Here is a 71,832-nt window from a genome sequence, read left to right on the forward strand (position 1 = left end):
ATTCAACTCACCATGGGTTCGACCTATCAGAGACTTTAATTTTTTCAAATCAACCAATCACAACAAACTTTTTCTGGAAATTTCACGAGTGCAATTTTCAGTGACAATTCCACGCGAGAGTGACAATTCCACGCGAAAATACCACGCGAGCTGTCAGTTGCTTGTCAGTTCGTTGAATTCTCATGACGAATATAACTCGGGAGCTCGAAATTGTGGGAAATTTTTCCTCCAGTACTCGTAGTTTGTTTCTCCGGACAATTGGCACTCGTTCGCTTCGCTCACTCGTGCAATTGATCGTCGAAAAAACTACTCGTCTGTCGGAAAAATTTCCGGCAATTTGGAGCCCACTCGTTATATTACTTATGAGAATTCAACTCACCATAGGTTCGACCCATCAGAGACTTTAATTTTTTAAAATCAACCAATCACAACAAACTTTTTCTGGAAATTTCACGAGTGCAATTTTCAGTGACAATTCCACGCGAAAATACCACGCGAGCTGACAATTCCACGCGAAAATACCACGCGAGCTGTCAGTTAATTGTCAGTTCGTTGAATTCTCATGACGAATATAAATCGGGAGCTCGAAATTGTGGGAAATTTCAAGCCCACTCATTATATTACATATGAGAATTCAACTCACCATAGATTCGACCAATAAGAGACATTTATTTTTTCAAATAAACCAATCACAGCAAACTTTTCTTGGAAATTTTCACTAGTGAAAATCGCTTCGCTCACTCGTGCAATTGATCGTCGAAAAAACTACTCGTCTGTCGGAAAAATTTCCGACAATTTCGAGCCCACTCGTTATATTACTTATGATAATTTTTTTTCTTTGCCCCAGGCTTGAGTGACATCTGTGCAACTAACACATTCTAGCTCTTCATTTCTGTAAAAAATATCTAAACTATAGTCGGAATTTTATAACTTTGGTTTTACCCCACCCACATGAACAAATGACGATTTGAATTTGTCGAATCAACAAATGGCTAGCCTTTTTTTCAACAAATGGCTAGCCTTCTTTACTAAACACTATCAAAAATTTGACGACCCAAGTGGCACACATGTCAAGAAGATTTGCGGTTTTGCGAGAATTTATTTAATCGTGAAAGTTTCGTCGATTTTGATAGTGCTTCATCTTCTAATGTGTGGACATTTCTACCCCGACTTTTAGCAAATATCGACAAACTATCAAAATTTTGCAGAGTGAATCAGACTTCCAGCTAAAATTCAGTTGGCCCAAAAAGTAGGCGGAGTTAAACCAAAGTTACAAAATTCTGACTATAAGAACCTTAAACATTACAACAATGTATTTTCATAGCTGTCGTAGATATTTAGAATGAACGTCAAAGTTGACAAATTTTTCAGAACAATCTACTTACACTATTATGGTTTTAATTTATGAAGACTGCTAAGTTTTAGCATTGCTTTTTCCTGCTTAACGTTTTGTCGGAGGAGATGCTATTCCACTTGTGATTAGAAACTGTCTTGAATGAAAGGATTTGTCGAAACTCTGACACCTGTCTTGTAGTAAATATAAATTTAGCAACGAATGCTTTGAAAATGTATTTTGGGTTGCAGTTTGAATTCGGTCAGGCTCATTATCACTCGTGGACCACGGTGTATGTGTTTGAGAAAGAGAAGGTGGAACAAAATTGAAATTTATCTGGGTACGTGTAGTGGGGTGAGAATCCATTATTGACTGACGGAATCTGCCTGTATTTAAAAGCAGTTTGACACGATATTTTTTTCTGATAAAATTTCATTGAAATTCAGCGATGAAGAACTGAACTGACCTCCCCTGATTAATTAATAGATGAAAAGGTAAATTTTGCAAAAATTTTTACAAACTAATGTGTGAATAGTTGTTACAGTCAGTACCTTCTTCATCGTAAAAAAAATATTTTCCAAAACTTACTCTGTCATCTTGTCATTTCCCTAACTCAAAACAAGCAACACGAAGACTTCCAAAAGCATCTTCGTCCTTTCAAAAATTCTAGGGAAGGATTACAGTTGATCCGTTTAGTGTAAATTAGATAAGTTCTTTATCAAACGTCCTTTCGTTAATATGGTGTCATCCGCTGTCAATGTGCTGTCAGCAAATTTTGTCGTTTTTTTGAAAAAAATTAGGCAATAAAAGTTAATACGTAAAAATTTAGGTGCGCGGTTTCAAATAAGACAATTCCGTTATTGTATTGTCAAAAATCAGCAAATAACAGAAAGAACAAGTTTTCTTTCAACAAGATAGGGCTATAAAAATATTTTTTGGTTAAAAGTAGAGCATATTACACATTTCTGAATCAAGAAAATTAATATCTTCCAAATTATGAAAAAAAAAAATATGGGTGCCAATTTAAAATAAGAAAGTTAAATATCGCAAAAAATATTCTAAGACATTTAGAAAAATTCTAAAATTATCAGTTTATAGTAAATTAAAGACCATTTAACTTGTTTTTTAAATTTTTGAAATCGGTTCATAAATAAAAATTCTACAACGCTTGCCGTTTTTTAAAAATCACCCCTTATTAAACTCTATTTGAGAGTATTTTGATTATGTTTTCTTTGAATTTTGAAATCAGAATTTATAAAAAAAATAAAAAATTTTTTAAAAATTTCCGTTTTTGAGTGCAAATACTCACGCATCCCCACTTGAACTGACCACATACCTGTCGGATTAATATTCGAGAAAATCAATTTGTCAATTTTCACTAAGATGCCACGTTTGCTAGAGCAAAAGAACTCGCTGTTGGAAACCAGGGGTTTCATTTTCGGTTGCCGAGCAGCCGGGTTGACCATCCGTGAAATATCGGAAAGAGTCAATCTATCGGTTTAAATTTAATAAACATGTTTTAATTTAATCACTTTTTTCATTTCAATATTCTATTTTTTTTCTTTCTAGCAAGCGACGGTGAAGAGGTGGATTGCCAGGGGGCGAAATAACCTCGAAGACAATCCCTTGAAAGATCGGCCAAAATCCGGACGCCCGAAAGTCACGAAAGTCGCCCAGAATGAAGCAATGGTGGATTTGGTGTTGCAAACCCCTTTATCACCGCCACTCGAATCTGGGAGGATCTGGGCCTGGGGTGCAGCATAGACACCGTCAGAAGGACCAAGGACTGCTGGCCCGCATTACGCTCTTGACCAGATTTTTATTTAGACACCCGTTATATTTTTATGTTACTTTTTTACGTATTCTAATTTTTATTGTATTTTTTAATTTTATATTTAACGTTTATGTAAAATATCTGTTAAATTATTTTTTGTTAATTTTTTTGTTTGTTTCCTTTAACATGTAATATTTTTATTTACATTAATTCATCACCTTCAACATTTTATTCAGCTTAGAAAAACAAAACTAAATTGTGAGATTTTCGTATTTAAAACTTGCCGGTCTGAATTGCGAAAATCGTCGTTCATGAATCCACGACTGAGTAAATTTAAATTTTACAAATATCACTGGTCAGATTTTCAACAACAAAGTTTCGAAATTTCTTCGGACCCGCAAATTTGATTTATGAGGGTGCAGATTACGGACACCACCCGCTGAGAGTTCTGCACTTCTTTACAACCCATTCCGCCCCTCCAATACATTTGCTGCTGTAAAATCAAATTAAATAATGGTGAAATGTTGTAAAGTAAACCCAGATGACATATACCTAGTAAATTCTATGGCCACATTATGAGAGGACCGGGCAGTACTAAACCTTGCGGTTGGGGACCATAAAAATAGGCGCACGCCGTGATCGGTCGGTACTTAAACAGGGTCGTATTTAAAAGAAAATTGAATGGAATATATACTTCATACCAATTGATAGTGAGGTCCAAATGCAAACTTGGCCCGAAATTTGGGACTATCCCAAAAAATTGTGTTGAGGAATGTACTTCATAGGGACATTTTTATACACCAAAAGTTGACGACCTTGTCTGACAGCACTTTGACAGAAACGTCATCATTTGTAAACATTGACAATTGGCTCCCGTATTTACGGAAATTTGAAGTTATTTCAAAATTGGAATGGCTTTTGAATGGTTTTCAAAGAAGTGGATTCTTTTTCTAGTTGTTGACAATGAAATTATAAAGTTTGCGTGGCCCGCAGTCGTATGACTGAAATATTTAAGTTGTTAACTTATTAGAAGAACTGGTTAGAAGTGAAACACATGGAGAATTTAGCAAAGCTTTTAATGTTTACATAGTCAACTATAAAGTGTTCAATTCGTATTTAGGTAAATTCTAATTACCTCAACCATCGAGGATTTTGAATTGCTGAATTTGAATACGTCTACAGGGTCCGGCAACACTTGTGTCCACCCCCAAAATAGTCTTTAATTTTAAAGTTACAATTTTGAAAATTTGCACGCGCGCATAATTGACAAAGGTCTAGAAGCTGACGCAAAAATTTGTCTTTTATCACGGTTTGGTTGGCGTCGCGACGCCTAAGAAGTATAATTTTTAGCGACTTTTGAGTTTTTGCGGAAATATTCGCGAATTCAATTTTTTTTCAACATAACAGTGATATAAATATCTAAATTTTTATTTTAAATCTAATGCAAATTGTCTTCAAAATTTGCGAAAAAAACGCTGTTTTATCAAGTTAGTTTTTAAAATTATGACAGCGCAGTGGCAAACTACGTTTACACCAAAATTTCACAAGTCACTTTATTCACTTTTACAAAGGTTAATTTTGATTAACACGGGCATGTTGCACTTTATAGACACCAGAAATCGTTAATTAACATCGACAAAGCGACAATTTCACTAATTAAGACTTTTGTTACAATCTAAAGCGGGCCAAAGGACAGATGTCATTTGTGACACAAGATGTTGACAGATGGGTGTAAACGTAGTTCCCAACTTTGACGTAATGAAATTGAAAACTAACTTGATAAAACAGCATTTTTTTCTCAAATTTTGAAGACAATTTGCATTGAATCTAAAATAACAACTGAGATATTTTTAACACATTTATATTCAAACAAAATTAAATTAGGGGTTGATATCACAAACCCTTACAATTAAATAAAAATTACATTTTTAAGGCGTCGCGACGCCAAAACTATTGGTGATAAAAAACAAATTTTTGCGTCAGCTTCTAGAGCTTTGTCAACTGTAAGCGTATGCAAATTTTCAAAATTTTATCTTTAAAATTAAAGACGATTTTAGGGGTGGACACAAGTGTTGCCGGACCCTGTATACCTCACATATCAAAGATTTCATGTTGTTTTAGTGTAGGAAATAAAATGTCGTCTTTTTCAAATTATGACCACTTGTCATGGGGTTCACTCTGAGGTGAGGTTGTCAGCACAAAACTTCCAATTGCAAAGAAGTTTAACAAAGTTTTGTCCCTTTAATGGTGGTCAGACAATATTCCTTTGTAACCATTGAACTCTCGTCTATAGTTTATGCTCTAAAATTTTAAACAAAATAATGACTCTCATGTGAAACCTTAAATGTCAACTTACAAATTAGTACAGAGCAAATGAAGACCGAAATTGCTTTTTTTAACGTTGGCGCAAGCATTTTCATCCGCTTACAATCTACTTTTTGAAAACCAGAAAATGTCAACAAATAAAACTTTGACTGCGTCATCCCCCTCTACTTCATTACTTTGCAAGTAATACCAACTTTTCCAAAATTTTCTAGCATAGTACACTGCTCAATGTGTATATACTCTTTAACACTAAAATGGGGGCCACACTATCAATTGGTATGTAATATAATAAACAAACCTATATTTACATACACACACTTGACCATTTTTAAATTTAAATCAAACTATCATCTGATTCAGAACTGCCGTTATTTAAACTTATAACAAGTTCATTGGAAGAAATTTATCGAAATGTTGCACGAAATGCGTCCTTCGATCTTCCCTCTACCTAGAAATTTGTCGGCTGCAGTTTACAACAACCAGTTTTATTTCTAAGAGTGGTTTGACTTAAGCCATAAAATGTTTACTACGTGTATGTCATCTGAGGTTACTTTATCTTGGCTTAGTTAATGGACTTTCCTCTTTCCTTTTTGGCGTCTTTCAAGTATTCCGTTTCACGTCCCTTTTCTGTAGCTTCAGTCTCATCTTAATTCAAGAATTTTTTTTATCAGCACGCATGTCTTGACAAAGTAGCGACACCTGCTTCTGCGTACTTTGATTCAAATGAGCAGGGGTTTTTTGAATAAGATTCTCGAGTCGCTTTTCGCGCGATATTGAAGAGGGACTTTGACTTTCGATCCTGGGGGGTGAAGGTTGTTTTCGTGCACCAAAGAAGTGCAAGTAATTTCCCGGTTTTTCCTGAAAAATCTCGGCCATTCTTGAAGCGATGAAGGTTTCCCTTTGAAAGTATATAGAAGAAACGATCTGAATTCGCTCGTGGCACATTTACTCGGGAAAATCAGCTTTTTTGTAAACCACCCATCCACGTGGTAGTATCTATAACCCTTAGGTTCTAAGCTATGGTTTCAAAATTCAAATCTATCTCTTCTCTTTTGCTTTTCCTCAATTAACATTTCTTATTATTATTATTAGGGTTTTTACCGAGGTCACAAGTGACCTGCCGTTATTTATCTCTCGACTTCCCTTGCTTCTCGCATCGAGCTTCACCCTTAGAAGTCGTTGGCTTCCTGTGCACTGTTAACGTCGGAGCCCTAGCAGCAAGAGAGGACCTGCAGCTAAGTACTGTAGTAAATCTTGTTACCATTGGAATTACTATAGTAATAAGAGTCTTGTTAATAACATTAAAATTAAAACATCTCATCCCTTCATGGCCCTTTAATTTATAATATTTTGGTGACCCCGACTGAAGAACCAAAGTTTTTCGAACCTTTTGATCATTCAAGATTTCCCATGTAAAAGCTAAGTAACAATTACGATGTCATTTAATCATTCATCATCACTCATGTCATTTTTTTTTTCCTTAAAACGTCCCCACGACCAGTGGCAGGACCAAATAAAGACATTTCATTTTAATTTGCGACAAAAGTCCCCACAAATAGTGGCACAGGACATCATTTTGCTAAGACAGGTTAGGTAAGATTAGGTCAACTAAAGACAAATTGGGTTAAATTAGGTCAGATGCGGAAATAACGACCCTATAAATAGTGGCGGCGCTCCCACGTCTTAGTAGAAAACAATTAGGTTTATTTCATTCATTCATTAATGCAGAGATAAGTAAGATTCTTAAAAACTTTTTCTTTAGAACATCCACAATCGCTGAGCAATTAAAATTAAAACATCTCATCCCTTCATGGCCCTTTAATTTATAATAGTACCTTGTAGCAGCCAGAGGGGACCCCTCCGCTAAGTACTTCCTAGTAGCCCGAAAGTACCCCAGCTAAGTGCTCCCTATCTGTTGAATTTCGGTCTCTATTTAATTCCGCGTTTTCTGCCGTAATTTCCTAGTAAATTTATAAATTTCAACTAACACCAAATAATCTAAAGACTTTTTTGCCTTTAACTAATTTGACTGACTGCGCCCACAGCCGCAGTATAATACCAGCTGTGGGGTGACGCCCTTTATAATAAACACCAAATTTTATTAATATTTGTTTAAATCGGAGCCCACGACACCGCTCTCTGGTGGAAAGCTGCCAGGCTGTAGCCATCACCATCCAGAGAAGCTACAATATATGGTACTTGGTTATAAATAAAGTATTTTTGGATGTGAGAGATGTCGAATTAAAACCATTCACGCTGATAAAAAAAGATATATTTTATTATACCTGCATGATAATCCTAAATTAAAACGTGCAAAAGCGTACAAAAAGGGGTCTTTAAAACACTAAAGCTTTCAAGTTGTCTAGGTAACAAGAAATAGTGAAATGTCAGGACCAATTTTTATTTATAATATAAATAAACATGAACATTACAATTACTATTGTTTGAAAGTTCAAAGCCCGCCGCTTTAAGCTGGTTACTGTTTGTTGCTTTTAATTCATAACTAGTAGAAGCTTTTTCATTCTTCTGTTGGACGTCCATAGCTCTTGACGAAGTTGAATTAGCAACCGATGTGTTCAGAACACCAGCAATGGGTTTGGAAACAACTATTTTGTTTGAAGTGGATTCTTCAATATAGCCACTAGCCACACTTGAAGATTTCCATCCCACCTGACGATTCAACTTATTGATGCTCATACCACTGTTTGCCATAATCGTATGAAGTTCGTCGGAAAGCATGACCAGTATATTTCTCAGCGTCGGGTAGATTCAGAATTAATCGCAATTCTGCATGTTCTGCTAGCCTTTTAATATCTTCACTCATTTTTTGAACGGATTTTTCCAAACGTGAAAAAGTGTGTAAACAAACAATTGCTAACCGTCTCTACGAAAGCGATTCTCAAACAACCTTTGATAATTTTATTGTGTAAATCCACATTTTTTCAGTGCTTACCAAAAATTGTGTTCAGTGTTGTGGTCCAGAGAGTGAAAACAAAATTATTTGATTTTCCGCAGTAATGTTCTAATTCCTTCGTCAATTTGTCAATTTATTAGCCATTTTTACTTGAATATCAAAGAACGAATTTAGAATTTTTTGATTGAAGCTTTTATTCAAGTTTTTTCTTCGTGGTTGCCATTTATGGACTAAAAATCACAATAAGAATTTTCACTAAAAAAATAATTCTTACTGCTCTTTGTCACTATTGAACTGAAAACTTGGTCGACCAATGAATAAGTAAAAATATTGTCTTTATGTAGACAATTAGTGAGTAAATATTCCACATGATTGGCTTTTAATGTGATGATGAACAAATTGGAACCCAACCAGACTCTGAAGACTGAAGGATAACTTTCGACCAATTTTTGTATCGTTTCAAGAAGTCTTAGAAATAAGGAATGTTTTAGATAAAAGTGATGAAAAGTTACCTTTTTGTCCGACCAACAGAAGAACGGGACTTCCAATGAAAAGCAATAAAAAAGATCCTGGTAAAACCCACGAATGGTAATAGAGCCATCGACGTTTCCAGAGAAAGTTTGTGAAAAAGAAGAAACATAAAATATGGCGACCCATATCAAATCAGAATTGATTTCAGTCATTCTAATACACAGAAATTAAAAGAGAATTATTTGAATAAATTACAATAAAAACCACTGTTTTGTATCGACAAGTCTGTCCTATCGTTTCACGGAAATTTACACACGTAAACTTGAAATTGTACAATTAATGGCATATCAGTCAGCGTTCATTGTTTTTTTAATGGATAAAGAGAGATTTGCAGTCGTAGAGAAATAATAGTGCGTAACTCGCATAGACTCGTGTGAATTGCCACTGTTGTTTTCGGCTTGTGCCCAAATGTTCATGCTCGTGGGAAATCAGTACTGTTCCGTGCTTGTTTTACAATATACTATAAACATTTAAGAACAAGAAAAAACGAGGTTATGTTGGAATTTCTTTAAGTAATTTCAACGCAATTTTGATGTCTTTTAGAATATGGTACTAAATAAGATTTTTTAATCATTTTGGGAAGAATACTTTAGATTCTAATATTCGGAGTGATAAGAGAAAGAATACCCCATTGAGATTACTTACTTGACACTATAGATACGGGGTGAGTCAAGCTTGTGTAGTCCTTCTGTGGCGCTTTTATAAATCACTATTTTATATTTTTGAAAACGAGAATGAATATGTCTGCATGAAATGCATATTTTTATTTTTTTTTCTTTAAATGCAACTTACTACTTTTATTGCACGATTTTGATGAGATTTTTAGTAAGATATTCAAAACTATCAAGTTTTAAACTCTGGGTCGCGTCTTTGTCAAGTTATGATTTTTTTTCCGAAAATTTTTGAAATGCGGTGGCTGACTTAAAAACTTGATACATTTGATAACAAAACTACATTTTTTCCCATGATTTATCTAGAAATAAATTTTATACATAAATGTAAAAAATAATTCTATTTTTCTATTTTTCTTAATTCTATTTTATTTCAACATAACTGTGATACAAATATTTGAGTTTTTATTTTAAATCTTCGAAAACTAAAGTTTTTTTCGCAAATTTTGAATACAATATTTTGAATTTTTGGCCCTACTGTTTGGTAGCAACTTTCTTGTTTATGTTTATTCATTCATAAATTGGTATTGATAATAAAATTTCACTGCTTCCAAAAAAAAAATGTTTATTTCTGATAGTTTTTTGCACTTTGTTTCTTGAACTTAAGCAAAAACACAATTCGCGATTTCGACTACCGTTGAGGGCGCCACCGTCGCAGTGATCAGCTGTTCTCTAAATCATACTGTTTGAATTGTCATATTAGGATTACTCTTGTGTTTTAGTGTTTTTTTGTTAATATTGCCAAATATCTAGTGGTTGAGTGGTTGTACAGGGTCCGGCAACACTTGTGTCCACCCCCAAAATCGTCTTTAATTTTAAAGTTACAATTTTGAAAATTTACATACGCTTATAGTTGACAAAGCTCTAGAAGCTGACGCAAAAATTTGTTTTTAATCACGGTTTGGTTGGCGTCGCGACGCCTAAGAAGTATAATTTTTAGCGATTTTTGAGTTTTTGTGGAAATATTCGCGAATTCAATTTTTTTTCAACATAACTGTGATACAAATATCTGAGTTTTTATTTTAAATCTAATACAAATTGTGTTTAAAATTTGCGAAAAAAACGCTGTTTTATCAAGTTAGTTTTCAAAATTCTGACAGCGCAATTCACCAAGTAAGACTTTTGTTACAATCTAAAGCGAGAAAGATAGATGTCATTTGTGACACAAGATGTTGACAGATGGGTGTAAACGTTTTGACGTAATAAAATTGGAAACTGACTTGATAAAACCGCATTTTTTTCTCAAATTTTAAAGACAATTTGCATTGAATCTAAGTTAACAGCTGAGTAATTTTTAACACATTTATATTGAAAAAAAAAATTAATTTAGGGGTTGATATCACTAACTCTCACAATTAACTAAAAATTACATTTTTAAGGCGTCGTGACGCCAAAACTATCAGTGTTAAAAAACAAATTTTTGCGTCAACTTCTAGAGCTGTTGAGCGTATGCAAATTTTCAAAATTTTATCTTTAAAATTAAAGACGAATTTGGGGGTGGACACAAGTGTTGCCGGACCCTGTATATTGCACATACTCATTAAATATTTGTCTGCAACTACTTCCAGATATGTATATGAAAAAAAAAAGCAATTACATTAAATTTTAAAGTGTGGTGCAAATTCAAACTTTTCGTGTCTCGTTTGAGTGACGGACGATGCCTGTTGTTGTTGGAAGGTAAGCGTCAGTGGCTCTCAATCAGTAGTCGCAGGTACTTTTACTACTAAACTATAAATATTTGACCCTAAGTTATTTACATTTTTTAATCACTAAATGAAAATAGATACTCGGTTATAGTTTGGCAGCAATACCCCCAACACCCTGTACATATCTCAAAAATTGTGTATGGTAACAATGTAAACATTAAGCCAAAAAATGATATGAAAATAAAACTAAATTTATTACACTAAAAATTTATCGAGGGTTCTACTTGAAAAAATCAAGATCTGGTTATTTGTAAATCCTGAGAAGTAAAATCGTCTGTTTTTTACATTTAAGCATATAATTAATTTCTGGTCAAATCAAGAGAAAAAGCATAGTTTAGTCATTGAACCTGTTAAGTTTTATCATCATATCACTCTTCCGTGTGCCATAATTTCACGGTTCCTTGGTCTATTTTTTTGTAATTTAGCACATTTAACAATCTTCATCTGTTTATAAAGTAAGCAAAATTTAAAAATCGTGAGACCAAAATTGCAGAATTTAGAGAATTTGATCAAGGGGTGGGATTTTGTTTCTGCAACGATATGAGATACGATATGATGATCTTCAAAACGCTCAATTAATCTAAACACGTTTTTTTTTCATAATTTTTTTAATCCTAGCAATTTATTATAAGGGTTGTTTCTGAACAAGTGGTATTTTATTATTAATTTGATTCTACCTCACATTGAATTGAACTTGAATTTTATGCGTGTGCTAACAGGGCTGATTAAAATTCGCACTTCACATCGTAGAGATACCATCTTGTTAAGAATTGTCCAAAGAATTCTGATCCGTCCCTGTTTTGATGGTTTAAACTTTACTTTTCAAAATATTGATATTCAAAGTTCAGTTCACATCGACTTCTAAAATTTGACCTTCAAAATTTTAGTGTTTAGTGAAAATGATTTTTTTAAAAACCCAAAATCTTTGTTTACTCTTCCATGTGACATATCTTCATGGCATCTGGGGCTTTTTCTTTGATAAACTTTTGATACACTACTAATGTTTGTTCGAACGAAAAATGGGCCAAAATTTCAAAATATGTATAGACTCAGAGTTTTAAAAAATACTCCTAAATTATTTAAAAAAAATAAAATCGTTAAAGAATACAAAAACACAATCGAGAAATTGTAGAATGCCATAGGTCCGGCGTTTTCCGATATTTATTTTTGAAATTTGGCACACTTAATAAGCTTGATCTGTTTAAAAAAAATTTTAAGCCATAAACCCAAAATTGCGGATTTTAGAAAATTTGTATAAAAAAATTTATATATGTTTCTCTTTTTTTCGAGCAGGTACTCCCATGAATACTGGAAAATTGTGCTCATACAGGTAGACATAGAGTTGTCGAAATTAAGCCCATCCAGAACGAATTAAATCACTAGTCAACACACATTCGGGCGCCGTTCATCTTAATGAGTACATTTTGTTGATTCTCAGATACGTCAACATTTTTATGTTTATTACAATTTTATTGTCCTTTTACATACACACTTACCTACTTAATAATAATAATGTATTTACAGATAATACAATACAAATTAAACTAAAAATTTTTGAAAAGATTAATAATTTTTTGATAGACTAAACAATTACAATAGGGCTAATACTACAAACTAGTAAACATAACATCAAACGCCAAGAAAAGGAATTTTCGATATCTTTGATGAATCAAAGCAATGGTTTTGTTCAAATATTTTGGTTTGCAGAATTAATGCATTTTTTTGTATTGACACAGAAAAACTTAGTTTCGAATGGAATAAACTAATTAATTATAATGGTAAAAAAATATCAAAAAAACAAAATATTCAGATCAATTCATGTTCTCATTAGATAAGAAGTAATACACCTACTATAAAATCTTTCAATAAGCTATTAGATACATATACAGAGTTAATTACCATAAGATCACGTGTCCGGCGAGACCAAAATGGAACCCAAAATACTCCTACAATTTAAGAGGTTGCCCGGATACTTTATTGTGATCAACGATGATAGTTATCTAATTTTTTTTTGACAATACATGTGCTGTCGTTAAATTTTTCAAAAGACACATTTGAATTCCTCTTTATTGAAAACAGACACTTTTGCAAAAACGTTATACAATTCTCGCACTTTAACGGTTTTACAACTATCTAGCAAAATGTTACCTCCACCTGCGGTTTGAACGGCAAATAATGCTATCGAACTGTAAAATCGTAGTTACAGTAACTCGAATGTAAATATTTAGCTATTTTTTGCAGCGCCGATCACGTCTCATGTTGGCGATTTGTAAAATTATAAAAACAATTAATTTTGTGAAATAGCCAAAGAGTGTCAGAACTCGCGAAAGATCCGTTAACCAAATTATGCTTAGCATTGAGTGGTGGCGATTAGCAGGAATATTGTGTCACTAATGAACAATCGATATAGTGAGCCGCTTTTACCATGGCGTACCTGACTTTTAGAGTCGAATATTATCTTATTGCACTCATAATGTGGAGGGTGTAAACAGGCTATTGTGTCCGAAAATTAAAATTTACGACATCTCCAAGTAGGTAGAAAAATGTGGACCCGTGTCTCTTCCAGGTATTAGCGCGGAGGCTCAAGATGATTGTTGATCCCTTCACCGTGTTTTTTTAATGAGGTTGATAAGCTTTTATTTTTTGTTTATTAATTTGAAAAAACCGAGAGACATCAAGTTTTTACGATAAGAACGAAAAAATAATGTTGGAACATGTGTATTTGCATAATTATATAAAAAAAATATAAAGAACATCCTAATCCTATCTATCTAATTAAAAATTAAACAAAAATTATGAAATTTATATAAAGTTATAAAAAAACTACAAATTAATCATTCCACATCAGAATCATCACTGTCATCATTAGTGTTTATGATGAGTTCTGGAAAGTCATTTCGACCTAGGAAATTGTTTTCCACGTGAACTGTGTGGTCAATACAATTGGACCAAAGAACACCGTCAATTTTTTGAGCCTCTTCGCGGATCAAATTAACGACAGAATTAGTCAAATTTGGCGTTAAATTACCCTTCCTAACTCGGTGTTTGAGTTGGCTCCACACCAACTCGATGGGATTTAGCACACAGTGGTATGGTGGAAGTCGCAAAACCTGGTGTCCACAGTTTTCAGCAAAGTTGTCAATCGCATATGATTTGGACTTATCCACGTCACTTTGTGTAATTAAAGCAACCAAATTCTTTTTTGTCTGCTTTAGACCTTCGGGAATGGGAATGTTCTCTTCCTGGACGAATTTCAATAAGGCATCCTTTTTTGAAGATTTAGTTGGGATTTTTCGGTCTTGTCTGGAGTGGTACGAAGCGTTATCCAGAACAATTACAGAGTTCGGTGTTAATTCTGGAAGAAGCCGATTCTTGAACCAATCCTCGAAAATTTGATTGTTCATATCATCGTGGTAATCTGCGCTGCTGTCCTTTATGTTTTTGGTCGCTAAAACAAATGAATTAGGAATAAATCCATTTTTATTACCTGCTGCCAAGATGATGATCCTCTTTCCTCTATTTGGTGGCGTTTCAAAAAAACATTTCTTGGATCCGTCAACCCAACCTCGTTTTACGACATCATGACTATCGTACCACGTTTCATCAATGTAGACAATGTTTTTTCCCAAATCCCTAAATTGTCTAATTTTGGATATAAATTCCACTCTCCACGTCACTGAACGAGGTGTGTTCATTATGGAACACCGTTTGTCCAAAATTTTGTATCTAAAACCAATGGCTCTTAATAAGTTACGCATAGTATCCACGCAAAAATTTGCTGGGAACTTAGCTTGAATGAGTCTTTCTCTAACAGCCATTACCGTTGGAACTTGCTTTTCTTTATACATCGTGTAAATGATGGATCGAACAAAATCTAATTCTGGTTCACTGAATTTTTCGTGGACTTTCAGTCGGTGACGCCTATTTGGTCCACAGTTTTCTCCGGTAGAATTGATGATGCGCTGAACTGTCCGATATGGTATTTCCGTTAATTCAGATGTAACCTGGACAGGTGCTTTCTCTCCCCGGTTAATCAAGTGTTTATAGACTTTTCTGACCAAGTCCTTTGCAGAATTGCACAAATATTTTCGCACCTTGCTAGCACCTAAAGAAAAAACAAATTTTGTAGTTATTAATTCCATTTATAAATATTAGGTCCGTAAGAAAAATATCTAAATTTTATTTAAAATAATGAATTGATAATAAATAAAAATAATTGTTTTCTTCACTTACCTTCTTTTAACAAGTTTTGCTCTGGAACGTCCATTGGCTCTACACCAATTATGTCGATAAAATCATCATTTTCATCTTCATTAGATTGATCTATCCAAGGTTGCCACATCATGAAATAGGTCGTAAAGAAAACAAAGTGAGCAAAATTCGTCAAACAGTTAACTTCAAAATGATGAAAACACGGTGAAGGGATCAACAATCATCTTGAGCCTCCGCGCTAATACCTGGAAGAGGCACGGGTCCACATTTTTCTACCTACTTGGAGATGTCGTAAATTTTAATTTTTGGACGCAATAGCCTGTTCACACCCTCCACATTATGAGTGCAATAAGATAATATTCGACTCTAAAAGTCAGGTACGCCATGGTAAAAGCGGCTCACTATACATTTACTTTTTCCGCACCCGATTTAACCAACAACTCCACTACTTTCTTGTGTCCGTTCTGAGAAGCAAACATCATCGCCGTTCGACCGTCTTTGTACACTGCATTGATATCTCCACCCGATTTAACCAACAACTCCACCACTTTCTTGTGTCCGTTCTGAGAAGCAGACATCATCGACGTCCAACCGTCCTTCTGCACTGCATTGACATCTCCACCCGATTTAACCAACAACTCCACCACTTTCTTGTGTCCGTTCAGAGAAGCAAACATCATCGCCGTCCAACCCTCCATGTCCACTGCATTGACATCTCCCCCCGATTTAACCAACAGCTCCACCACTTTGTCGTGTCCTTTCTGAGAAGCAAACATCATCGCGGTTCGACCGTCCTTGTAGACTACATGTATATCTCCACCTGATTGAACCAACAATTCCACCACTTTCTCATGTCCGTTCTGAGAAGCAGACATCATCGGCGTCCAACCGTCCTTCTGCACTGCATTGACATCTCCACCCGATTTAACCAACAACTCCACCACTTTCTGGTGTCCGTTCAGAGAAGCAAACATTATCGCCGTCCAACCGTCCATGTCCACTGCATTGACATCTCCACCCAATTTAACTAGTAACTCCACCACTTTCTCGTGTCCGTTCAGAGAAGCAATCATCATCACCGTCCAACCATCCATGTCCACTGCATTGACATCTCCACCCGATTTAACCAACAACTCCACCACTTTCTCTTGTTCCTTCTGAGAAGCAATCATCATCGCCGTTCGACCGTTTTTGTTCACTGCATTGATATTTCCACCCGATTTAACCAACAACTCCACGACCTTCTCGTGTCCGTTCTGAGAAGCAATCATCATCGCCGTCCGATCGTCCTTGTAGACTGCATTGACATCTCCACCCGATTTAACCAACAACTCTACCACTTTCTCGTGTCCTTTCTGAGAAGCAATCATCATCACCGTCCAACCGTCCATATCCACTGCATTGACATCTCCACCCGATTTAACCAACAACTCTACCACTTTCTCGTGTCCGTTTTGAAAAGCAGCCATCATCGCCGTCCAACTGTTCATGTCCACTGCGTTGACATCTCCACCTGATTTAACTAGCAACTCCACCACTTTCTCGTGTCCGTTCTGAGAAGCAAACATCATCGCCGTCCGACCGTCCTTGTACACTGCATTGACATCTCCACCCGATTTAACCAATAACTCCATCACTTTCTCGTGTCCGTTCAGAGAAGCAGCCATCATCGCCGTCCAACCGTCCATGTCCACTGCATTGACATCTCCACTCGATTTAACTAGCAACTCCACCACTTTCTCGTGTCCGTTCAGAGAAGCAAACATTATCGGCGTCCAACCGTCCTTCTGCACTGCATTGGCATCTCCACCCGATTTAACCAACAACTCAACCACTTTCTCTTGTCCTTTCTGAGAAGCAATCATCATCGCCGTCCGACCGTCCTTGTACACTGCATTGACATCTCCACCCGATTTAACCAACAACTCCACCACTTTCTCTTGTCCCTTCTGAGAAGCAATCATCATTGCCGTCCGACCGTTTTTGTACACTGCATTGACATCTCCACCCGATTTAACTAGCAACTCCACCACTTTATCGTGTCCGTTCTGAGAAGCAAACATCATCGCCGTCCGACCGTCCTTGTACACTGCATTGACATCTCCACTCGATTTAACCAACAACTCAACCACTTTCTCTTGTCCTTTCTGAGAAGCAAACATCATCGCCGTCCGACCGTCCTTGTACACTGCATTGACACCTCCACTCGATTTAACCAACAACTCAACCACTTTCTCTTGTCCTTTCTGAGAAGCAATCATCATCGCCGTCCGTCCGTTTTTGTTCACTGCATTGACATTTTCACCCGATTTAACAAACAATTTCACCACTTTCTCTTGTCCCTTCTGAGAAGCAAACATCATCGCCGTCCAACCGTTCAAGTCCACTGCATTGACATCTCCACCCGATTTAACCAACAACTCCACAACTTTCTCGTGTCCGTTCTGAGAAGCAGACATCATCGACGTCCAACCGTCCTTCTGCACTGCATTGACATCTCCACCCGATTTAACCAACAACTCCACCACCTTCTTGTGTCCGTTCAGAGAAGCAAACATTATCGCCGTCCAACCGTCCATGTCCACTGCATTGACATCTCCACCCGATTTAACCAACAACTCCACCACTTTCTTGTGTCCGTTCTGAGAAGCAAACATCATCGGCGTCCAACCGTCCATGTACACTGCATTGACATCTACACCCGATTTAACCAACAACTCCACCTGTTTCACCTCACGGTGGAATGTTGTAACACGGAATAGTGATTCGACTCAAATGGTTTTTGGATGTTTATTGAATTCTCGGTACAACGACTTACTCTTTCGAGTTTCGAATTTTGAATGCTTAAAAACTAATTTGTTATGTCTCACCCCACCCTGCCACCATCAGTTGGTACAGAGGGGGTGGATTTGTGAATTGGTGGTGGCCTAAACATACTGCCCCCCTTGAAGTTACTTACTTAGTACTTCAATAATCGTATTTACATATATCATATTTACAAGATTATTATGCCTAACTAACAATTAAAAAATAACTAATTAAATTATAACAACGAATAAACATATGTACATACAAACTTAAATGACTAAAAAAAGCAAGGCAATAAAAGGAAGAAAAAAAATAATAATAATAAACTGCGAATTGTCTTTCACGCGGAAACTGAAGTCCGCACTACACCAGTCACTACTCTTGGTCCTGAATGGGTAGGAGACACAACCTTTTCAATGACCTCTTCATGACGCCTTGGTTGGTACGAACGCTGACCACCCGACAATGACCGTCGTTGCCTGGATGTACCTCTGCGATACGGCCCATCTTCCAACACAATGGAGGTGAATTGTCGACGAGTAGCACCAATGCCCCTACGAGGTTCTCGGGGACCTCGTCTTGCTTCCACTTGGTTCGCTGTTGGAGACTGCTTAGGTATTCGCGGAACCACCGATTCCAATAATGCTGTCGAAGACGTTCTACCAGCTGCCGTCTGGACAATCGGTTGATCCGTACTTCTTGGAGGTCCGGCTCTGGAAGTGCTGTTAATGGCTCTCCAATCAGGAAATGGGAAGGGGTTAAGGCTTGCAAATCATTTGGATCGGGACTTAGTGGTAACAATGGTCGGGAGTTTAAACACGCTTCAATTCTAACCAACAGTGTTTGAAACTCGATTAATGTTAAATGGGCGTTACCCATTACTGTTTTCAGATGTCTTTTCATTGATTTGATATTGGCTTCCCATAGACCACCCATATGTGGGGATCTTGCTGAAATGAAATGCCATTTCGTATTTAAAATAGCCAATTTGCGCGTAATTTCCGGTTCTGACTGCCTTAACGTATTAAAGAATTCAGCTAATTTGTTTTTAGCCCCGACAAAATTCGAACCATTGTCACTATATAAATCACGTGGTTGTCCACGTCTGCTTGCAAATCTTTTAAGTGCGCCAAGAAACTCCTCCGTGGTCAGATTCGTAGCACACTCAATGTGAATCGCTTTTGTCGAGAAGCAAATGAACAACGCGACATAGACCTTGATTAATCGTCTTCCACGACCAACAGATTCTCGAATCATGAAAGGGCCCGCGTAATCTACTCCTGACACAAAAAACGGACGAGTAGGTGTAACTCGTTCAGCCGGGAGATTGCCCATTTTGATTTTTGGTGTTTTAGGATGAATATAAAAACATGGTAAACAGCGGTGTAATACTTGACGAATCGCACTGCGAGCTGAAACTATCCAGAAACGTTGACGTAAAGCTGCCAGAGTGGCCTGAGGGCCTGCGTGGAATTGTCGTATATGCTCGTGCTTGATAATTAAATTGGTGACAAAGTGATTTTTTGGTATTAAAATGGGATGCTTTACGTCGAAATTTAAGTTTGAGTTTTTGAGTCGGCCACCAACACGAATCACCTTCGAATTGTTCATGTATGGATCTAACGATAGAATTTTCGATTCTTTCGGTACTGGCTTATTCGCGCTTAAATGTGCCCAAACCGTGGGAAATCCATCTCTTTGAACAATGCGAATTATGACCTCAAGGGATTCATTAAGTTTATCGTTGCTTATGCTTTCGGTCTTGAATTTGGTTTTAGTTTTGCAGTTTTTTATGAAACGTAGTATCCAGGCTGTGACTCTTTGAAGCCGCTCAAGACTTGAATATTTTGTCAACAGCGTGGCAGACAGAGTGCCTACATTACAAAGCACTACTGGGTTTTTTGTTTCCGGAATATTATCTGGGTTCGGGTTAAATTGTGACTTTGGCCAGGTTTCTTCGGGACCTAGAAGAAACTCCGGGCCATTGAACAAAAGCTTGTTTTTTAATAGGTCCAACGGCGAACTACCACGACTGATGATATCAGCGGGATTCGCTTCCGATCGTACGTGGTACCAATTTTCGGGCGCTGTTAAAGTATTAATTTCGAAAACGCGATTCGCCACAAAAACCTTCAACGTATTTACAGGAGTTTTTAACCAACTCAACACGATCGTTGAGTCGGTCCAATAAAGTTCTCGCGCGATTTTTTGTGGGACATTATGTTTTACCCTTGTCATCAAATTGGCCAACAAAAGCGCGCCGCATAATTCCAACCGTGGGATTGTGACTGTTTTGAGCGGGGCGACACGTGATTTTGCGCATATTAGTCTTAGTTCGTATTCATTGTCGCTTATTGGAACCCTCAAATACACGGCTGCCCCATATCCCTGCTTGGACGCATCTGAGAATCCGTGCATTTCCACGAGTTCAGATGAATATGACATAATTTTGCGTGGAATGCTTATGTTTTTCAACTGTTTAAACTCATTTATTAACGAAGTCCACGCGGTGTGAATTGATAATGGTACTGACTCGTCCCAACCCAGTTTCAAAGACCAAAGTTGTTGCAATAGAATTTTCGCTCGCATTATGATGGGACCGATTAGACCTAATGGGTCAAAGATTTGCGCTGTTACGGACAATATTACGCGTTTTGTGACCTTTTTTGGTATGCCACTGTAATTGAAATCGTAATTAAATGTGTCATTTTTCGAGTCCCAAGAGAGACCCAAAATCTTTGTAGTTTCGATTTTGGTCAAATCAACAATCTGAGACGACGCGTCAGAAGTTTCGGGTAAAACCGCGGAACTGTTGGAATTGAATTTTCTTAATTCGAATTTTCCCTGTTCGAGAATGTTTACTACCTGCTTTCGAATTGTGATTAATTCGTTTACAGAATCAGCTCCAACTAATAAGTCGTCCATGTAGAAATTGTTTAGAACAACTTGACTCGCGATGGGAAATTCGCGCGCGTTTGTATCCGCGAGTTCCTTCAAACACCGCGTCGCTATGAAGCTGGCAGGTTTTGTGCCATACGTAAGAGTTGATAATTTAAATGTTTTTAATTGTTCATTGGGATTGTCACGCCATACTATCAATTGGTAGTAAGCATCGTTATTATCGACAAGAATTTGCCTGTACATCTTTGCGATGTCGGCATTTAGAACGAATTGATGACTTCTGAATTCTACTATAATCGAGAACAAATCGCGTTGAATTACTGGGCCACGCAATAGATGGTCGTTGAGACTTGTACCATCAGAAGTTTTCGCGGATGCGTCAAAAACAACCCTGAGCTTTGTGGTTGTACTGGATTCCTTACGTACCGCATGATGTGGGAGAAATACACAAGTTGTGCCGGGATTTTGGATAAGTTCCATATGACCTAGAGCGAGGTACTCCGAAATGAATTTAGAATAATCTAGCTTGAGTTGCGGTTCTCTTGCAAATTTAGTTTCAAGGTGGTTAAACCGTTTAATTGCAAGGCCTTTGGATTCCCCGATTTTTAGCGGGTTACGTTTGATCGGCAGCTTTACTACTACTTTACTTTACATTTTCCCTGAAATGGGTCTCGCAATCCGTTTCTTCTGCCGACAAAGGTTTATGACAGGTAGTACCAGATGCTTCAAGTTCAAAGAATTTTACTACTGTGTTTTCTAGGGACTTGTTAGTTATTGCCAGATTACAAACCGATTTCGGCATGATTTGTTTATGATGGGGTCCAGCGGCAACAAATCCAAAGTGCGTTTTCTGTAGAATTAGACCCCCAGGTAGTGCAATTTGACCAACGCATAATAAAGACCAAAACAAGCCGCTACCAATTAACATATCTACTGCAGCTGGTTTATGGAATTCCGGATCGGCCAAAAATACATTCTTTGGAATTTCCAGGTTGTCCAATTGTGTTAATGGTAAAGTTTCCGTGATTTGATTTAAAACAATACATTTGATATTGTCTGCTTGATACGCGTTGTATCGTGACTTTAGTGATATCGCTACCGTTTCATTAGAATTAGTGGTGGTGCCACTGATTCCCTTGATTTCGAAACTTTCTTTCTTACGTTCTAGACCCAATTTTGCGCACATGTGAGCCGTTATGTAATTGGACATGGATCCCGCGTCTAGGAAAGCTCGACAGCGTTTGAATTTGTTATTCGCGGACTTGATTAAAATAACAGCAGTGGCTAATAAAGTGGAATTATGAACTAAATTACCATTTATCGCATGATTATTGATTGTTTTTGATGTACTTGGCGTCTCATTGTCTACGTGAAGTAATGAGTGGTGACGTTGAGCACAAGTTTTGCATCCGTTTGCAATGCGACAGTTGCTCACCGAATGATTATTCCTCAAACAATTTACGCAAAGTTTTAATTTGGACACTTTTTCGAGGCGGCTTGATACAGTCAGGTGAACGAATTCTGGGCAGACAAAAACATTGTGTTCTGGAGACTTACAATATATACAAGATTGCGATTTAACATTAGGTTTAGTAATAAGTGTCGGGTTCGATGAAGTTCGTTTTATGAATTTCGCGTTAACTGTGTTGGGTATATTATTGATTTGATTAGATTTTTGGGTTACTTGGAGCGCTTCTAAAACCGTGGCTCTTTTTTCTAAAAAGGAAATTAGGTCTTCGTATTTGGGAACTTCCGTGCTCAGTGACGTTTCCCAATCCCTTTTCGTGTTAAAATCTAATTTCTCGATTATGATGGGAACTAATATCGCATCCCATGACTCAATTGGAATTTTCAGCGATTTAAGTGCCGTTATGTTTGTTACAATTACGTCTAGCAATTCGCGTAGAGAGACACCGGATGCTTTCGAAATATGCTGTGCATTTATTATCGTTTTCACGTGGTCGTTTACGATTAAACGCATGTTTTTGAATCTTTTTATCAGAATATCCCATGCCTCTGTGTAGTTTTCGTTTGAAATGGCCAAGGATTGAATAGCGCGTAAAGCTTCGCCGCGTAATGCGTTTTTTAAATATTGAAGTTTCCTTCTGCCATCAAGTCTTTTGTGATCACCCATCAACGAATTAAAACAATTTTCAAAACTAGTCCACTCCTTGTAATCTCCTGAAAACGGGACTAAGTTTAAGGCTGGAAGGTCAGGTAAGATCTCGTTTCTATCGGTTGATGTGGTTGCTTGTGGACCTTTATTATTGATTTGAGATTCTGAGTTTGTTTCGCACCTTTCGATTAAGTCTAGAATGTCGCCTAACAAATCGCAATACTGATCTTCGAACGCAATTCGCGAATCGCGGTTACTTCGTTTTGCTGCTTCTGTTTTACTATCGTGCGCTTCTAGCTCGTATTGCGTTTCTTCAAATTCCTTACGTAACCCTTCAAGAATCTGTTTGCGCGCTACTAGCCGATTAATGCTATTGTTCGCGAGATCAAAGGTTTTTACGTAATCTTGAATGCGTCGGAACTTTTCGGCAATCGTTACCAAAATAATTTTGAGTTCTTCGATTTTCGTCATTGTGCTAAACACGAATTAATGAATAAAAATGATTTTGAATTATTTGATTGAATCGAAACTATCCGGTGATCCGCTTTCATCGTACACGTTGGTGGAATTGAAGCTTGTTTAACTTAGGAATAACGGCAAACAGGAATAATTAAAAATGGATTTGAGAGCCACTAACCTTTTGCTCCACGAAGCTGATTGGGATCCTCTGGTGGACGACGATGTTGGACGACTTGAATATTGAGTATCTGGGAATCCGGCTCGAAGGACCAATGTTTTACCTCACGGTGGAATGTTGTAACACGGAATAGTGATTCGACTCAAATGGTTTTTGGATGTTTATTGAATTCTCGGTACAACGACTTACTCTTTCGAGTTTCGAATTTTGAATGCTTAAAAACTAATTTGTTATGTCTCACCCCACCCTGCCACCATCAGTTGGTACAGAGGGGGTGGATTTGTGAATTGGTGGTGGCCTAAACACCACCACTTTCTTGTATCCGTTCAGAGAAGCAAACATCATCGGCGTCCAACCGTCCATGTACACTGGCTTGACAACTCCACCCGATTTAACCAACAACCACCACTTTCTTGTGTCCGTTCAGAGAAGCAAACATTATCGCCGTCCAACCGTTCATGTCGACTGGCTTGACAACTCCACCCGATTTAACCAACAACTCCACGACTTTCTCTAGTCCCTTATGAGAAGCAATCATCATCGCCGTCCGACCGTTTTTGTTCATTGCATTGACATCTCCACCCGATTTAACCAACAATTTCACCACTTTCTCGTGTCCGTTTTGAGAAGCAAACATCATCGCCGTCCGACCGTTTTTGTTCACTGCATTGACATTTCCACCCGATTTAACCAACAACTCCACCACTTTCTCTTGTCCCTTCTGAGAAGCAATCATCATCGCCGTCCGACCGTGTTTGTCCACTGCATTGACATCGCTCTGAAAAGCAAACATTATAGTCGTCCAACCGTCCTTCTGCATTGCATTGACATCTCCACCCGATTTAACCAACAATAGGTTGATAGCACCTATGGTATAATGAAATGTAAGGTATTATATTGCGCGTCTACGGAGTGGGGAGTGACGTCACTCGAAGAGTAGACTGGGTTGTTAGGTCACATGTAAGGCACGAATTTGTCTTATTGGAATCTTTATTTAACCTGTTTCCAGCTTATAACGATTTTCAAATTTTCTGCATTTTATCTTTAAGTTAATTTGTTAATAAAATGACAATAATTAACTCTATACTAAAACGCGTGCAACTTTCTCACTTCGATCTTGAGATATTCGAGTTCGAAAAGATGCGAATCGGGGGAAGAGTGTACTCCGAAACCGTGCCTTTTTCGCTGCTTTTGCCCCGCTAGAAAAATCGACTAGTTTCCAAACGAATCCGGAAACTAATTTTCGTCCTCTTCGGCCGTTTGGTTTTCGCGAAATAAATTTTTAAAACTCTGGGTACGAGTCCTGTGTTTTCTGGATCATCGCCGTACGTCAGTTTCGTGGGGACAAAACCATGACCATTAAGTCGAGAGACTCAGTCATAAACATCTCAAAAGGGTCTGATTTTTTGTATACCTACACAACATGTACGGTAGCGGTTTTTTTTTTGTCTCGGCACTTATTTAAATCGGTCCGAGCAACGAAGGAAACATTCGCGGAGATTGATTTATTAATTGAGGTCGGCCTATTTTTAATACAGGATCTCTTTGATCATCAAGGTGTGTTTTCGGTATGTATGCGTAACTTAAACTTAAAAATCTGGAAGCATGTTTCGGAACTCCTCTTTACAAGCGCGAATTCATTGTTTAATCACAGATCATCATTTGATGGACAAACATTTGTTGATACTCTGCATAAAAGATTTGCATAAATACCAAGTATCTAACAGGCTCTTTTTAGGAGTACTTATGCAAAAGTAGAACAGATAAATGAAATGGTATCGAATTTTATTACGACTCGGTCGAGTTTTAATCATTCGGCGGCAGTAGATATTAGAAAGACAAAAAATGCAAGTGTGCAAGGCTTAATTGCGGGAACTCATTACACAAAAGAAGTAGAAGATAAGAAAATTTAAGAATCTGCTAATTTACTGGTTTAATGCTTTTGTATAGTGAAAACTGCAATTAAGCTATAAAATCACTATTTGGTATTATCTGCTGTAACTGTAACTTGACAGCGGGGTTTCAAATACTGCCCGAGTATTATGACCAGTATGTTTTACCTCTTTTCTCGGGATTTGAAGTGGTATCTAAACCAACTGGACCGTCCCTTCCGGGTGACGAAGAATTTATTACTTATAGCATAATCAAAGAAACGAACGTGTTATCAATTTCGACTTTCTAAATTTTAATCGATTCCCGACCTACTACAACAATAGCATATCGAAACAATATGATTTTTCAATAATTTTTGCATATTGGGATATTTCTTGAAACAGTTACCCATGGAAATTTTATTGCAAGCATGTGATTTTGATACTGGGGCAAGTTACAAAAAAACATATCTACATCCTAACTTATTCTGTTCTGATGATATAAATAAAATATTCTTCATAATTTAATTATTAGTTCTAAATCGACGTCACCCCATTCCCCTTTCACACAATTAAAAAAACGACAATCAGACAGCGATAGTCGCGATAAACAAATATGAATTTGACTAAAACAATAAATTAACAAGGGATTAAGAAGTCCTGATGGTCGTTTTATTGTAGTTTAACAAAAAAAGAAAAACGAACCGTTCATCATAAATATCCCAAAACGTAAGTACATTTACGACTCGGCCGACTTATAATCGTTCTAAAGCAGTAAATAATAGATATTAGAGAGACTAAACATGCAAGTGTGTATGACTTAATTAGGGTACTTATTACACAAAAGGAGTACACCATCATAGCACTTGAGTTCGTTTTGTTATTTATATGTATTTATGAGTATCGACATCCACTCTACACCCTTTGTCACCAGAAAAAAAACCGTCCATCAGACAGGGATAGTCGGGTGGCTCATTTTGCCGATGTTTTTCATCAGTAACAAAATCTGCTATTCGGTAGTTTGGTACTATTGTGTAGTGAGTACTCCAATTAAGTCTTAAAGTCATGCCGACAACTGTTCAAGTGGAGATAAGGAGGAGGTATAACATATAAGGATTGGATAAATAAATTAATGTTCACTACAAATGAACCAATAAATAAATATGCATTCGAAGAGAACAATCAATTTACAAGGAATAAAATGATGGTCGTTTTATTGCTGTTTAACAAAAAAAAATCAGAACATTGAAAACCCCAAAAAGTACGTCTATAATTAAACAATGTTTAAATACATAAAATATTGTTTTCCTCGAGAGAAACGGCACTTATTAAAATCAGTCCGAGCTGTGAAGAAAACATAATTAAACATTAATTAATTACGGATCCGTACTCTCAATTTACAAGAAAATACGATTTTTCACGCATGTTTCGGTTACAAGTATTTGCTTTGAGTGAGCTATATGAGTTTTTTAGGTCCTTATTTCGGTAAAAAAAGAATGTTTTGAAAGGTAACTGGGGAATTCCATGAAAAATTATCAACAGCATTTTTTTTTCTTCAACTAAGAATCTATTGTGTGATTGCATGAGTTCAAGAAAAAGCGCAAATAAACCTTTTTTGCAAACATCGGGTCTGCTTATCAATACTCGAGAATCACTAGAAAATCACGGGCAGTTAGAGGAAATCACTAAAAATCAGGAAAAAATATTAGAACATCGGGGGCCAATCATTAGAAAATCAGAGAAAATCACTAGGAAATCAGGAAAAATTAGACGAAATCCCAAGAATGCAAGAAAATCAGGGGAATTTGGACGAAATTTCAAGAAAATCCGAGAGTGTTAATCGAAAACACAAGGAAATCAAGGGAAGTTTGTCGTATGCCATTTTTGAAAAATATTAACTAAAAATCAGTGTGTTAGTCTTAGGAAATCACTATGAATCAGAGGAATTCGTTACGAAATCAAGGAAACTTTGACGCAATATAAAAAAACAAACAAAGTAAGACGAAATCGATGGAAAATTATTAGAACATCAGGGGCATTCAACAGAAAATCAGGAAATGTCAGACGAAATCATAAGGAAATCAGGGGAAGTTAGGCGAAATCAAAAAGAAATCAGGGGAAATTAGCGAGAAAATAAAAGAAAGTTAAGTGTGTGCCATTTTTGACAAGTATTAATCTCTGACAAGTCAGGTCATCAATAAGAAATTACTAGTCACACAATAAGGGAAAATCATTAAGATATCAATAGGAAATCAGATAATATTACTTGAAAATCAGGAGTTAGACGCGACATCAAAAAAAAAATCAGGGGAAGTAAGACAAAATCACAAGAAAATCAGAGACAAAATCAGGTGAACTCAGCCACTGGTCAATATCAATTTATGAATTAATAAACTTAAACAAGCAGGTCGTTTCCAAACAATAGGTCCCAAAATATAAATTATTGTAGTCCATTTATAATTATTGTTGAAACCTCAAAATGTTCTAAAGTTTTTTGACTCGACCATTTTTCTGTATGTCCGTTTTAAATATGACAGCGAACATCCTGAATGTGTATAATAATTCTTATTATCGAGGATATTGAAATGCAATGTTTATTTGGGAATTACCGAATTTACAGGCGATTTCTGTTAAGTTATAAAATGGTTGGGACCCATGACAGGTGCCAGAGCTTCTCAAACGCAAAACCCACCGTAAAAGATTAGACAAATTTTCTAACTTCAATCATCCCCGTTAACATCATCGCTACGTCAACATTCTATTTATTTATAATTTTTTTATTTCTTTGATTAAATAGAAATTTAGTAAGAGAGCGAACTCTGTTATTCTTCATAATCTTTTTTGAACCAGTTTTGTTAATGGTGCTCTATTATCGATGGTTTGTTGTTTTCCTTTTCCAACCCCTGTTATCAGATGTTGTAAACGTAGATTGACAACACTTAGCCGAGAGTCGTACCGCATCACATTCACAAAATAGCCCCATCTTATGGCTTAGAGGACACCAACTCAGAAATCGCCTGTATTCATAGAAACTGACCAATTTATATAAGTTCGCGAGATTTTGTTGTAACTTTTTTTCTTGGTATGACGTGGTGCCAAAATGAGAGACTATGCCGTGTGTCATATATTTTTTCTTCTTTCATTGTAATAGAATTTGCAATGGGCTCAGAAACCATAAAATGTGCAGCCTGTCTGATTTATGAAGTTTCTGCGTACTGCAGTTAAATTTTTAATAGCAAAGCCCGTTGGTTCTTAAAACCTTTTTTTTTTATTCTAAAATTTTCAAAAAAATCTACATTTTGCCATGCGTAATTATAATGTATCAGAGTTTCAAAAAACGAAAATCACAAAATATGAAGTTATCTTAACACTTTCTTTGCTAAATGTTAAATGACAAAATGCAATTTACTATAGTAAATCCAGCGAGTAAATAGGATGATTTGAATTGTATGGCATGAAACATGGCAACTTGAAATACTCTAGAATTTTCCGTCTTTTTGGGGATATTAATCTCGATTTAAGTTGGTTATGCAACTACGCCTTTCCGCCTTTTTTAGAAATTTGTCAATCATTTGACATTCACTGACATTCGTCATTCTTGACCACTTTAAGATCAACTTTTTGCATTGCTCCTTGAGTTTTGTTGGTAAAATAGTGTCTAATTACTAGTTTTTCGGTTTTTTTCTTGTGCAAATTGTCTTTTGCAAGTTTCATGATGAGTAGATTCAAGATCTGTTGGTCAACTTGACCGAAGTTTCCTAATTAGAATGTTGATAATGAAAGATTTGTAACAACTGGACTGCTAATAAAAAAGTTAAAGTTTTGTGTGCCTCTCGATTTTCTGGCGGAAGGACTTACCTGGCACACAGCTTTAAAGTGTGTAAAAATTGAGGGGTTTTGAGGTTTTCTCTACGTTACCAAATTAATGACAAAACACCGAATTAGTTACTTTGTTAATTCCCTTTCTATAATCAAGTAATAGGAGCCATTTTTATAGCAGTAAATTTAGTAAAAATAATGAATTTTAAAATTAGCATCATGACAACTATTTTAAATTTGGCGGTTGTTGGTACTAGTTTTTATCGCGCAGATTTGGTTAGAAAACTGTCATCTATTTATTCGTTGGACAGACTATAGGTAGCCCTCGGAATTCTGTAGAACTCGATTTTTTTGTGAACTTAATTTTTCCGAGGCCATTTTTGCTTGATTAGTATAACAAATGAACAATCCCAAATTAATATCCAACACCACGGAAAAGCGAGGTCCACGAAAAAAGCGAGTCTACAGAATTCCGAGGGCCACCTAGTAATAAATAAAAAAATGCGTTGTTCTATATTTAGTTGCAATAGTGACAGTGTGACGAGATAATTGTGGGTGATTTCGTGTTGTCGGTCTGATTCTTTTAATGTAGAAAATGCCAGAATATGTTCAAAACATTTCTGTGGAGAGGACTATGAAAAAAACTTAAAATACGAACTGTTAAATTATTTACCAAAGAAGGGAAGAAAATTAAAAGACGAAGCGGTTCCTTCTTTATTTCTTCTCAAAGGAAAATCACGTAAACCTTCAACAGCACGGGAAGAAAGAGCGTGAAAAAAAGATCAAGCCAAATTTGTGAAAAACATAATTGAAACGGAGTAAGTCGGTAACTCATCGCTAATAATATTCTTACATTACTTCAATTTCTTTTCATTTATGCAAAATATGAGGCCATTATTTGTTGAAAAGTAGTAATTCATCAAGCAATTCTTCTTTGGTTGTATTCTTTATTGTTTTTTCTGTTTACTTTAATCAAATTTTTATAGGGAACTTAAGGTCGACCATAACACGACGGTAACGTTTGCTGACAGTGAGTGTGCCTTCAACTTCAAAATCTATCGGGTAAATTAACACTTTCACCTAATAAGAAAAATCTTTTTTTTTCAGAAATCATTTTTGTGTTTGCATGTTTTGGCGTGTTGTCAAATAATCAGATAACTTTACTTTTTGTTTCGATAGCGTGATCACAGACTTCGAAAATTACTTGACAGCAAAAGTAGATTTACTTAAAAGCGAAAATGACAAACTTAAGAAAATATTTTAGAATTAAAAAACTAAATTCAGTTTTAAAAGAAAGGAGATAAGATAAAAAGGAAAAGGAAATTTGTGAAAATTATGAATTAATTTTGAATTAAGTTTGTTTTGAAGCTTCTGATTTATTTTTTCTGACTTGATAAAACTTTTTCAAATTTAATTTATTGATTTTTTATGATCTTTGAAAGAAGTACAGCATGGCTTACCAATTTTTGCAGATTAAAAGGAGTATGACATGTTATGTTGACAATTTTAATTTAAAAAATACATAATTTGAAAATTTTTTCGCATTATGCTTTCGAGGAGATGCAAAAAATACCATAATTACTTCAAAACTAAAATATTTTATTTCTACATACTGAAAAAAATCACACCCTTGATTAGTTCTTTTGAATGATTCTGAATTGACATATCTACGTTCGTATGCTTAATAAAGTATTACCTCATTTCAACAAAATATTCACAAGCGACAATTACTTATTTAAACTGCCTTCATTCAGCCTTACAATAAAAAACAAATTTTGAATTGTTCCTTAATTAAATCGATGTTGCGGTAAACAGTGTTTTTAATAATATTATTTAATCACACGAATATAACACTGCTTTTAAACACCGTACAATGGCAATTCTTCTAACTGCTAGTCTCCGAGTGACGTCACTGCGCGAGCTGGACGCGTTCGGGTTGCCTGAGTATCATATCTTAGAAATCTTTATATCATGGGTAGCACCCAAGGTTACTAAAATTAACAGGTTTGCTACAACGTTTTGAGCCAATAGAAGCAGGCTTCTCAAACTGGCGCGAATACGTCATCGGAAAGCTCTTTTAAATTCAGATTCAATTTTTTCATTGCTAATATTATTTAAAATAGCAACATTTAACACTGTGATGTTTCTACAAGAACTTTGTTAAACAACAATGGCGATCGACAATGCTTTTACACCGCAGAACAATTGACAGAACTTTTTTGTGACGTCATTTATTGTCCCACGTACCTAGCAACCAAAAGGGGGTGGAGTTTCAGTCTTTGGGGTCAATTTCAAGTCGTTTGCGACGTTGCTAAGGTAGCTGTGATGTGATTGACGTTGCTACGTCGCAAACACCTTTAGCGACGTCGCTAAATAACTTGAAATTGACCCCTTAGTAACGAGCAAACCTGCTTAATTTAGGAACCTTGGGTAGCACCCTATTTAAATCAAACGATTGCAGAATAATTTAAGTAAGGGTAAGGGTAAGGGTACCATAAATCAATTTTGTAGCCGAAGGGATAGTTTACAACTGCAGCTTTTCCATAAACACACTAAATCTTAAATTTGCCTGAAACAAAATTTTTCTCTTTCATTCAAATTAAACGTAGCTTTGAGGATAATCATTTCAAAATTTTGAACTTTATATCTGATGAATTAGGATTTTAAATTGTTTTAGAATAGTTTAGGTGAAAAATATTTGCTTTTATCTTTATTTTTAAGGAGATCTCAAACAAATTTCAATATAAGGCAAATTCAATGTATTTTCCAAACACGATTACTCGAAAACTGCTTGAGTAAATTGGTTTCTGTTTTTTGCAGATGAATTTGTTCAACGTGTACTATGTTAAATGCTGTATGCAATTTTTGTAAAGTGAATATTTAATGACTTTTTGATTAATTAAATACGAAAACTTGGCTGAAAGCGAAATAATTTTTAGCATTTCACATGCGTAGACTTTTCAAAATTGACACATACGTATTTTACGAACAACTAGACAGTTGTATAACGTCTTGTCAAAATTATGACTTTGGGGTGGTGACAAAACTGAGAAATTTCTCGTAATTTAAAGGTTTTAAAAGATAGATCAATCACTAAAACAACAGAATATAATTACATATTATTTATAATTTAATTATTTATAATTATGTTCACTACTTTTTGTTACATTTACAAAAATCTTGGACAAAATTCGAAGATGTCAGTGCATCTATTAATTCTTCAATTTTTGCAATTACACAAATCCTACCTTTTCGGGAAAAATTTAATTTATTTATGAAGATAAACATTAAATAATAATAATGAGATATTGTAATTATTAAGTTTCATGGGTGTAATTTCCAAGGTATCGGACTCAACTATCAAAGTATTTAAGATTTACTGTCCATGGGCAATAATAATTTGGCCATCAGTGCTGTCAAAACTATTAGCTATTGTCCTGAACACAAGATGATAATAATCTAAACCACTCGGACTCGTGTTGAACCGACAGTTTTAATAAAAAGAAGTAGTTTTTATTTATAATTTTATTACCGTAGTAAGCAGACTGACCATGGGTAACTCACTAAAAGAGTGCCGTCTACAAATAATGAGGGTTGAAGGGAGATGCTACATTTGACGTTTGGATGTTTAAAATGGTTCATATAATGTTTCCTTTACGCAGAATTTTGAAGCAGAATTCACCGTTACAGTTTGTTAGATATCCCCTTAATTAAAAGTCCATTTGAATAAATTTGGCCGCTGGCTCTAACGCAGTACTCTAAAACCGAAATTGTCACTTTGACAGATTCGAGTGATTCTAAAAAGTTCTCTGCAGTGATCCTGTTTGATGCTTTGGAAATTTTTGGATTTTAGGAAATTCGTTACTTATTACTTTAACAAATGATAGTTATTTCTAACGTTCTACCTAACATTTGCATTAAATTGATCCATGTTCACGTTATCAGTGATAGCTTTTTAATTTATTACGTATTTATTTAAAAAATGATAGGATCTATTAATATAATTTTGGCTTGTTTAAGTATTAACTTACTTCATTTTCAAACTTGATAAAAAAAGTTTAAAAAAATCGCAAAACAAACAATTTAAATTTTCACGTCGCGAAATACATCTTAGCCAGGTCAGCCCAGGTTTAACTACTATTTTTTGCCACTTGAATCTGTCAGTCTGACAATTTTGGTCCATAGCTAGCGGCCAAATTTATTCAAATGTACTTTAGTTTACCTTCATTATTTTCAAAGATCATTGGTTTCCAAATCGGCACACGAATTGACACAATTGACATTTGTGCAGCGACGTCAACTTGCAAAAAAATAACTATTCGAAATGTCACGTTTGACTGCCTAGACATTCAAAAAGTGATTTTCTTGTCGCAAATGAATATCACAAATCTCATGAAAAATGACAAAGGCGCACAAAAAATGTTGCCTCAAGGTAATTGCCCTTCATAAATGTAATATACAGGGTGGCCCATCTAAGACTTTCGGGCTCAATATCTTTGTTATTTATGAACGGATTTTTCCAAAATTTAAAATATAATTTCTTGAATAGGTAAGGATGATGTGACATTACCAGCGTCATCCTTGTCTTAAAAATGTTAATTTTACTTGTCTTATTTTAAATTTTAATTAGTTAAAAGTTATGTCATTTTATAAAACAGCAATAATTATACGCGTGTGCCAAAAATCAACCGTCTAGCAAGTCAAGTTGCCGAGAAAAAGACAAAAAAGGACTTCAACATTTCCAAAAGATACTAACTGATAGTCGGCTATGAAACAATTGACTTCTCCAGCGAGTTTAGAGTTTGGACATCCCTGACTTGTTGATGAATCCGTGACATTCATGACATTTGTGACATTCATTTGAGGTTATGTTTATTTTTGAGCATTATGATGAGGACTATTGATTTAAACATGCACATTCACGATTTTTTATCTCGATCTTTTAGTAACTAATCACAATGCATTGAACCGAGCATCGTTTCTCGACATTTGTGATATTTCTCGTTTGAGGTTATGTTTACTTTTAAGCATGATGATGAATATCATTCATTTAAACTTGCGCAGAACGATTTATCCCGATCTTTTGAAATTGAAAACTAATCACAATGCATCAGACAGCGTTTTGGTGCAAAAATTTCATAGGCACAAGGAAATGTGAGCGAAAAACTTGTTGAAAGTTGGTCGTCACCAGAAAATGATTGCAGAATGGTTCGTTATGAGGTGCAACTAGTATTTACGACTTCTTTAGCACTGTCACAGGTTTATTGGAAATGGAAATTCAGTGACACGTATGCAGTGAAGCGATTTGACTCATTTATGATTGCATTTGCGTTAAAACAGTAATCTCATTTATGATGAAGACAGAATTAGATGATCACCAGATTTCGTCCTTTTTCAGGAAACTACTTTACTTTGATTAACAAATAATTTGTTACAAGGTATTTTATTGTAAGGTACAAAGTTTTAACAGTGAATAAACTATACCAGTGACAATTATGGCAATGTAACACCATATTTTCTACAATAGTAATGAACGAATGTACAAAAATTTACAAATGTATCAGATATTTACACTGTTACAACATGTGTCTGTACTTTGAACATTTATAACAAGTGCAAATAATGCTGGAATATTGTAAGCGTTTGGTCACTGCCATTTTGCTTGTTGGCGATGCGATGAGATTTGGCTTTTTTTTACTAGCAACTCATTTCTTGAACTTTCTTGTAACGAAATGGACACAAACAATTAGGGGCAGCATAAGTTTTTGGATATGTTCTGTGATTCGCTTGTCGCTTTCAACTGGAACAATTGCTTCGATGATACTAGTCATTTTCCTTCGCTGAATACTTACCATGTAATGTTGCGGCGACTCTTCATCGAATTCATCAACAAGCAGGGTTTTGGACTTTTAGCAGCTTGGTTACTGTCTGTCAAACATATCCACCCATGTTAGAAGAATCCAAGTGGCATAGTCGTTCATGGTGGTCAACAACACCGTCCAGAACGTTCTGCAATCGTTCTTAATGCTTGCAGCAGGGTACGATAGGGTGTCAATAAGAGTCCTTTACATGTTTGCATCTTTTGGCGGTTCATTGAGAAAAAACAGGTTCAATATTGAAAGTAACAGTCCGTGTTGAAGTATCATTTTCAGTGTGTTGCTTTCAATCTTGTTCGTCTTTTTTCACTCGTCCAAGTTATTAATTGGTTGTTTAAAGAATTATCCCATTGAAAGAGTCGACCGACGATACTTTGTTAGAAATATCATGTGTGCAATTTTCATTAGAACGCAGTTATAAATGATGTTCATTGTCATTTTGTTTCATTTTTTTCTTGCACTACTTCTTTGACTCGTTATTCTTTCTTATAGTGAGAAATTGTCTTGATACCGTGCAAGCACATTTTTCATATGATAATAGAAGGGGTATAGTGGTCCTAGATCGTTAGGTAGTTCGCAAGGTTTGTTGAAGCAACAAATACAACTCGCAACATCATGCACCATATTCAGTTCAAAAACACGAATCTGAAATATCAGATGTAAACAGTGTTCCTACAATTTGCAATGACCTTAGAAAATGTAACTCACTATTATGCGTTTTTGGTGATCCAAAACCGCTTAGTTGTCGGTAAGTACATGTATCTGATTTCCATATTACTTATACGTCTTGGTATCATTAGTTGGTTTCCTATTCAAAGTTTCCTATTCAAATATTAATGGTACTGTACGACCAATTTGGACTTGAAAAAACTTTCATGATAACACCTTTTAGCATGGCGGTCTTGAAAGTGTGCAGAATCGTGCCTACATTTGTCGATTCGACTTTGTTTCTACAAATCATAATTGAAACATACGAATTTATTAGTCGCATAGCCACTAAATACCACAAAACTCCGTTTTGACATGGGTAAGCTTGTCTTTGCCGTTGCTCTTGTAGGTTCTAAGCCACTCAACGATACAGCATTCTTCGTTACTTTTGCATACCAACTATACCGACTGCATCAGCATTTTTCGATAGCAGCACTACGTCCTAGATTTCATACGTATTGTGAACCAATTTTGACTTCTTGACTACGGCAGTTCACATATTGGAGCTTCGAGCTTAATCTACTTTGGATTAATGACATGATTAAACAAAAGAAAAATGTTAAAAGTATCTAGTACCATACATTTTATAGGCGCAGTAAAGAAGTTTGCCGAAAAAGGATGAAATCAGTTAATTCTGTCTCCATCATAATTGAAATAACTGTTTTAACGTAAATGCAATCATAAATGAGTCAAATCGCTTCACTGCATACGTGTCACTGAATTTCCATTTCCAATAAACCAGTGACATTTCTAAAGAAGTCGTGAATTCTAGTTGCACCTCATAGCAAACCAATCTGTAATCATTTTTCTGGTCATAACCAACTTTCAACAAGTTTTTTTACTCACATTTCCTTGTGCCTACGCATTTTTTGCACCAAAACGTTGCCTGATGCCTTGTGATTAGTTTCCAATTTCAAAAGATCGAGATAAATCGTTCTGCGCAAGTTTAAATCAATGATTTTCATCATCATGCTCAAAAGTAAACATAACCTCAAATGAGAAATATTACAAATGTCAAGAACGTCACTGACGTCAGCGATTATTGACAGACCGAACGCAGGGATGTCCAAAATTGGGCGTGGGAAATTATTTTTTTCATAGCCGACTATGATTTTGCATCTTTTGGAAATGTTGAGGGTCTTTTTTCTCTTTTTCTCGGCAACTTGACTAGCTAGACGGTTGATTTTTGGCACACTCGGATAATTATTGATGTTTTATAAAATGACATAAATCTTAACTAATTAAAATTTAAAATAAGACAAGTAAAATTAACATTTTTAAGACAAGGATGACGCTGGTAATGTCACATCATCCTTACCTATTCAAGAAATTATATTTTAAATTTTAGAAAAATCCGTTCATAAATGACAAAGATATTGAGCCCGAAAGCCTTAGATGGGCCACCCTGTAGTATACACCATAGTGTATATACAAGGTGTTTATAAATGTTTCTAGCATTAAGGGTGGCTATGAAATATCAAAAAAATTTGCCGCTCATTACAATTGTGGGTTTAGATTTTTCAATTGACATTTGTAGTTAACCTCAATTATGGAGCAAAGTACGTTTAGAGAAAAAACTGTTCTTCTAATGGCGGTTTGAAACCTGAAAATCATAGACTTGGACACAAAACCGTAACTGAGACGTCGCTGACGTAAGTGACATTATAGATAATTTTAAGATAGTTATATTCACTATGAAAACAAAGCAGTAAAATAGTGCATGACAGGAATTCCAGAGCCACCCTTGATGCTAGAAACATTTATAAACACCTTGTACATTTAAAAAATACTAGTTAAGAAGCCATTATAATTCTAATACATACTTGAGTTTATCACATTACTTATCATAATATACCGAGCGTTTTTGAAATACGCTACCAAAAATTAATCACGGTTTCTGGCTGCCTTAAGGATTCAAATTGACTATTTTTCAATTTTTTTCTAACGATAAAAAAACACGTTTTACCACTTACTTGAAACACCACTGATAAAAATATTCACCTATAACAACAAACCTTTTATTGTTGCTAAACAATCAAGATTAGAATCTTTAATCCAGCTGTGAACTGAAAATTTGGACCAAATATTCGATTTATTTTATCGTAAAGACTTTTACACCCAGCATTTTTTGTCAATTGATTCTACTAGTTTTCACTAATTACCGTCTTTTGTTTAGTAGTGTACTTCAAGAATACCCCGTATATGTATCACTTTTCTGTTAAAAAAAAAAAATGTATTTTCCACAATTGCTTAGAGGCGCATAATAGTATATTATGAAATACGTTTCATAATGAACATTTTGCCGCACGCACGTTTTAAGTGCGGCAAAATGCATTATGAACAAGTATCATACGCAATTTTTTCTATTTCGCCTTATTTTAAACGAAAAAACTTGATTTTGAAATCTAGGGAATTTTAGGGTAGTTAGCATTTGCAAAATGTTCGGGAAAAAAATTCGAAGTAGCCAAATCCAATTTCAGTCAGTTTGACAAGTGTGACGTTTTGAGGTTATCGGAGCGTAAGGGAGCCAAGAGAGCAAAGATGTTGAACATGATCATGATGGTTCTCTTGCATTCAAAGAGTTTTTTTCTGATGAATTATTAAGCCAAGTACAACAAAAAATAATAGTGAATAGATCGATTTATCATCGTTTATCAATACCAAAATTTGAATTGTCAACGTTGACGGCAGGTTGACGGTTTGTTTGCTGCAAACCTAAGAAAAATAAATGCTCCTGGAAATATTGGCACGGGATTGGTCCATTACGATATCGAAATACGCTCAAATGCGTATCGAAATATCTTCATTATGAACACGAAATAGAAAAAAATATTAACCAAAGCTCAAGTTCCATAATTGTGGTAAAACTTGCGCAAGTAGTTAATTGTGACAAACTTAAGTTATTGGAATAAGTGTGAAGATGCTCAGAAAACGTAGGTTGAACAAAAATCAAAAAACAGAACTCAACTCACCTCAGACATTTTGGAAAGAGCTTAAACTCAAATCACTTTAGTACTACCCTCGAAGGGTAGCTAATTTGCGCACATTCACACGTGAATACAAAAATCAAATCAACGTTTCTACACCACTTAGAAGGGATTGATAAAAAATTGTAGATAAGTGTATGGTCGTCAAAATGACTACAACCCATATCTCAATTGAAAAAATATTTCGTTATCACTTTTTATCGAACTGAATTTACGCAACCCGAAGCTAAAATTAGATAAAAACCGATCATTCAGAAAAATTACTTAAAATGCCTAAAAAACTGTTTTTTGCATTCTCGTGTGACCTTGTGAAAACCGCCTGTGCCGCTTAGACTAGCAATTCTCATTTACTTCATTTATTGACTTATGACTTTATAACGTAATGACTGTAAACGAATTTGACAAAACCGTATGTATTGTATTGTACAGCGAAAGAGTAATTTGACGACTGTGTACTGTAAGCTCAGATGACATACACCTAGTAAATTTTATGGCCACATTATGAGAGGACCGGGCAGTACTAATCCTTGCGGTTGGGGACCATAAAAATCTCCTTAAATGAGCACAAAATGAGTCCGGGCTGTTCAACCCTCTACCTAGAAATTTGTCGGCTGCAGTTTACAACACTCGGTTTTATTTCTAAGGGTGGTTTGACTTAAGCCATAAAATGTTTTCTAGGTGTATGTCAACTGTGCTTACTATATTAGCTTTGGTGTTACCTTCAAATATTAGAACTAAAGATAGCCGAGTAGGTTCCAATCAGTAAGTAAGTTTATAATAAAATGAAATGGTTAGGTCACTTTTGACATATCGGGGCGAATATATTTATATTTTCACTTGTAATTTTTACTTTTGTAAATTGACCTCCCGAAACATCAACTTTTGGCGCCACTTAACTCTGTAGCAAAATAACATTTAAAATAAATAAGAAAAATAATTAAAAAAAATAAGAAAACTCATTGTTTGTTTGAGATGAAGGATCGGCAGTCTAAAACAATTGTAACAACTAAACGGAACACAAAACCACCAGACGCAGCGTGGCGGTGACTTTAAATATAAAATTTAGTGGGAAATTTGAAATAAATGTTTTATATCTTTGCAAGATCAACAAAATTATAAAACCAAAAAGATTGAATGTGAATGTATTAATCAGCAATAAGCTGATCAATAAATTCACTCAATCTTTTTAGTTTAAAATAGAAATGAACACTACAATTGGACACCTAAATAAGACACAAACATGCTGTAAAAGAACAAATGTATTAGTTGTAAAAATTAACAATATATCACAAATATAATTCTAACATAACCTAATAATATAGTAATAAACATAATAAAATAATAGGAATAATAAGCATCAACACTGAAAGAAAAACTTAATGCATTACGTAAATGAGAGTTAAGTCTTCATCATAAATCCTCATCAATTAAATTTCAATTTGCCATTATCGTAAAGTTTACATAACATTTTTGCCTTATTCATTTCCTTTTCTAAAAGTTTCGTGACTTTACATAATTTTGCATGAATATTTCTATGAATTCTGTACATTCTGGTCTTTCTTCGAGTTAGATTCTTAAAAGCAACACCAATTTTTGATAATATGCCACGCTTTCCTGTTTTCTCATTTAGAAAATCAAAATTACTGAAGTTAAGAAGGGCATCATTCTGAGAAAAATCAGCATAATTGTGATCCTGAAAATTCACATCAAAGTTAGAATTACTTGAAATATCATCAACAAAGTGATCTTCGCTTGAAGTGATGTTGTCAAAATCATAATTATTATCATCTACTTCTTCACTGTTATTTTGCAAACAAGAGAAATGCGATTGACAAATGTAAGAAGACGTTGATGGTTAGTTGCAAGTGCAAACTACCCTCAGATGGAATTGACATTGCGTTGTAGTTCAAGCGCTCTTTTCTCTCGTTTTCAAAATCATTGTCAACAAATTGATCCTGACAACTGTAGTTCTTGGTGTCCTATTTTAAATCTATTTGGCAAGCATTTTTCTAACTTTGGAGGCGCTGATTTCTCGGAATTCGAAAGAAATGTTTGTAAGGAGCAGAAGGATTGGTGTAATTATATCGTTCGAAAGAATTTAACAAGAATTTAGAGAATCTAATTTATGCACAATCTAGATAAAATCTAGAAAATTATAAAAAAGTGAAATTGGTTAACACAAATGAAAAATTTTCTAAAGAAAAAAAATATCGAAAAAATTGTGAAGAACCAAAGAACAATCTAATGAGAGAGGATTGTCCAAAGAATCTGTAGAATCTTCAGAACCCAGAAAATGCAGATAGTCCTTGTTCAGAAAGTCTAAAATGAACAAAATCAAAAACGAGACTAAACTTAAATTATAATGAAGTCTTACTTTCTTAAAGATTCTAAATTTAAATAAATCTGCTGTATGTAGAAAGATGTATGTAAAGAAAATCCAATTAAATTGAATTCATACATACAGTTGAAAAATGTTATATAAATCCAAAGATACTGAAGTATAATAAAGACTAATTAAAATATTATACATATGTATAGAGACAGTGTAAGTAGAATTCAAGAGAAAAGAAAATATTAACAGTAAAAAATTATAGAAAAAATTGAAAGAAAATTTGGGCCCAAGAAGTAATGTAAAGCAAAGCAATTTGAATGAAACTTCTACAGATAGTATAATTAAAGATTTGAATGAAATTGACTCTAATACAACTAAAGAGTCTAAACAAAATCAAAAAAATAGGTCTAAAGTCTTTGAAAATTGAATCTAAAAAAATCTAAGAATTTGAAGTGGAAATAATCAAAATAGAGTTGATGAAGAATCTACAGAGAATTTAACGAGAATAAAAAAAATTATTTAAAAAAAATTTAGAAAAAAGCTTGGAATCTAAAAAAGACGTAGAGTAAAGGTAAAGAGAATTAAAAAAAAATTAAGAAAGCCAGCTTTTTATAAACCTCTTATGTCTTGATTCATTACGTATTTTTCGTAGTTGATGAAGAATCTACAGAGAATTTAACGAGAATAAAAAAAATTATTTAAAAAAAAATTAGAAAAAAGCTTGGAATCTAAAAAAGACGTAGAGTAAAGGTAAAGAGAATTAAAAAAAAATTAAGAAAGCCAGCTTTTTATAAACCTCTTATGTCTTGATTCATTACGTATTTTTCATATTCAATCTAAAAAACAGAAATTTTGGACTATTGATGTAGTACATAGAATAAAAATTTTTTAGTAAGGCTAATTTGATGGAACTCTATCAGGCAATTTGCGAACTTGATTGGTCAGACTTACACAACCTTGATGATGTGAACAAATCATGCCAGCGATTTTATAAAAAAATTTATGGTAAATTTGATATCTTTGTACCTTTGTTCAAAAAAGGTAATCGGAAATATCCAAGTTGGTTCTCGTCTGAATTAAAACAGTCGCTTGTAAATAAAAATATATTGTTTAAAAAATATACATCCAATAAGACAAGTTAGAACTACGAAAGTTACTCTACAGCATGTTTTCACTCAAAACAATTACAAAGAAACGATTACCGTGAATATTTGACACGGATCGAAAATGATATTCGAATTAATCGAAAGTTATTCTGGACATTTGTTAACAGCAAGAGGTCCGCCCATACTATTCCATTTTTTCTTACTTCTACCGGAAGCAGAAATAAATCTGAAATGGTCGATGCATTAACTACTCATTTTGCCAGTAACTTTTCATCCGGCTCTAATTCTTCTCTTGGTAGCGTTTCTGGTGCTGCTTTCTCAACCTGCTTTAATATAGAAGATGTTAGTAAGGAAGATATAGTTAAAGCCGGTAAGAAACTGAAGGGTAATTTGTGCGCAGGTTTAGATGGTATTCCTTTATTCTTTGTGAAAGATTGTATTTCGGTTCTTCGTTTTATTTTTAACAGTTGCCTTAAGAAATCTGTTTTTCCTGATATCTGGAAGCAGACAAGAGTAGTCCCAGTGTATAAAGAAGGCAATAGTTCTGATTTAAATAATTTTAGACCCATTTCTATTCTTTCCAACTTTTCAAAAGTTTTTGAGATTATAATGCACGACAAGATTTTAGCTTTACTTCAAAACAAAATTTCAACTTTTCAACACGGGTTCAATTCTGGAAGATCGTGCCTCACTAATTTAGTTTACATTACGGAGTTTCTGTCAAAACAAATTGATAATAAAAGACAAACAGATGTAATATACATGGATATTTCGAAGGCTTTCGATAGAATATCTCATGATACTTTGATAACTAAATTGGATAACTTTGGTTTTTCAACAAACTTGTTAGAACTTTTCAGTTATGTGTTGTTATCGACGGGTTTAAGTCAACACCCTACAGACAAGTCTCTGGTGTACTTCAGGGGTCAAATTTAGGCCTACTTCTCTTTCTGCTTTATATTAATGATTTACAAGATGTAGTTCTGCACTCCAAACAGTTACTGTATGCAGACGATTGCAAAATATATAGAGATATTTAGACAGAGGAGGATTGCAGGCTCCTACAAGAGGATCTCTTGAGGGTAAATGTGTGGTGCCAAAGAAATCAGTTAGACCTGAACCTTAAAAAATGTCTTGTAGTAACATATAGTAAGGAAAAAAGAATTATCAAGCATCAGTATGTCTTAGAACACATTGAAATAGCCAGAGTATCTTATATAAAAGACCTCGGAGTTACGTTCGATCAGCAATTAAGTTTCTTAAATCACATAGAAAATATGGTGTCTTCAGCATTTAAAACACTCGGCTTTATGAAAAGAAACTGTAAAGATTTTGGTAATATTTGTGTTTGCAAATTGTTGTATACTTCAGTGGTTCGGACTAAGCTAGAGTACTGTGCGGTTGTTTGGTCACCTATCTATGCCGGACACTCTCTTAGTATTGAAAAAGTTCAACGGCGTTTTTTGAAGTATTTGAACCTAGTTGATTCAGGAGAGTACCCGGCTCGAGGTACTCAGCAAAAATTGCTGCTTAATGAGTATAATTTTAAGACTTTGTCCACTCGGCGAATTGTCAGTGGAATATCATTTTTTATATAAGATTTTAAACAACTTTGTGTAGTGTCCTGAAGTCTTATCTATGTTGCCGATTAATATACAGGTGTCCGGAAAGTGGCGTACCACCTTGAAAGGGGGTAATTGTGTGGTCCCCCAGAGTACCAAAAAAATGTTAAAAAAAATTCCAGACTCTCTGTTTTCGCAGGAAGACCAAAAGAAAATAAGGAAAATGGCAACATTGCTGAACTTTTCCTCCAATAATTTAAATTTCTAGTATACAAAGCCATAGTAACGTTGCTGTTGTATTGTTGGCGTTAGGCAGGTCGGCACATGAACGAGTAATGTAACTATGGTTTCAAGTGAACGATGCCACACTGATGGAGATTGTTGATTCAAAAACCTTGTTAACAGTTTTCAGGCATTTCTTGCAAGATTTTTCCGATTTTCTTTGCACCATGCTTTTGTGCAAAATGTCCTTTAGGTAACAAATTCATTTAAACGTAAAATTATTGCACAGAAATCGTTAATTTTTGCATTAAACTTTGCCTCTTTAATTCATCATATCTCGAAAAATTGAAGACATGGATTTTTTTTAACATTTTTCCGGTGATCTATGGCATTGTCCGATGATACAGTTTCACGGTGGTGCGCGACTTTCCGGACACCTGTATCTGCATACAACACTCGGCATTTTCAGTTCTTTAGGCTTGACACACTACGAACAAATGTTCGTAAGGAGTAAAGTCACAACTTCATACAGCCATGAGTAATTTTAATAAAGTGTGTAGTAGTGTAGATGTGCTTCATGATAGACTCGGACTTCTTCTGCGAATTTCATACAAGCATTTTCAGAATTTGTGATTTTTTTCCGTTTTTTTGAGTTATTGTTTAATTCTCTTTCTTCTTTCTTTTTAAATATTTGGTATTTTTCTTCTTTTTTTTTACCCTGCCCAATAAATGGCTTTGTTGCTGGGCAGTTCTACTACTACTAATATTTGACCAACTTAATTCCCATGCTTAATCTGCCAATTTCTGGCGCAGCTACAAGGGCTTAGTAGTAGTAGTCTAATAATAATAATAATGATAAAGGAAGAAAGAGTAGCAAAGAGTTAGCATCGTTGATGTTGCGGTCAAAAAGAAGAACAAACCAGGACACGCTCAACACCCAGCAGGCTAACGTGGTTGTGAAAAGGAAGAAAATAAAAGTTAGAAAAGTTGAAGCAAAGACGAAAACTAAAGAGTTGCAACCTAGACAACCCCGAGGAATTTGTAGCAGTCCTCCAGCAAAAATTCTGAGGCTCAAACGTATTCCTCCAGTCACCTCCGAACTGGTACCAAACTGGTAATAAAACTGACTAACTAACAACTAACATAATTAAACAGAATTCGTAGCGGACAATGAAATTTGCCACACTGAAACGCTAAAATACACGTGTCAAAAGGTCACAAAAATCAACCCTTTTTAACACCTACCCGTTTAACCCAAGATTGTCACATTACAATATGTATTTTTATTTATTTAAATTTTGAGTAAAACATTACATTTAAGAATTGCGGGTTGCCTAAAAATTTGAGTCCACTATTTCCAACATAGTTGGTGAGTAGGAGCATTATAGCGGATACTTTGCACCATCTAAGGTATTTAGTTAAAATCAATGGAATTTACTCACATTAATTGTAGCAAAATATATTGTCGCAAATTATCCTGCATGAATCAAAGTGAATATCACACTCTACAGATATTTTTTTGTACAGTTGTGTCAGTTGTGTTAATGGTGATTTTAGTTGTGAGTTTGTCCGCGAGAAATTTAAATAAAAATATAATTTGCTACTTGTGTTAAATCGCGGAACTCTAAAATTTATGTTTATAACCACTTCCCTACAATCGATGTTGATTGTTAATCAAATTGTAAAGAAACTTAACTAGTAACATTTGATACCGCGGGAGGACAATTGATACGTTATTATTAAGTGCGCAGGTATTTTTGCTCAAACGTACCTTGAGACTATGAAAGAAGTTTAAAAATCGATGAAAGAAAAACTTACGGAAAAAAAAGAAAGCCAAAGTGGTATATTTATAATATCTTTATTACAGCTAGTTGATATTCCTATTCTTTCAAAAGCTCGAGGGTCAAAAATGACACACCTAATGAATCTAATGCGCTAAATCTAGAAAAAAATAGTAAAAGGTTAAAAAACATGGAAAACAATTTCTGGTAATATATTTTAATCAAAATACGGAGTGATCATTTTAATTTGTGATCCAGGCGGCGCGACCTAGAGCCGTAGAGACCTAGCCAAGACCCGACATTAAGGCAACCTCCAACCCATCCAAAAACCATGGGTGCTGTAGTGAGACAACCCCTTTCTCCCGTTGTTGTTCCCTAAAGGGGTACGTTTTAGCCCCCCGCCGTGTTGGCGGGTCCGCTCGCGTGATCGTCACCGAAGGTAAATCAAACCTTCACTAACCCTACGTTGTGTATTTTGATTAGGGGTAGCTAATTACCCCTTCTCTTTTTATTCCCGACTCCGAAAGATGCTCGGGGTCGAAATTCAAGATCCTCAGCGTTCCCGCAAAGTAGCACCACACACCAAAGGAGGGGGTTCACCCATTTAAACGCAGCAATACATATCAAAGCGTTTATTGACACACATCAATTAAATTTACAGGGCCAAACCTTAAGTCCGAAATTCTAGATCCGGAAGACAATAACATGCAACATAACAATACAAATGACAATAATATGGGCCAGAGCAGAGGGGGTTATGTCGCCTAACTCAAGCAACGCTTCCAATTTAACTCCTGCACGACGCGGGGTGGCGCAAGTAAATTCGTTGGCGGACTTCCTCTTCGGAAGTCTAAAAGAGATTTCCGCTAACTAAACAGAGTTCTGGTCACCTTGAAGAGATTTCCCAAAATTAATACCTTTTTCAACTACCCCTAACTTCGGGTCTCTTGATGCGCTTCGATTTCCAGACAAATTTTGTCACTTCGAACTTACACCGTACTTAGACATGGGCGCCGCGGATTTTAGGCAATAAGTGTTTAGTTAACGGTTGGTTTACATCGCGGGTTTTTAGCTTACGCTCTAGCTAGACGGTCCAAGTCCGGTCTAAGATTGGCAAGAACGCCCCACGCGAGCAAAGTCTAGAATTCGACTCGTAGCAAAATACACCGAATGTACGACAAACGAAGCTCGGAATATGCAAACTGAATTTGCGAACAAGTGACCAGTGGATTACAGTTAACTGAGGGATCCGTTTCTTTGCTTGAATGTTCTTGTTTCCTCCCACGATGTTAAAGTAAAGGTGGCTCTCGTAAGAGCGAGGACCCGTACGATTCACGACACGAGCCCCCATATAAATAAGTTTTTTTCATCTCAGAACTGCACTTTCAGGTCCCCCCCGTATCCCCTATTCCAAACAACGTTTGCGTTAGCTAAACCCGTTCAAGAACGATAACGAAATTCCTTTGCTGGTGGTTTTATGGTTTTTCAAATTTTCGGTTTTTCGATATTTTTTTGTCTAGTGTAAAATTCGTTAAATCGTTAATTACGTTGGGGATTTCGTCAAATCCACGATCCTGTATATATTCGAATTTTAGCGTGGTTCCCCGACTTCTCTCGACCGATGCAGTAGTTTCGTTATTTCCTAACCGCGAACCCACACCTCAAGCCCGCGCAATTTGTAATCAAAATCTTACCTTGGCGCTGGGGCACCCGGAAACTCCGACTAAGGGATGGGGACACCCACTGCACTCTTTACCACTCGGTAAGATTAACGCGTTTAAAGTTTGTTATGCACAAAGGAAAAATTACAAAAAAACTAGAAAAACGATTAATACAGCACAAACGCCCAGAAATCTAAATGAAACAATTTAAATTTAAGTGCACGGCACAAGAAAATTCACTAGCACGGAATTACTTCGATAAAACAGATCGTCACCCGAAAGTACGACTGCAGGAATCAAAGATCGTCTAATGACTGCCTCTTCTTCCCTAATTTTCGGTTTTTAAGAAACGGCTCAGCCGGATTTGCTCGCGCATTTTAATTTTGACTTGTGTTTCCCTATTGGACGCTTGAGGGTGGTTTCGGTTCGCGCTCATCCCCCACTCTCTTAGCACATATGCAAATTAATTACCCATTATTTAATTATTACGTTCATATCGGTAATTGAAGCCATCGCAAGGCACCTTTATGTTGTATTCAACTAGGCATCACCGATATAAAAAAAGAATGAAAGTTCTACGATGAAGTTGACCCGTTTGCTGTTAAATGTCTTTGTTAATTTGTTGAAAATTATTTAATTATTTTATACCTGGCCAAATCAACAACAAACGTGGTCTTCGGCCCTGTTTCGTTTATTACAATTATGCGTAAACCTAATTTAACTCTGATTAAGAAATTGAGATAAGTGTTTCGGCCCTTTCGACCTAGATGGCACTCTCGGGCTGATTAGTGAAATCGGAAATCCCTTTTTCTAAATTTCCTTTATCAGATCTATTTTCCTGAAATTGGCATGCTCTAGTTCTATGTTAGCAAACTTTAGCGGTGTCGACTAAGGTAGTTCGGACAATGGTTCCTAAAGGCTTAACCAGATTTTGAATAGAACAGTTATTACCTGTTTGATTTAAATCTAAACGTCCCTAATCATTCTAAACAATCATTTGCAACAAAGGCCCTAACTAATAACCTTGTAAAGAATTAACACAAAATTAAAATCTCCTAATTAAATCAATTTATGCTGAATTATGGTTGACTTCCGCTGCTAAAAGGGTTAGTAACTATATCGAGGGTGGTATCAAAATGTAGAGAAACTCTTCGCGAGATTTGTTGGAATCGCGTTGTCCCGATGAATGGTTGATTATGATCTCAATCCGCGAATTTTACAAATTACGGTTTTGGTCACGTAGCCCCCGAAATCGGATACCTCCCGAACACATGTGGTTTCGCTCTGTCCGCGCGGCCTTTTAACCACTTATCTGGTTATCTCATTATCTCCTAGATTATGCTTGCCAAAGCGTGTGACTTTTTCTTCTTTAAAGTTGGCCAATTAATTAGTGCACTTTGATCACGTTACTTTTCCAACGGTACCGGACGAATTTTCATGGGTTAATTTTGATTGTGCGGCCCCCGGCGCTGCCGGTACTACATATTCCGAACATTTAGTTTTATTACTTTAATTTCGCTTTTAAATGATCCTAATTTCGATGTCAGCTAATGGTGATTACGTCATCTATCGTTCCTGTAATCAAATTTTACTCGGATTGTCTTTATTTCCTGGGAAGCAGGCAAAACGATTTAAATTTCTTTGTTTGAATAGACGCGGGCTGTTTCTCGATTTATCACAACTAAAAAGGGCCACTGTAGCAACGCTTTCAAGGGCTCAGTTCTCGGGAATCTTTAACACGGTTAATAAGTGGATGGCAAATTTATGGTGCTCGACCCGCACCTCCCCCAACACGTGTGGCGTCGACGGTGGGAACCGTGTTCACCCTACATTCCGATACCGGGTACATAGATTTTAATTCGTTTCGTACAATCTTTTTATTTGAACGCGAGCTCGGTAACTTCTTCTATTTTCTCCGTCGTACCTGTAATCGTCTTAATTTGGGGCGCTCACCACAGTACCATCTTCGTGCCGGCCCTGAGGGCGGTGAAACTGTAGGAAGGAAAGTCCCAGCTATGTCTAGACCGGGTTACCATCTCGCATTTCAGTTTCTTTACTTCCGCGATAATCTCCGCCTAACTTCACTCTTTGTGTCATCGTTTATACTAACTTACTTATTATTTAATCTTGTTGTTATTCTTTTTTAGCTTTATTCATTTGCTTAATACTTGATTTAAACTTTTCTATATGTTTGTGAGGGAGAAGCAGTTTTCCTACTAAATTTCATGTAAATAATTTTAGAAATTCACTTTAATTAATGGTTTGTTCGAACTCTTTTTTATCACTAAATTACACTAATTTTTTTAATCTCTTATTTCAATTTTCTTAACTGACAGCGTTCAGTAACTTGGCTGTCCAAAAAAAGAAAAGTTACTTGGCGCCCTTTATCTTTAGACTCACGATCCCGGCTCTCCAGAGGCACAAAATCCCCGGAGCGGTGTCGCTACCGTAACAGGATTTAGAATTACGTGACACTTGATGCCTAAGAATTGTGATTGCTAACTTAACTTGTATATTTTCAATGCAGCTTGTCACTTTTTATTTTGAATTTGATGCAAACTATATTTAAAATTTGAGGAAAAAACGCGCTGGCCGAGTTTTACGTTTTGTATACTAAAAAACTGTCAATTAACCCAAAAAACTTTTATTTCAATCTGAAGCAAATTAAACGATTTTAACACAAATTTTTGACAGGTTAATGCCAACGTAATGTCCAATTTTGAGGTCATGAGTTTGGTCAGTAACTTGATAAAATGGCGATATTTCTTCAATTTTTTAACACAATTTGCATAAAATTAATTCAAAACTGAAATATTTGAAAGCTCTGACAAATAATAATCCGGAAAGCTTACTGACACTAGGGAATCTGAAGCATATAGATAGAGAATTGAATTCAAAAAAATTAAAAAAATGTTGGAAATTTTCAATGTCAGTGGGTCTAGTTTTTTCATAGCTCTCGTGTAAGGCAATAAACATTTGGTAATGATCATAACGTAACTAAAAGACAAAATAAATGTTGTATTAAAGAAGTCTTGGGTGGGTTGAATAATTTATGCGCACCCTTATTGTAGAGGAGGTGTCAAATAAGTATGGTGCGCGTAGTGTGGTTCCAGGAATGAATCATTTCCAGGCTGCATGGATTATAATTGTTGTATTTTTATGCATGTGATGCTTCCAATTAAAATTCTGTATAACATTTTCAATTAATTTTTTTATACGCAATTTAGTGGTAATTTTCCTGAATTTATGAGAAAGGTGGAAATCCTAAAAAATCTACCAAAATGTTTTATAGAAGCTTCCGACAATTTCAATAAATTTAGTTAGAATGTAAATAACCTTCTTTTTCTTATTTTATCAGCCGATACATAACAGAAACAATCGAATAAATAGATTTTAGCACCTACAAATGTATAAACCGTCACAAATTTTTCTTCACAATCACTTACCGAAATTCCGAATCCATAATTGATGCACATGGAATTAGTAAATCTTATCTGTAACAATTTTTGAACGTTGAGAAAAAAAATCAAATATATTTTCTTGTTTTTCATGTTCCAATTATACCACTTTGCATCTCTCAAAGCTTCCAGGAGTTCGTTCGACTAGAAAATTCACTTCACAAAAAGAATTTTTTTTCTTTTGTTCTTACCACATTTTCGAGCATTTGTCCTGTTGCTATGACATGACTAAAAACTAATCCTGAGGCAAGCAAAAATACAGAAGTGCGTACGTATACTTGCTCGAAAGTACCTTGAAACTTTAGAAAAGATTAAAAAAAAACATTTCAAGAGTAACTTACGTAAAATAGGAAAGCTATAATGGTAATTACCAGGATGATTGCAGTAACATTAAACAGAGCAATGTAAGGACTTAATCTAATTCGTCCTTGTTCTGTCGAACTGCATATAATTAAAAAATTTGACGCGAGTACTGGAATTTAAAGACTCACCTGCGAAAGAGAACATGTCGCCGAACGCAAGTTTCCAGTTTTCGTTGAATATCTTTCTGGTACTCATCGAAATACACCAGTTCGAGTTGAAGGTGTTTGTATCTTTTATCAATTCCTCTTAAAAAATCGATCAGCAAATAAGCCTCAAATCGCAAACGACTTGTCGCATAAATAATAGCGTAAAAGACGACAGGCATAAAAAAACCAACTGGAATAAAACACAATCTAAACAGCCGCAATAAATAAAAATCCCACGCAGGAAAACACTCTTTGATAATGGCCAACATAAAATAAATTTCAACATCACCCTCGATGGGATTTATCAGAATTGCAGTACCAAAAATTGTTAAAAATGTAGTAACGACCACAAAACTTTGCAGGTAGAAAGATTCATTTCTGATGCGTTTTTGAGTTGAAACGCTAGCTTTGCTTACATCCCAATAATCGAAATTATGAGAAAGGCCTTTGTAAAAGCGTAACATCTCCGGAATTGCATAAAGTGCTGTCCACAACTGCACAAAATTAGTTTTACTGAAAAGAAAATTGGTTGGTAACTTACAAAAGGTAAGACTCCAAATGAAGGAGAGTATTGTAAAAAGAAGAATTTCTCGAATTTTTGGAGAAAATAATAAATGTGAAATAGCATAACAAATGTAACACCGATGAAGGTGATGGCTAAAACGAGTCGTATGGCGACATTTTTCAATAGATCGAAATATAAGAGACGAATCAACCAGAGAGGATCATCTAAAAATGACAATACAAAAAAAAGTGGTAAATAAGTATGAATATATACTTTGTTTTAGTGAGCAAAATTTTCGTCCCAGATAGTGACATGATCTCGAGAAAATGTGAAACTGTCTAAAAAAATAGTCGGAGTACTTGGACTAATGTAGTAAAAATTAAATATTCATTAGTTAACGTAATTTGATGTCATTATTATTAAGAATTTATTATTTTTTTATGTTATATTCAGTTCCATTTTGTGTTTCATTTGTATTAATATTTAATTTACAAAAAATGTTTTTATTAATGAGTTGTCACGTTAAATTGGGGACGAACGGACACTTGAAAACAACACAAAAAAACACGATACTCTTCACAAGCTCTGCTGTTTATTTGGTTGAACTACAATTAATTAAACAATGGAAACTAGAACAACTGACACTTGGCCAAGACTAGTTTTACAAAGAGAGAAAACAATAAATATAACTAGCAACGAAAACGCGGTTTACAGAAGGCGGTTCCCAACGCACACTAGTTTTACAAAATACTAACCGGTGATGATTGACAATTAATTACCAGATAACGAGGGCGCGATTTAAAGGGGCGGTTTCTAATGCACAATAGCTTACAATTAAAATGGAATGATCTGACCTTTATGACTTCTTAAGATGCGTCCACGTGGAGTCAATGGGGTTCGCAAAAGGAGAAAGGGGTTCGGTGCCCCTTTAGACGGTCGTGGCGATGGAGGTGGTGAGTTCCCGATGAAGGAAGCGGGGCTGGTCCAGAATTCCGGGTGACCACGAGGTTGCGACTTCTGTGCCTCTCGAAAAATTTTCCGCCTCAAGACGGAAAGGAAAGAAAGACCTTTGCAAGTGTTGCTAAACCATCAAAAGAAAAAAGATGAGGAAGAGAAAAAAACTAAAGGAAGAACTTACGTGTCGACGCTTAAAATCCCCAAAAGGGTGGTTAGTGGCTAAATTTTTACCCTGAATTTGAAAAAAATGCAATTTAAGTCCCAAATCTTTTTTTTTTTTCATATTTGAACCACTGAAGTGATTCTCTACAACGCTCTGAATTCGGAATTAGCGAATTTTGAGACAACCTGTATCTTGAAAAAAATGAAGACATGGATTTTTTTAACACTATGTTTTACTTGACCTTGACTGATTTATTCCTTTTAACTTACGTCAAAAAATCCATTTTGGGTTTATTGTGTGCTGTCGGCACCTGTCTTTTTTCTGCTAGGCGTGAGTTCTGAGACATTTTGTATATACAGGATGTCCCAGAACGCATGACCCAGAGAGCAAAGGCAGGTGCCAACAGGCAGCAAATTCAAAAACCAAATTAGTCTAAGTTTAACTGACAGCCAATCCCTATCGTTTTAAATCGATTATTTTTTGCCCTAAACATTTGTAGTTTTTAAATTTTGGTTTCGTACGGCTGTCTGCATGTGTCTGTTTTCTCTGGGTCACGAGTTCTGGGACACCTGTAATTATAACAATAAATTATTTACAAAACACTCTAAATTCCTTGAAAATTGTATTATAAAATTAAATTGAGACAAAAAGTTAACTTTATGTCGTTAAATACGATAGCAAATTTCTACTTTGGATAGCAGTTAGAGACGATTGCACGTTTTTATACTAAAATTCACAAACTCTGAAATTTATTATGATATTAAAGGCGGCGGGCCACACACAAAGGCTTGGTATGTGGATGCCAACCTAACAACGCGTTTAAAATTTCCTTTAGACTTATTTGCATATTTAAGTCCAGCAATATAATTCTGATAGTCTACCAAACCAATTTACCACACAAATTGATACTAAAGTTAATCAACTAAAATTTCATTGTCTTGGATTTTTTTGGGCGCCATGGTACTTATTCTTGATGAGCTAAGAAGCATACCTCCAAAAGAACATCTCTTATTAACCAATGTTTTAATTTTCCTAAAAAGTGTCAACGTGGTAGATGTGCCTAAATTTTTAATAGTAACAACAAAAACATTTTTTGTTGCGTTCCAAACTTGCTTTAATTTGTTTGACAACATTATACGCTGTTTTACATTTTCACATACACAAACTTTGTAAAATTAACAATATTAATTTATTAATGGTTTCCAGTTTTTGAGCCAGTACATACGAGAACTCTAATTGAATGTCGCTACAAAGCAAATGATCAAAACAACTAGACGTACTAAAATGATAATGATAATTTAGAAAAAAAAATTGCTGATTGTTGAAATTGTTTGTACAATTTTAGCGTTTAATTAAGTTGTTTTCGTGACATATTCCTACAGCGAAATTGAAATACGATTTAATGTTATTGTTAATAAGTTGATGAGTTTTGTTCAGTTTTATTAAATATGTATTAATTATCACAAATCAATTTATTACGGTTACGTGGAAATACAATTAGTTGAAGGATGTCTGAATTGAAGCTTATCTATAACTTAATAAAATAAAGCAAACATTTTCAATTACAGAAAAATTATAATAATTACCTCATACCTACTCATTTATGTAATTCACAAAACTACACTCGATAAAACAGAAACAATTTTGTTTTTTTTTGAGGTAACGTAATTTCAAAATTCAAGTCCTTCAGTTTTAACACGAATGTAATAACATTTGATAGACTTGTTACCTTCGAGATGCTAACTGAATGTAATAAATTATAGAACTTTAGTAGAAAGAATTTAATTTTGTAATTAAATTTGTAGGACTTTTCTGTCTAAATTTGTAAGTGCAACACTTCTAAACATTAAACAAAAAAATTGGCGAATTTGCTACTTTCTACATATTATATAGTTCAAACTAAATTTTAGAATTTTAGATCAGAAAGAAGAAATTTTAAAAGATTTTTGGAATATTCAAAAAATTAAAAATTTTGTATTAAAATGAATTAAAGGTCCGACTTTACCCCAACGTAGAAAGGAATGATCATAAAACTCATCAAACGGCTTTTTGCTGTGGTAACCGAGCTATAACCGCTCTCGTTTTGAGTGCGTTTATAGATTCTAAATGCGTCCAAAATCTAATTTTTTTTTCGGTTGACAACAAATGTCAGTATCAAATTGAACGATGTTGAAAACACGATCGCACCAATAAGGATTTAAATTTAAATAGCACTACGCCTAGAGTGCAACACTGTTGCCAACCAGTAACAAACTTCCCTAGAACACGGAAATTATTTTTATTTGTAACGAAATGGCTTTAAAATGCAAATTAGAAAAAATAGCATAAAAAACTTGTTTTATAAAACTCAAAACACTTGTTTCCACCTGGACTCGTCTTTTAATAAGGGTTTTATCAAAACTCGTTTTTAATATACTGTTTTGAGATGGTTACAATATTTTCAAGTATTTGTCTAGATATTATTATTTGGATAAAAACGATCACTACCAAAAGTGTAAGAACGGTTACATTACATTAAACACAAAAGCTAAGGTAGAAATGTCCAAAATAACTCCAGAAACATTAGAGTAAGTGACTTAAGAACCGAGTTTAACTTGTCCTTAACATGCCCTACTACAATTATATAAGATAAAGTTGGTTACATTTTCATAAATAAAAATTTACTTTTGAATGAGCGTATGTCGTCGAGCACAAGTTTTTAATCGTTTTCGAATGTCGTTCTGGTATCAAAGTACACCAGCTCTAGTTGAAGATGCCTAAATTTTCTGTCAATTTTTCTTAAAAAATCCATTAGTAAATACATGTCATAACATAAAAAAATGATCTACATCATAAAACCCGTTGGTATAAAACCTAGTCTAAACAACTACGATAAGTAAAAAATTTATTCAGGAAAATACTCCTCGAAAATAAACCAAATAAAAATCAGTGTCATTCTTTAAAAAAATTATAAAAATCGCAAGTGATAAATGATGTCATAAAACACTGCTAAAATAAGGAAACATTCCAAGTAAAAATAGTAGATTATAACCCGAGGTGGGAAGTCCTCTATTCTTCTCGAGAGAAAAATGGTTTAATAGGGCGATAGCCAAGGTAAACTATTTCTCGAGACACAGAAATGGAACTTTTGATGAGAATTGTATACGATTCGTCAATGCATTTTTCAGCTAGAATACTAGTTTTACTTATGTCCTAGAATTCAAAATTTTGAAAAAACGCTAATATTTTTTTAATGCTATAGAGAACTGCTAAGCACTGAAAAACATTAGTTCTGCAAAACATCATGTTAGTTGGTACTTACAAAAGGTAAGATTCCGAATGATCAAGATATTACGTAAGTTTTGTCAAATTTTAGAATTTAAAAATCGGTAATTATAGTCATACTATCGTCCACTAAACATTACATTCTTGTTGCCTACGAAATTGGAATGGCCTTTTACTACACCACTAGAATAAGCTTTCAGGATTGGTTGTTAATTTTTTATCCTTAATCAATTTTTGTTTTGAAATTCATCATCTGTATTGCTGTCGACATCCCTCCCTTGCTCTCTGGGTCATGAGTTCTGTGACATCCTGTATAACCAAAGACAGTCATTTAAAATTTTTAAAATAGTCTAGAGAATTTTAAATCGTTTTTTTTTTCTTAGAGAGAAAAATTAATGTCAAAAATGTTGTAAATCAAGTGTCATTTTCCCGAAGAGACTATAAAAGGTGTAAGCAATGATTTTTAGTATCTAAATAATTATTCTAATAAGAGCGAAATCTAAATATTTAATGTTTGTTGACATTGCAAAGTCGTAAATCTATGATTAGTTATTTGAGCCACAAGAGAAGTAATAGTATATTACGCAACATGTGGGGTAAGAAGCCAATTACGCAGCCGTGAAATTTTTTTCGATTATTCTTGATAAATTACAACAAAAGTTGAATTTTACATGATTTTTATTAAGACATTGTTAATTCAAACATGAACAACTCAACAAGAACAAAGAACAATTTTCACAAATTATGAACAATTTCACAATGTTTTTCAACTCCTGTTATAGTAAACTATGAATTACTTGAATCCATCCGATTGTTTCATCAAGTATCCCTGTAATTTCTCGTAATTTGGAATAGTAACGACGTGTTTGAAGGTTAACGTAGTCTCAACATTGAATAAAAAGCCCATAGGAACGAAGTAGGTTTGAAATCTTGTTTTAACTTGCCAAAATACGCTAGTAAAATATTCTTGGAGAAGGACTGCACTCCGCTGCCCGCACGTCAGGTCATGAACTTGCTATACACCAACTCATACCGCTCTTTTGACATTTTCGACATAAGATCATCAGTTGCACTAACTGCTTGTGCCGCAATTTTGGGGGTGTAGCTTGCAGTTCACACTCGGAGTCACTGATCATGATGAAACACACCAATACAAATTACAAATGTCAATTTTGACGAATTTTTATGACATCCACAGCAACTGCTAGTCCTCTGCACTATTATGTAATTATATACAGTATGTCCCCGGATTGAGTTCACAAGAGGGAAAAAAAGTTTATTTTCCAATTTACAAAAAAATGACAAATGAATAACATTTTTTGCTTATTTCAAAACAAATAAATCTGCAATTAAAATTTCAAAATTATTAGTTTCTACTCTTAAAATTAATTTTTCCATTATTTTTATTTATTAAATTTTGTAATCGTATTTAAATAATAGCAGGCTGTGTATTCACAATATCAAATAATGCGTTAAAGATTAAAGAAAAAATTACCCAATAATGTGTAAGCATTAAAAAATTCGAAAAAAATGCAATTGCATCCTTAAAATAATTGAGAAAATTCGAAACAGTCTTAAAGAATTACGAGTTAAAATTGAACTATGTGCTAAAACAGGTAATGGGTCAATCAAATAGTGGAAATTGGGTGAGTTAAGGAACAAATTTCACTCCTTTGACATTTTTTGCAAAATTAAAAATAAAAAAGTTTTTCGTTATTTTTTGTTTTTTCTGATTTTAAGAACACAGCTTGATAATATTAAAGTTTTAATTAAAGATTTATTTATTTTAAATTAAGCAAAAAATATTATTCCTTTGTATTTTTTTTGTAAAATAAAAAATAAAGTTTTTTTTCCTCTTGTGAACTCAATCCGGGGACATACTGTATATTACCCACTGGTCATTACATAGCAGTGTGTGTAACCATGGATTTACTTTGAAGGACAACCGTTTGTAATTTGTAGATTACTATAACAAGAGTAGAAAAATAATTTTATAGCAGCTGAAGTCGTTTTTCGACTCTGCATTATGTTTTGTAAAGAAAGAGATTTTTAATTTATAAGATTCGACAAAATAGTTTTACGGTTGTCGTCTAGAACAAGGCTTATGTTGATGAACAATTTACAACTTACACACGATTTACAATTTACACACGATTACAATAAATATTAGAGTACAATTTTTAATTCCTGATTCGATACATGACAGAAAAGATGGAGTAGATCGACTTCGTAATCTAAAAACAAAAACATTTTGTAAAAGTTTTCTGTGCAATTAGACACTTACGGAAACGCCCAACGCGTAATTAATGCACATGGATTCCGAAAATCGAATTCGCACCGATTTCTGTACATTCATGAGAAATATTAAGTACATCTTCTTGTTCTCAATGTTCCAGTTGTACCAATTTGCTTTGATCAAAACTCCTAACAACTCGTCCGACTGCAAAAATGACTGAAGAAAAAGAAAAATTTTTTTCACTTTACCACATCTTCAACTTTTTGTCCAGATGCTACAAGATGGGTAAAAATTAGTCCTGCCGACAGTGCGATGTTGAAAACCCGCAAAAGTCGTCTTGTTCCAAAAGTTCCTGGAAACTTTATAAAAGTGATACAAAGTCTCATCAAAGAGTACCCTTACGTAGAAGCAAAACACCAAAATGCTGATACCAAAAATGATGGCGACAATGTGTAATAAAAAAATATACGAGCGAAGTTTATGTTCTCCTTCTTTTACAAATCTACAGTCAAAATCATAAGTTTGAAGAATTAAGAAGTGATGACGTACTGAAGGCAACGAGTGTGGTGTTGTATACAAATTTCCAGTCTCTTCCGAATCACTTTTTGGTACTGGTCGAAGTATACCAACTCCATTTGGAAATGTTTGTATTCTTTATCGATCTTCTCTAAATAATCACTCAACAAATATATCTGAAACCGGAAATGAGTGATCCCATAAATGGTGACGAGAAACGGAGCTGGAACTAGAATACCCATTAAAATTAAACTGATTCTAAAGAAAATCGACAGTGAATTTTTCCATGCGGGGAAATACTCCTCGATAATGACCAACGGAAAATAAATATCAATATCACCTTCAATCGGCTCGATAAAATTCAAAAAACCGGTAAATAGTAAAATAGTATTAACAACCAAAAAACATTGTAAGTATAAAGCTTCTTTTTGGATCCGTTTTTGTGTGGTAAAACTAGCTTCTTGTAAATTCCAAAAGATTATGTTCTTGTAGCATTCTTTGTAGAATAGCGTCGTTTCTGGGATAGTCCACAACGTGGTTAAAATCTACAAACATTACCTTAGTGAGAGAAAAGCAAAGTGATACGTACAAAAAGTCTGCTTCCATAATATGGAAAGTATTTGAAAAAAAAGGCCTGCTCGAATTTAAATATAAAGAAGAAACTTTGGAGAATAATCATAATAGCTAGGCCTGATAAAGACATTTTTAAGAGGATTTTCATGGCCATAGTTTGGTACAAATCTAAGAACAAAAGACGAAACAACCAGAGATTGTCACCTAGAAAATGATGTTCCTAGAGAGTTGTTAAGAAGAGAGATTTTACCTTTGATAGCTGAAGACATTTTGCTTCGCAAGCGGAGCTTCAGGAACATATCAACGTTAAAAATCGACCCAATTTGTAGACCCGACGTGGACTGTCGCCAGTCTTGCTGTTAAGTGGAGTAATATCCATTAAGTATTCATTAATTTATCACAATAAGGATATGTGACAGTTGTGCTTAATGCATTGAGGGTCAATTTCATGTTATTTAGCGACATCGCTAAAGGTGTTTGCTAAATAGCCACGCGCAAACGACTTGAAATTGGGGTCACAGTTGATAAAGTTGCAACTTATTTAAAAAAAAATCTAAGTGAAATATATACAGGATGTCGGGAAAGTCGCGCACCACCGTGAAATTGTATCATTGAACAATGCCATAGATCACTGGAAAAATGTTAAAAAAAACATTTACAATTTTTCGAGATATGATGGATTGAAGAGGCAAAGTTTGATGCGAAAATTAACGATTTCTGTGCGTTCAAATGAATTTGTTACCTAAAGAACATTTTGCGCAAAGACATGGTGCAAAGAAAATCGGAAAAATCTTGTAAGAAATGCCTGAAACTGTTAACAAGATTTTTGAATCAACAATCTCGATCCAGTGTGGCATCGTTCAAGTGAAACTATAGTCACATTACTCGTTCATGAGCCGATCTGACTAACGCCAACAATACAACAGCAACGTTACTATGGCTTTGAATACTGGAAATTTAAATTATGGGGGGTACAGTTCTGCAATGTTGTCATTTTACAAATTTTCTTTTGGTCCTCCTGCGAAAATAGAGAGTCTGGAATTTTTTTTAACATTTTTTTGGTACTCTGGGAGACCACCCAATTACCCCCTTTCAAGGTGGTGCGCCACTTTCCGCACACCCTGTATGCACATAATTAGTTTCTTAATGAAGGCGATTCATAATGCTAGAGGTTTCAACGCACAAACGAATTGAATGTTAGATTCTTGTTGTTCACGTCGTTATTTTTTTACATCTCTGCACAGGAAGGTTTCCTTTAGGATTGGCACAAATTTATTTATGTGGCTGCTAGTGGTATATCAGAAACGTTTATTAATAGATGTCATTAATGAACGATTTTAAACCTAAAAGCGTGCATTCATGACCCTCATTAATGAATGGTAGGTGTAAATTTATCTTTTTCTTTTTGATTGGACTTCTCAATTGTACATGGATCAACCGTAAATGCTCCAGCAGTGTGTCAAAAAAGTCGAATGACACTGACAATTCAGAGAATCCACTATGGTAAAGATTATACATCTTAACTATTTGTCTATTAAGAGCGCAAAAATTCACATTGCTGATTGATAGAGACAGTTGCCGCGCGACTTTAGGAGCATGTTCTAGAAGGAAATTTGGCCCAATAGCTTGCCCCAAATAGACTATAATTGGTTTTATTAAGTATGTATTAATTACCACAAACTCATTCGGTTGTAATAACGTAGAATTTTGAACGATTTTATTTCCGTTCGGTAATAAGAAAGCAGTTTTATGAGTGTGTTTAATATCAGAATTAGTAGATTACATACCGAAAGAAAGTCAGCCGAAAGACAAAAATAGAACTTTAGAACCGAAAATTTTCCTGTTTTTTTTTTGTATGATTGCTCCTCTACCCAAAAAAAATTCAGTCCCCTTTTGGCTCTTATGCCTCCTTATTATCATCGTATTTACCTCCTATTTGAAGAAAAACACATCAGAAATATCCCTGGATCTTAAGACACTCAGTCCTGGGACACAAATAATTCAATGACAAAAACTTTGTTCTCTGAATGATCTGAAGTTGCACTATCAAAAAGTTTTGTGTTTCTCACCATTTCCTGGCAGAAATTGCTATATGACAGAGTATTTCAAAATGTGCGAAATGTTGAGGTTTTCTTGGTGTTCCCCACGTGGTTGTGGAAGAAAATGGTGAGGTAAGACCAAACTTTTCTGACAGTGCAGCTTCCGATCTTACATTTGAAAGCATTTTGATACTGATTAGCCATGTGCGAATTACTATTCTCATTAGATGCACTTGGGTCAAGCAGCGATTGGGGACACCACTTGTGCTCGTCATGAAACCTTAAAAAAAGCGTGTTTGGTCGAATTAGTTTATGACTGAATTGAGTGTCAAAAGTGAAAATACATGCATGCAAAAATACACCGGTGTACTGCAGTTTTCTTGCTGACCAATGTATTCAAACTTCGCGCCAAAAGGCGAACCGTTTTGACGTCATCAACATGGAAACGCGATTAGTGATAGGGGCTTTGAATTATCAAAATCTAAAATATTTCTAATCTTTTATAGTCCCTAAATACATTTTAGAACCTTAAAAAATTTTAAGTATCCTTTAAGGATACCTTTAGAGTGTTTAAACATTCTACGAATGTGTGAGAACTCTAAGAAACTGAGAATTTCCAAAATTATTTTAAATCTTTAAGAATATTTAAAATTCATCAAATTCTTAAAATTTCTGCACATATACAGGGTGTTAGGTAACGTTACGGCCGTAGACTAATCAGTAATTAAGGAAGGCAAACTGTCTTGGAATCCGCAATTAATTTTATTTTTTTCGTTTTAGTTAAAAAGCTACAAGGCTTTATAGTTGACCAATAGAATGGCTTCAAATAATTTTTCAATTTTACAGAAATCCAAGTAGCTTTCGGACCAAACGATGTCACTTTCCCGTCACATTTGAAGTTTTAAATCAGTGGCGTAAATAATAGGGAAAACAATAACGCAATTTTATTCAAAAAACAGACAATAAAGCAACACTACAATAGATGTTCAAAATGGCCACCATCTTGTTGAACACAAAATTGTAAACGACGCAACAATGTTTCCTTTATTGTACTCAACACATTTTCGTTTTGATGAACTTGATTTGTGATGTCCACAAAAATGGAACAAGTACGCCACTGATAAGAAATAAGAACTGTCAGTTTGACATCAAACAAAAAATTTCCTTCAGTAACTTTGATTCAAATTTTTGTAACCTTATGCAAATTGTTCCCTTATTGGTCACATTCAAAGCCTTCCAGCTCTTAAACGGTTCAAAAAACCCCGAAAAAAACTTCGAAACATTACTTTTTACGGCTGTCTCCATCACCCCTTTTTCTATGGCCGTAACGTTATTAACACCCTGTACTCAATCGTCTTCGAAAGTCTCATTCAGAAAAAAATGTTTTATTCCAGCGTATGGTAAAAATCCAAATTTCCGTCACACGAGACTCCATTCTCACACCTCGAAATAATACAAAATGTATGAATTTCATCCTGTTTGGAATTTGCGGAATTACCTTACAGGCGGGAAGATTTAGAAGTTAGAAAATCTGCAGCTTAAGTATTGTAACAAGAAGTTTCCAGAAATTGCACCATTTATTAATTGTAAAACAATGATAGGTATTTCTGATAACTGATGTAGTCACGGAGCTAAGGAGACGAAGGATGTTGCAGATGGGGCATAAGTTGCAATCTAATCCACATTGAGAAATGTTTGTTTGTTTTCAATGAGTTTGCTGAAATGTTTACCTAATTCCTGCAAACATTTTGTTCTCTCTACGAAAACAAAAGTTTCAATCAATAATACTTGTAGTTTCCATTCCATGGTGGGCTTTTCGTATCACAATTCTGAGATGTTGATTACACTAAAGAACTGTATGATTTGAGCGATAGCGTAAAAGTAAAAGAAAGGTGAAAAAAATCTACATAGTAAAAACTCCTCATTTGGTGACGGTTAAAATAAAGTTGTATAGCTCTTGAATGACACGGTTAAAATAAAGTGGTATAGCTCTTAAATGACATTGTAATCCAGGCTAAAAATTAAACTGTTAAACTACTAGTTGAAGGTTAGAATAACTACCAATACTAGGCATTTAAAAGGTATTAACCTACAAAGAGTAAGTTGTGCTTACAATAAACAGGTGTTAAGGTTAGGAAGTAGTTAGAACGACTGTTGGTTCAACAATGAATTTATCTTATACAAAATCGCGATGATTAATAGTAGATTACATATCGAATTGGAAAGTGTTTCATTCCTGTCAAGCATAAGTTTGATATCCGAGATATGCGAGACAGGAATGAAACTTTCTAGCAAGATATGTATACTATTTTATTCACAATCATTTAAATAAACAAACAAAAAACACGTTTGATTTAAAGATTTTTACGTCAATTGTATCATCTGTTTAAAGGGTGAAATGTCACTAGTAAGCCTAGTTGATTAATTAAAAGGTCGTCTCGAATAACGTTGAGTGCAAAAAACGACGTTACAAACACAATAATTATTGTTGTTGAGTATTTCAGAATAATGCTCATAATTAACACTTAGTAGGCGCCGCACGATTGACATTCTATCAAATTTGTTAGCAAAAGTCGTAACAAATTTGGGTTTTCTCCTAGTGATTTTTTTGTAAAGATGTCTGACAGTGAAGTAGAGTGTACTCCTACAGAATTGCGCTGTTAATAAATGTTATAAAGACTACCTCACTTTTTAAATCAAAAATGTGTCTTTGAGGTTAATCACTTGTCAAAAAAATATCGATTGCGGTTACCATATACACCTGTTTACATAATCCAGCAATCTTAATTTAAAAATTTTCTTCATTCTTGACCGATTACGATTCATTGCTGACCGCTTTTGAGTTGTTTTCAGCCGCTGAAATGGGTACCTTTGGAATCGCTCACTTTCTAACCTCTAAGGGGTTAGGAAAAATGTAAGTTATTGACTGATTGTAAATAAAAAAACTTAATAATACAATGAAATTAAATTATGAGTAGTCACCGTTTGAATTTGGACTCGCTGACTACACGAAACTACACTAAACTCCTAGTTTTTTTGTATAAATTATTATTGTTTTATTTATAATTAAATGTGAATTAGAAAAAAACATCTTTTTCTTTGAGATTTTACTGATCTTCGCTTTACAGGGATCTCCGGATAATAGGGACAAAATACACTTTCCCGATGTGTCCCTGTTATATAAGCGGAGTCGACTGTAGTTCTGTTTGGTCGACGACTGGAACTAAACACATCCTGGTCGGTGATCGCTCCCAGTACGTTGGCAGATTATTTTTTTGTGCCGTAGTCACGTGTTTGTTGTGTGTGATCAGGGTGTCCATAATACATCTGCAATATTTGCTGACCACAGTATTCTATTCACATTATAAGACAAAATAATAGTAATAAAAGTAATAAGTCTTTAAAGTAAATGGTGTAAAATGCCATATTTGATATTTTCTGACTATTCATATCAAAACACCTCAGATTTCTCGCTAAAAATAATCGAATCCAATTTTGTGTTTCCATTGTTGGTCTTCTTAATTCCGTTCAGTAACATACTCTGATACCCGCGTACTCCTAAAATTATGACAAAAGGCCCTGGCGTATAAAACGAAGGGTCAGCAATTATAGAATTTTCTAACTCAGACTTCACGAATTGAACTGATTGACTTGATGAATTACTTGTTATGGCAATACAAATAATTCATTGACGATTTTGAAATTACCGGATGTTTTAGGTTTACAAATCGCGCTATTTATGATGACTCGTAAGTTGTTTAGAATCACCAAGACCGATTATCTCAGCGTTGATCTCCTCTCTTGGTAGACCCAGTTTGCAGCCTCTTCAGTAACAAACGCTGCTTGAGGCCTTGAATCAATTAATGCCCTTATGTGTTCGAATCCCTTGCCTGACTTCATTACCCTAATTAATGCAGCTGCTAATGCATTCTTATCTTTACACGCTAAATGATTAGTCAACTTAATCGAGGTTTCAACATGCTTAGTTAGGGCAACAGGTTTTCGCTCCTCCGAATGAATTAAGGAATGATGATTTTTGTCACAAGCGCATACTCGTGATTTAAACAATTAAAACATAATTTTTTGTCCTTAATAAATTTTAACTGTTTACTCCTTAAACTTTTTACAAATGTATATTAAATGTGACATATTAAAAGAGGAGTCTTCACCCATTTCTCTTATGGGAGATGTAAATTGACGGGTAAATAACTTCTTGATTAAAAAAGATATCGACTTCAGTTTTCGAGTATAGGTTTGTTACTTCCATTACTAAAATACTGTTTTTTACTATTTAAAAAAAAACTTTGCAATTTTCTTGAAATTGAAGTTATTTGATGCACAATTTAACAGTATTCCATTTCACACTATATTTGACGTTTTTTTATTATTTTGAAAAAAGCATTACGTAGAACTACATACAGTTTGGGGAATTGATACCCGATGAATGGGAACAATTTTAATAAGAAGTGGGAGAGGAGTAGTGTCAGTGAGTGGTATTACTCCCCTCAACGCATCTTAGCGACAAAGTTCTCGAAATTTATAACTCAAATTCATTGAGAAAGACAATGTCTATCATTACTCATAAAAAAATAAAATTGTTGCATTTTGCATTTGAACAACCAAATCTCTGTAACAGCGAAGAATTACCAAAGGAGCAATCATGTTAACACCTCGTCTTACCAAAAATCATAAAACAATGCCACGACGCATGCATTCGCGCTGATGGGGGTAAATTATTTTTATCTTCCTCGCTCCAATAGCAATTATTGTTTTCTTTGTTGCGCTCATCTATTTGTCCATTAATCGGTCTTGGACTCACCAAAAATTCATGTTTCTTGATGTGTGTGAGAATGAAAGAATGCAAGAATCTCTTTCTCGCTCGGTGTCCCCCACTTTCTATTAAATTTAATTCCATGCATCGGGTGCCAATTCCCCAAACTGTATGTATCAAAACAACATCTTACAAAATTGGTTTATTTTGCTTTATAAATAAAGGAGATATGATCCCGTTCAATTTCATTATTAAAAGTTCGGTCTTATTCTGTGAGCAAACATTGATTTATTACTCTAAACCGCAAGTAATGGAAGCAGTAAACCGTCGAAAAATTTACAAGTTCCATGGGTCATTTTGTAGGTATAGTTCGGGGACTGAAATACCGTGTTTATGACTTAATTGGGGTACTCACTGCACAAAGAGACGAAACCACCACCGTTGTTGATTTCTTTATCTTGTGGTTTCGCCTTTTTGTGCAGTGAGTACCCCAGTTAAGTCATAAACACGGTATTTCAGTCCCCAAACTATACCTGCGTTTGTTACCAACCCTCCATTCCCCTTGTCTGAATAAAAGTTTGATTGGTGATGAAGTCATAAGTATAACAGTCAACATTTTTACACACCGGGAAAATTACTTCGTGTATTAAATCAGTAATTTCACAAAAACCAATCCTATTGTAAAAAATGCAAAACAAGTTAACTTTTAATTTTAATTGCTGAACTTTTGAATTTATATTTGTAAAATTACCATTGTTCGCGTTCTGACGGCAAATATACTGTTACGAGAAGATTCTGGAAGCTTCGAGCGCCAGCGCTGGAACGTTCCGCTCTGCTCTAGAGCGAGCGGTTCGTGGAATAATTCTTATTCATACGCGGAACTCCCGAATATTCTCGCAGCGCTCCAGCATTAGGCTAGTGGTAGGGGAATATCTGTATATAGGGGAGTAGTGATAGGATTGGGGATAGTCTAGTATTTGGAAGTCCTGTAAAGTGAATAATTGTGAAGTACGAGAGTGTTCATAGTGCACAATAAAATTGTTATTGTTACAAGCGAGACTTTTGATTTTTCGGCCAACGTGACAACTGGTGTCAGAAAGTGGGATCCCGTCCAGCATTGTGATCGAGAAAATTCTGGAATTCTCGATCGGAAAATTCGTGACATTACCGGACTGTGACATTGTTACCTGATTGTGGACAATTTTTATGCCTGTTCAAACCAGACAGCAAGCCGCAGAAATGGAGGGGCTACAAGAATTGATGACCACTATGATGGCAAAATTGGAGACAAATTTAGAAGAAAGAAGACAAAGAGAGAAACTAGAAGAAGAAGAAAGAAGACAAAAAGAAAAACTAGAAGAAGAAGAAAGAAGACAAAAAGAAAAACTAGAAGAAGAAGAAAGAAGACAAAAAGAAAAACTAGAAGAAGAAGAAAGAAGACAAAAAGAAAAACTAGAAGAAGAAGAAAGAAGACAAAAAGAAAAACTGGAAGAAGAAGAAAGAAGACAAACAGAGAATGCAGCAATCCTGAACCAGCTTAAAGACATGGAACAAAACATGAACGTAACCATTATGGTTAAGGTCGATGAAATTCAAAAAGAGGTAGAAGAGTGCATAGGAGGCGTTAAGGAGGAACTACTAGGCGTCAGAGAAGAAGTAGAAGAGTGCATAGGAGGCGTCAAGGAGGAACTACGAGGCGTCAAAGAAGAAGTAGCAGAGCGTCTAGAAGGCGTTGAGGGAGAACTACAAGGCGTCAAAGAAGAAGTTAAAGATCTGGAGCGATTTAAACAGCACATGGAAAATGAGTTACTTCGCTTAAGGCGTCAAGTTCCAAATAGGACCGGTCTGACCACAACGAAAGAAATGAAACCTCCGACTTACGATGGGTCGACCTCACTGGACAATTACAAGCTGCAATTTGAAGTGGCGGCCAAACAAAATGGATGGTCGGAAGAAGAAAAATCCTCATTTCTGATAGTTTCCTTGAGAGGGGCGGCTCTGGACCTGCTAGAGACAGTTCCAGGTCGAGACAAAGAGCGGTACGACCAGCTGATGGCAGCATTAGAGGCCAGATTTGGAAACCAACACCTCCAGCAAGTATACGTCTCAGAGCTCAAGACGCGGCGGCAGAGAATTGGAGAGTCTCTGCAAGAATTTGAGGCAAGTGTCAAGCGCCTTGTTTTGCTCGCCTACCCTTCGGCTCCGGCGAATTTTGTGGAACAACTAGCTGTGGATACGTTCCTGCAAGGGATTCGAGATCCAGAAATACAAAGAACCGTCCGACTGGGCAGCTATCACTCCGCAAAAGAAGCTCTGGTGCGCGCTCTAGAGGTGGAAGCCGTTTTCAAGAGCTCTGTGAACGTCCCCGACTACCGACGAATTCGAGGTGTGGGTATTGACGAAGAAGAGGCAACACCTACCGCTTTCGTCACGAAAGCCGAGCTAAACGACATCCTCAAGGAAAACAGGGAGCTACGGATGGCACTGAAGCAGCGAACTAGCCAGACCTGTTATCGTTGCGGAAAACCAGGCCATTTTAAACGTGACTGTAGGGTTGTTCTTAGGAACGACCAGAACGGTCCCCAGTCACGTCCTCAGCAGTCGGAAAACTAAAGCCCAGCAGTGTCAAGGGGCACACACTGGCTGGGGAGAGCACAAGCCCCAAAGTTATTTCCGTTATGCGTTTGAAGAGGAATTTTGAGAGTTTGATAATTGAAGGAAGTGTGAATGGGAGAAAAGTGAAGATGACGGTCGACACCGGAGCCATGGTTTCCCTTGTGAGAAAGGACATGTTGGACAATAGGACATCTCTGGAAACAACGAGTGCTATTTTAAAAACAGTCACAGGAGATGTCGCCACAGTAAGTGCCGAGGCAGAGGTCACGGTCCAGTTGGGAGGTATGAAGTTTCGGCATCGGGTGCTGGTGGCAGGAATCGAGGATGAGATGATCCTGGGAATGGATGTTATTGGACGACATGGGATTTCCTTTAATCACAACGAGAAGATCCTCAAGATTGGAACCGAAAGCTTCGTGTTATCGACCCCAGAAGTAAAAGAAGATGGAGTGAAAGCGTTCGCCTGTGCAAAAACTTGTGTGGATGGGAACAGCGAGAAAGTGATAAGTGTGCGTTTAGGAAGTAACTTTGGGAGCTGCGTTGGAATGATTGAACCGACCAGAGACATGACAAAACCAATTCTTGTTGGAAAGACACTAGTAAAAGTGACGAAAGAAATACCTGTGCGGGTGGCGAATATCAACCCTACTCCAGTCACGATCAAGAAGGGCGATCTAGTTGCTGTGTGTGTTCCGATCTCCAGAATAAGTGACGCACAGCCATCAAAAAAAAACGTGAAGACCGTGAAAAAGTTAAATCTGGAGGTAGACACGAGCGACCTTTCTGAAGTAGAGGCTCTTAAGGCACAGGCTTTCATCAAGAAGAATAAGGACGTGTTCGCCGTTGAGAATGAGCCACTAGGAAGAACGAACATCGTTCAACACAGAATCAATACGGGCGACCATCAACCCATCAGACAGGCACCGAGAAGGTTACCGTGGGCGAAGCAAGAGCAGGCCGAACAGTTGGTAAAATCCATGCAAGAAGAAGGGATTATTGAAGAATCCAACAGTCCTTGGTCTTCGCCGGTTGTGTTCGTAACCAAGAAAGACGGTAGTACAAGATTCTGTGTGGATTACCGAAAACTCAACGATGTTACCAAGAAAGACAGTTTTCCATTACCCCGGATTGACGACACTCTCACAACTCTGTCAGGGTCGACGTGGTTCTCAACCTTAGACCTGAAGAGTGGATATTGGCAAGTGGGACTTCATCCCGAAGACAAGGAGAAGACAGCGTTTTCCACGGGAAGTGGCCTGTACCACTTTACGGTTATGCCTTTCGGGCTTTGCAACGCACCCGCTACATTCGAAAGACTAATGGAATGTGTGTTGCGTGGATTGACGTGGAAAACTTGTCTGGTTTATTTGGACGACGTTATGGTCATGGGTAAAAACTTCGACGAACACCTGAAGAACCTTCAAGAAGTAGTAGACCGGTTTAGAGGTGCCAATTTGAAACTTAATCCGAAAAAGTGCCATCTATTTCGGAAGAAAGTGGAGTTTCTGGGGCATACGGTGTCATCTGAAGGAATCAAGACCTGCGAAGATAAGATTCAGGCGATTAAGGAATGGCCCAGACCCAAGGACAAGCACGATGTGAGAAGTTTTATTGGACTTTGCACGTATTATCGGCGGTTTGTAGAAGGTTTCGCCAACATTGCTGCACCTCTGCACAAACTAACGGAAGCAAAGGCATCATTCAACTGGACATCAGACTGCGAAAGCAGTTTCAAGCGACTGAAGTTAGCTTTGTGCACTAGCCCGATTTTGAGCTACCCCAGGACTCATGGAAAGTTCGTCTTGGACACAGATGCCAGTAACATCGGCATTGGAGCGGTGTTATCGCAGGTGCAGGATGGAGAAGAGAGGGTGATCGAGTACTACAGCAAAGTGTTGAGCAATCAAGAGAGAAATTACTGCGCTACAAGAAAGGAATTGCTGGCCGTTGTAAAATCTGTAGAGCATTTCCACAAATACTTGTTTGGCCACGAGTTCTTGATAAGAACTGATCATGCTGCCCTTACGTGGTTACTACAGATGAAAGACGCCGAAGGACAAGTGGCTAGGTGGATTGAGCGGCTGCAGCAATACCACTTCAAAATCAAACATCGACCAGGAAAGCAACACAATAACGCTGACGCTCTCTCTAGAAGACCTTGCAAGGATTGCAAGTAGTGCGCGAAGATTGAAGGGCCATTGCCAATAAACAGGATGGTTATCGGTTGTGATGATGACTGGACTACGGAAAATCTTCGAAAGGATCAACAGGCAGACCAGGAAATTGGGCCACTGCTGGAGTGGAAGGAAGCGGATAATGGAAGGCCGCGTTGGGAAGATGTCTCGGAAAAGAGTCCAGGGTTGAAGGCGATG

General features: G+C 35.6%; 6 protein-coding genes and 2 long non-coding RNA genes across 9 annotated transcripts in view; 1 reads left to right on the forward strand and 7 right to left on the reverse strand.

Annotated features, from left to right (window-relative positions):
• Positions 1-3,161, forward strand: part of LOC148170621 (uncharacterized) — a 7,765-nt gene extending 4,604 nt beyond the window's left edge. Inside the window, exon 2 of the mRNA XM_088042509.1 lies at positions 2,903-3,161. Within this exon, the coding sequence (XP_087898635.1) occupies positions 2,903-3,097 (195 nt within the window). The 3' untranslated portion in view covers positions 3,098-3,161. The remainder of the gene's footprint in view (positions 1-2,902) is intronic.
• Positions 3,162-15,867: 12,706 nt separating this feature from the next.
• Positions 15,868-18,045, reverse strand: LOC148170622 (uncharacterized). Its single transcript, XM_088042191.1, has 8 exons — positions 17,920-18,045; positions 17,755-17,811; positions 17,627-17,688; positions 17,528-17,572; positions 17,437-17,468; positions 17,346-17,357; positions 16,621-17,270; positions 15,868-16,578 (listed from the first exon to the last, which is right to left on the reverse strand). The coding sequence occupies exons 1-8, from the start codon at positions 18,043-18,045 to the stop codon at positions 15,868-15,870; spliced, it is 1,695 nt and encodes a 564-aa protein (XP_087898317.1).
• Positions 18,046-18,543: 498 nt separating this feature from the next.
• On the reverse strand, positions 18,544-23,762 carry LOC148170623 (uncharacterized). Its single transcript, XM_088042193.1, has 3 exons — positions 21,823-23,762; positions 18,684-21,716; positions 18,544-18,637 (listed from the first exon to the last, which is right to left on the reverse strand). The coding sequence occupies exons 1-3, from the start codon at positions 23,760-23,762 to the stop codon at positions 18,544-18,546; spliced, it is 5,067 nt and encodes a 1,688-aa protein (XP_087898319.1).
• Positions 23,763-24,319: 557 nt separating this feature from the next.
• On the reverse strand, positions 24,320-39,292 carry LOC148170624 (uncharacterized). Of its 2 annotated transcripts, none has more exons than XM_088041798.1 (2): positions 39,175-39,292; positions 24,320-24,706 (listed from the first exon to the last, which is right to left on the reverse strand). In XM_088041798.1, exons 1-2 carry the CDS (start codon positions 39,181-39,183, stop codon positions 24,320-24,322), a joined length of 396 nt encoding a protein of 131 aa, XP_087897924.1. In that variant the 5' UTR covers positions 39,184-39,292. The 2 variants fall into 2 exon arrangements, with proteins under 2 accessions (XP_087897924.1, XP_087897925.1); XM_088041799.1 differs by lacking the exon at positions 39,175-39,292 and adding an exon at positions 32,112-32,183.
• Positions 35,992-36,724, reverse strand: LOC148170625 (uncharacterized). The gene is made up of 2 exons (XR_015770456.1): positions 36,203-36,724; positions 35,992-36,139 (listed from the first exon to the last, which is right to left on the reverse strand). It is a non-coding gene; the product is annotated as an uncharacterized LOC148170625 (long non-coding RNA).
• Positions 36,739-38,050, reverse strand: LOC148170626 (uncharacterized). The gene is made up of 4 exons (XM_088042601.1): positions 38,026-38,050; positions 37,781-37,805; positions 37,049-37,396; positions 36,739-36,996 (listed from the first exon to the last, which is right to left on the reverse strand). Exons 1-4 carry the CDS (start codon positions 38,048-38,050, stop codon positions 36,846-36,848), a joined length of 549 nt encoding a protein of 182 aa, XP_087898727.1. The 3' UTR covers positions 36,739-36,845.
• Positions 39,293-59,150: 19,858 nt separating the features above from the next.
• LOC148170627 (uncharacterized) lies at positions 59,151-59,988 on the reverse strand. The gene is made up of 3 exons (XM_088041797.1): positions 59,495-59,988; positions 59,348-59,447; positions 59,151-59,304 (listed from the first exon to the last, which is right to left on the reverse strand). Exons 1-3 carry the CDS (start codon positions 59,701-59,703, stop codon positions 59,185-59,187), a joined length of 429 nt encoding a protein of 142 aa, XP_087897923.1. The 5' UTR covers positions 59,704-59,988; the 3' UTR covers positions 59,151-59,184.
• On the reverse strand, positions 59,988-60,362 carry LOC148170628 (uncharacterized). The gene is made up of 2 exons (XR_015770455.1): positions 60,285-60,362; positions 59,988-60,238 (listed from the first exon to the last, which is right to left on the reverse strand). It is a non-coding gene; the product is annotated as an uncharacterized LOC148170628 (long non-coding RNA).
• Between the last annotated feature and the right edge of the window lie 11,470 nt (positions 60,363-71,832).

Source organism: Gnatocerus cornutus, chromosome 7, assembly GCF_029298725.1.
Source record: "Gnatocerus cornutus isolate USDA-ARS CGAHR chromosome 7, icGnaCorn1.1, whole genome shotgun sequence".
NCBI classification, from domain to species: Eukaryota; Metazoa; Arthropoda; class Insecta; order Coleoptera; family Tenebrionidae; genus Gnatocerus; species Gnatocerus cornutus.

What these genes read in the sequence shown, in the direction of transcription:
- LOC148170623 (XM_088042193.1), bottom strand. Translation starts at nt 23,762, where the DNA reads ATGACGAAAATCGAAGAACTCAAAATTATTTTGGTAACGATTGCCGAA. An exon ending in CATTTCAGGGAAAATGTAAA is followed by an intron (nt 21,717 to 21,822) that starts GTAAAGTAGTAG and finishes TAAATTTGCAAG; the next exon opens with AGAACCGCAACTCAAGCTAG. An exon ending in ATGAAGAGGTCATTGAAAAG is followed by an intron (nt 18,638 to 18,683) that starts GTTGTGTCTCCT and finishes TGACTGGTGTAG; the next exon opens with TGCGGACTTCAGTTTCCGCG.
- LOC148170622 (XM_088042191.1), bottom strand. Translation starts at nt 18,045, where the DNA reads ATGGACGGTTGGACGGCGATAATGTTTGCTTCTCTGAACGGACACAAG. An exon ending in CGGGTGAAAATGTCAATGCA is followed by an intron (nt 17,689 to 17,754) that starts GTGAACAAAAAC and finishes AAAGTGGTTGAG; the next exon opens with TTGTTGGTTAAATCGAGTGG. An exon ending in GACGGTCGGACGGCGATGAT is followed by an intron (nt 17,573 to 17,626) that starts GTTTGCTTCTCA and finishes GGTTAAATCGAG; the next exon opens with TGGAGATGTCAATGCAGTGT.
- LOC148170626 (XM_088042601.1), bottom strand. Translation starts at nt 38,050, where the DNA reads ATGATAAGTAATGTGATAAACTCAA. An exon ending in AAGTAATGTGATAAACTCAA is followed by an intron (nt 37,806 to 38,025) that starts GTATGTATTAGA and finishes TATGATTTTCAG; the next exon opens with GTTTCAAACCGCCATTAGAA. An exon ending in ATGCGTAGGCACAAGGAAAT is followed by an intron (nt 36,997 to 37,048) that starts GTGAGTAAAAAA and finishes AAATGATTACAG; the next exon opens with ATTGGTTTGCTATGAGGTGC.
- LOC148170627 (XM_088041797.1), bottom strand. Translation starts at nt 59,703, where the DNA reads ATGGGTATTCTAGTTCCAGCTCCGTTTCTCGTCACCATTTATGGGATC. An exon ending in CACCACACTCGTTGCCTTCA is followed by an intron (nt 59,448 to 59,494) that starts GTACGTCATCAC and finishes TTTTGACTGTAG; the next exon opens with ATTTGTAAAAGAAGGAGAAC. An exon ending in TTTTGGTGTTTTGCTTCTAC is followed by an intron (nt 59,305 to 59,347) that starts GTAAGGGTACTC and finishes ACTTTTATAAAG; the next exon opens with TTTCCAGGAACTTTTGGAAC.